This window comes from Phyllobates terribilis, unplaced genomic scaffold, assembly GCF_046119375.1.
Source record: "Phyllobates terribilis strain yellow unplaced genomic scaffold, ASM4611937v1 Scaffold_2__4_contigs__length_985480577, whole genome shotgun sequence".
In the NCBI taxonomy this organism is placed as follows: Eukaryota; Metazoa; Chordata; class Amphibia; order Anura; family Dendrobatidae; genus Phyllobates; species Phyllobates terribilis.
In genome coordinates this window covers 24,690,510-24,751,457 of record NW_027362762.1, presented here as the reverse complement: position 1 = coordinate 24,751,457, position 60,948 = coordinate 24,690,510, and the positions used below count along the sequence as shown (strand labels likewise).

The window sequence follows — 60,948 nt, the reverse complement described above, 5'->3', positions numbered from 1 at the left end:
GACTCTAAGAAGGGAGGGACTGCGGCTCCTCCAGCGACTCTAAGAAGGGAGGGACTGCGGCTCCTCCAGCGACTCTAAGAAGGGAGGGACTGCGGCTCCTCCAGCGACTCTAAGAAGGGAGGGACTGCGGCTCCTCCAGCGACTCTAAGAAGGGAGGGACTGCGGCTCCTCCAGCGACTCTAAGAAGGGAGGGACTGCGGCTCCTCCAGCGACTCTAAGAAGGGAGGGACTGCGGCTCCTCCAGCGACTCTAAGAAGGGAGGGACTGCGGCTCCTCCAGCGACTCTAAGAAGGGAGGGACTGCGGCTCCTCCAGCGACTCTAAGAAGGGAGGGACTGCGGCTCCTCCAGCGACTCAGAAAATAAATAAATGGGATCCAGAGCTGCCATTGTTTTGCAGGAAAGACTTAGCAGGCCGCTGGCATGTAACAACTCCCCAGCAGAAAGGACGTACTGCCCCCTATGTCTTCACAACATAGGAGTTGTGATCCACTACTCCCTCCATCATCCAGCTGCGCAATATGGCATTGTTCGAAAGCCATGGACTCCGGCAGCTCACCGGCTGCGGTACAGGACACAGGAGGAGTCCTGCGAGTTGGCACGGAGGACAATGCTGGGTGCGCATGAGCTTGTAGAATATTTATTAGGCCATCACAAGGTGCACATGGTTAATTTATATATAAAAATACATTTCTCTGCTCCTGCATTAGCGCAGGAGGAGGTGGAGGCCGGAGAGGCTGCGCGCACGGGCCTCCTCCACCTGCAGGTTATCATACATGTTATGGTGAGAGGCGGTGATATATATACACGTATACATGGCAGAGCAGACGTTATACACGGGTGTGGAGCAAAGAAGAGAGGGCTCTGTAATACACTGCCCAAGGCACACAGTAAAGCCCCGCTCCTGGCGGCAGGACACGCAGAGGTGGCAGCGCTTCATGCCGCTTGTAACATACAGTAAAGCTGGTGCACAGCGGGTCTGTCCCGTCTACAAATATCAGACGGCTCCTCACACCGTCCGGATCTCACACACCCAGCGGCTGTCACCAGTCTGGAGCCGCCCGACCCTGCGGCCCAATATGGAGACCCAGAGTGGACTCCACACGGAGGACAACCACGGTAACACTGAAGACGCCTCCGCCACCTTGCGGATCAACCGTCTGATCAGAAAAAGGGCCACATACAACACAGTTGGGCCCTGGGCCCTATTGGGAGCCACAGAAGACCTCTGAAAATAAAGCATTTAGTACAAGAAGATTTGGAAGACTCTGCAGTCCGACTCGAGAAGATGCTACAGAGACAGCTGTAATGTACCGCGCTGACAGACGGGACATGTGGCCTGCAGATCTCACATGCGTGTCTGAATACTGGCATACGACCACTGCTCGGAGCGTCACGACCATAAGGAGGAAAAGAGACCCTAAGGGGCAATCTTTGTGGATGCAGTCTCCTATGACCGATCAGTGCGGCCCATGGCACCACTATATACAGTGGTAGCCACAGGATCCCACAAGGCACTTGTTGATGAGCAGGGAATGGGAGGCGTTGGGCAGGGGTGGGACATGCTGCCCAGGGCTGTCCGCTGTGAAAGGTGGTGGTTTTGCATAGTCGGGTTGGGTCGAAGCATTGATGGAGCGGTTACTTGTCTTGCATCTTCTCCAAGATAGGCACAATCATGTCAAACTTGGGTCTTTTGGCTGGATCCTCATTCATACAGATCTTCATGAGCTTGCAGATATGTGGAGAGATCCCTGGAGGAATGGTGGGCCGTAGACCCTCCAGAGACACCTACAACATGAGGGTAGAGATTGTGAGAAAACCCTCCCCACACAACCCTATGAGACATGACCTAGAGGAATGGTGGGCCGCAGAACCCAACAGCAAGACCTACAACTTAAGGGTAGAGATGATGAGAAGATCCTCCCCATACAACCCAATGAGATGTGTTTTGGCGAATGGTGGGCCAGAGACCCCACAGAGAGACCTACGACATACAGACATGGGGAGGGATCTTTATGCCGGGGGGAGGCGGACACCTACCTTCATCCCAATCTCCATGTTTGACAGATCTGCAAAAGGCACCTCTCGAGTCACCAGCTCCCACAGCAGAACAGCGAAGCTCCACATGTCGGCCGAACGGCGGTTGATGTCCTCTGGGCGTTTCTGGAGGGCTGAAAACAGAGATGAGACCAGAAATGGGAACAGTTTTCACATTTGAGTAAATTGTTGTTACTCATCCAGGGGGCAGCCAGGGTCTCCATCCCTCCGGGACCCCGTTACATGTTTGCTGACACCTAAACCAGAAACAATCCCATTAGGGAAGGACGCAGACGGGACGGACCCTTTGCCATGCCCCCTGCTGAGGTTAGGAGGTCAGTGCCTGATCACATGACGAGGGGGGGGGACACAAAGAATAATCCTGGTCAGAGGTGATGGTGGCTGATCAAAAAACGCAGCAGGTGGGCAGACAACTCCTAAATGGTGGTCATCATCACTGGTGCAAACGACGGCAATGGGGACAGGGCCTGGGGGGAATGATGGACGCCACACAGCGAGGGGCAGGACAAGTTACCTTCAGGTGCAATCCACGCTGGGCAGTACATACGTCCTGGACACTGGAAAGACAGCTTCACGTCCGCCATGCTTATACGAGCCGTCATATCTTCATCAATCTGTGGAGGATGGAAAATGGAGAAGAAAAGTCAAGACTTTCCCTGGAGCCACACATCATGAGGAAGGACATAGTCCTGAAGGAGAGCCGCTGCCGCAGGGGAGACACCACCACCTCCCTCCGCAGGGAGAGCCGCTGCCGCCGGGGAGACAACACCTCCTCACCTCCCCTCGCAGGGAGATCCGCTGCCGCCGGGGAGACACCACCACCTCCCTCCGCAGGGAGAGCCGCTGCCGCCGGGGAGACACCACCACCTCCCTCCGCAGGGAGAGCCGCTGCCGCAGGGGAGACACCACCACCTCCCTCCGCAGGGAGAGCCGCTGCCGCCGGGGAGACAACACCTCCTCACCTCCCCTCGCAGGGAGAGCCGCTGCCGCCGGGGAGACAACACCTCCTCACCTCCCCTCGCAGGGAGAGCCGCTGCCGCAGGGGAGACACCACCACCTCCCTCCGCAGGGAGAGCCGCTGCCGCCGGGGAGACAACACCTCCTCACCTCCCCTCGCAGGGAGAGCCGCTGCCGCCGGGGAGACAACACCTCCTCACCTCCCCTCGCAGGGAGATCCGCTGCCGCCGGGGAGACACCACCACCTCCCTCCACAGGGAGAGCCGCTGCCGCAGGGGAGACACCACCACCTCCCTCCGCAGGGAGAGCCGCTGCCGCCGGGGAGACACCACCACCTCCCTCCGCAGGGAGAGCCGCTGCCGCAGGGGAGACAACACCTCCTCACCTCCCCTCGCAGGGAGAGCCGCTGCCGCAGGGGAGACAACACCACCTCCTTCCGCAGGGAGAGCCGCTGCCGCCGGGGAGACACCATCACCCCCCCCCCCCCGCAGGGAGAGCCGCTGCCGCCGGGGAGACACCACCACCTCCCCCCCCCGCAGGGAGAGCCATTGCCGCAGGGGAGACAACACCACCTCCCCCCCCGCAGGGAGAGCCGTTGCCGCAGGGGAGACAACACCACCTCCCCCCCCGCAGGGAGAGCCGCTGCCACAGGGGAGACAACACCACCTCCCTCCGCAGGGAGAGCCGCTGCCGCAGGGGAGACACCACCACCTCCCCCCCCGCAGGGAGAGCCGCTGCCGCAGGGGAGACACCACCACCTCCCTCCGCAGGGAGAGCCGCTGCCGCAGGGGAGACACCACCACCTCCCTCCGCAGGGAGAGCCGCTGCCGCAGGGGAGACACCACCACCTCCCTCCGCAGGGAGAGCCGCTGCCGCCGGGGAGACAACACCACCTCCCTCCGCAGGGAGAGCCGCTGCCGCAGGGGAGACAACACCACCTCCCCCCGCAGGGAGAGCCGCTGCCGCCGGGGAGACAACACCTCCTCACCTCCCCTCGCAGGGAGAGCCGCTGCCACCGGGGAGACAACACCACCTCCCTCCGCAGGGAGAGCTGCTGCTGCCGGGGAGACAACACCTCCTCCCTCCGCAGGGAGAGCCGCTGCCGCCGGGGAGGATACGACACCTCCTCCTGCAGGGAGAGCCGCCGGGGAGACAACACCTCAACACCTCCTCCTGCAGGGAGAGCCGCTGCCGCAGGGGAGACACCACCACCTCCCCCCGCAGGGAGAGCCGCTGCTGCCGGGGAGACAGCACCACCTCCCCCCGCAGGGAGAGCCGCTGCCGCCGGGGAGACAACACCTCAACACCTCCTCCTGCAGGGAGAGCCGCTGCCGCAGGGGAGACACCACCACCTCCCCCCGCAGGGAGAGCCGCTGCCGCCGGGGAGACAACACCTCAACACCTCCTCCTGCAGGGAGAGCCGCTGCCGCAGGGGAGACACCACCACCTCCCCCCGCAGGGAGAGCCGCTGCCGCAGGGGAGACACCACCACCTCCTCCTGCAGGGAGAGCCGCTGCCGCAGGGGAGACACCACCTCCTCACCTCCCCCCGGCAGGGAGAGCCGCTGCCGCCGGGGAGGATACGACACCTCGCCCCGCAGGGAGAGCCACTGCCGCCGGGGAGACAACACCTCCTCACCTCCCCCAGGCAGGGAGAGCCGCTGCCGCAGGGGAGACAGCACCACCTCCCCCCGCAGGGAGAGCCGCTGCCGCCGGTGAGACAACACCTCCTCACCTCCCCCCGCAGGGAGAGCCGCTGCCGCAGGGGAGACACCACCACCCCCCCCCCCGCAGGGAGAGTCACTGCACTACCACCAAAAATGGCAACATGTCTCTTTCTGGCTTCTGTCATGGCAGTCTGTGCAGCCCGATCCACATTAGTCTCCTGGATCCTGCGGGTGTGGACATTGGGGATCCCTGTAATCACACAATCTCTGAAGGTCTGTATTTAGTTTCACGTCTTGACAATAACACAAGACAAGATGGAGGCGATCTGCTGACTACCAAGAGCCTGGCACTCACCATAATACTGCGACTGTTCAAATAATGGCGAGGAATAAGCGGCTCCAATGTGTGGAGGAAGGCCATGCCACGGGCGATGTCGAGGGCAAACTTCACCGCCTGGCACTGATCCACGACCAGATCTGTGGTCAAAGGATGAGACCATAAGAAAAACTACAAGACTGACGACCTGCTGCCAACATCCCCCTCTGCCTAGAGATCACATTACCCTCCCCCCTCTGCCCAGGGATCACATTACCCTCCCCACTCCACCCCCTCTGCCCAGAGATCACATTACCCTCCCCCCTCTGCCCAGAGATCACATTACCCTCCCCCCTCTGCCCAGAGATCACATTACCCTCCCCACTCCACCCTCTGCCCAGAGATCACATTACCCTCCCCACTCCACACCCTCTGCCCAGAGATCACATTACCCTCCCCACTCCACACCCTCTGCCCAGAGATCACATTACCCTCCCCACTCCACCCCCCTCTGCCCAGGGATCACATTACCCTCCCCCACAGGTCACATTACATCCACTCCCCCCTCCCACCCGCTGCCCAGAGGCCACATTACATCCACACCCACACCCCCACTGCCCAGAGATCTCGTTACATCCCCCACCGCTGCCTCATAACAGTCTGCCCAGAAACTACACTACCTACCATTGCCAATGCCACCTCTGTCCCATATTGCGATGCCCCGATACTCACTGGTTCCTTCATGCAGGACGTTGTACAGGGATCCGTACGGCATCCAGTGGGTGATGAGTACAGGGTGTGGGGCCGGCGGTGACTGACAGGCGCCCAAGACGGGAAGAACATTGGGATGGGAAAATATCCTAGAGGAGAGCAGGTACATGTGACCCATGATGTCATCATAACACAAGTGTGGGTGGAGCCAACAACTCACAGTGCAACAGAGTACCGCGGCCCCTCAGCCCAGCGACGCGGCCCCTCAGCCCAGCGACGCGGCCCCTCAGCCCAGCGACGCGGCCCCTCAGCCCAGCGACGCGGCCCCTCAGCCGGAACTTACCTCAGTTTGGGATACTCCTCATTGAAGTCTCGGCTCTTCCTGGTGCTCCAGTCCCGGATCTTTAGGACCTTGATGATTATGTCGTTGCCCTGCCAGCGCCCTTTCCATAGCTATAGGAATGATAAGGTCACCATCATGATCACCTCCGCCATCTTCCTACGGTGAGACCAGGGCGGCCTCATCAGCACTCACCTCTCCGGAGTGGTTGTCGTTCAGCTTGTGGCTGAGCATCAGCTGCTTGTAGTCGATCCCGGCCTGTTTATTCAGAGTACCATTCCCTGCAGACAAGATGGAGAGAGGTGAAGTGCGGCCCAGACACCCCCTGAAGGAGCCATCGCCAGGACAGAAAACCAAAGAGCAGAGAGAGGCAGCGTGGCCCCAATGCAGACCAGCCACGGGCTGCAGAGACTGGCATGGAGGAGGGGCACCGACATAACCCAGGCGGCAGCGCACCGGTCAGGCTGGTCAGCAGGAATGGGTAGGGGCATGGGACTGTGTGGAGGGAGCAGCAGAGTACAGAGGTTACAGAGGGAGCGCAGAGGCCAGAAAGGGAAGGATCCTCACGTGGTCGAGTTCTGGTGGTTCCTTTCCAGAATGAGTCCTTGTAGGGGATTCTACTCATACTCTGCCCCATCTTCTCTGCCCGATCTATGGGGGTAAACGTACAAGTTATCACACTCATACGACATGTACTGTATTAGACGCGCAGTCACCCGAGCAGCGCGCCCGCTCCAAGCGTACAGCCATCGCCACCCGAGCAGCGCGCCCGCTCCAAGCGTACAGCCATGGCCACCCGAGCAGCGCGCCCGCTCCAAGCGTACAGCCATCGCCACCCGAGCAGCGCGCCCGCTCCAAGCGTACAGCCATCGCCACCCGAGCAGCGCGCTCCAAACCACCATCACACGGTTATTCCACACACCAAACGTCACTCACCCCGCAGCAGCTCGCGGAGGTGCGGCTTTCCCTTGTCCAGCGGAGTCTCCCCATACTTGTTACAGATGTAAATCAGTGCAGAATTATTCACCAGGTCCTGGAAACAAAAAGAAACAGAAAGATGTGGGGTCACCGACAGCCAGGGGAAGGTGGGGGGGGGAGGGGGTCACCGACAGCCAGAGGAAGGTGGGGGGAACACAGACAGTGACCCGAGACTTAGAGGATGAGGTGGAGCTGGGCCCAGAGTTTACCTCCGCCACGTCGTCTTGACCCCAGAAGCAGGCGTAGTGCAGCGGGGCGTTCCCGTGCTCATTCACTGCATTGGCATCAGCCTTATACTGGATGAGCTGGAGGAGAGAAGACACCGGTCACCTGAGAACAGCGGTAGATAGCACCGTCCTGCAGGGGACACCAAACACCTGCACATCCACAGCGACAGGTACAGCCCAGGACTAGTCATTGCCCCAGCCGGCATGATCCAACCCAAGTGTGAAGACCCCCAGACACTAGCAGGGCTCCGCTTATAACACCCCAACACCCACATCCCCCATATCACACATCCCCTAGTGCCCATTCACTCCCCAGCATCACCACCCCCTTACGTCCACTCATTCACCCTCCCCCCCGGCATCGCCGTCCCCACACCCATCCCCCCCCCCCCCCGGCGTCCCCACACCTATTCACCCCCAGTATTACCACCCCCGCACATTCACGCCATCCCCCCCCCCCCCCCGGCGTCCCCACACCCATTCACCCCCAGCATTACCACCCCATCCCCCTTCCCCCCCCCCCCGGCGTCCCCACACCCATTCACCCTCAGTATTACCACCCCATTCACCCCCCATCACCGCCCCCACACCCAATCATCCCCAGCATTACCACCCCATTCACCCCCCATCACCGCCCCCACACCCAATCATCCCCAGCATTACCACCCCATTCACCCCCCGGCGTCCCCACACCCATTCACCCCCAGCATTACCACCCCATTCGGCCCCCTCGGCGTCCCCACAGCCATTCACCCTCCCCTCCCGGCGTCCCCACACCCATTCACCCCCAGCATTACCACCCCCGAACATTCACCCTCCCCCCGGCATCCCCACACCCATTCACCCCCAGCATTACCACCCCCGCACATTCACCCTCCCCCCGGCGTCCCCACACCCATTCACCCCCAGCATTACCACCCCCGCACATTCACCCTCCCCCCGGCGTCCCCACACCCATTCACCCCCAGCATTACCACCCCCGCACATTCACCCTCCCCCCGGCGTCCCCACACCCATTCACCCCCAGCATTACCACCCCCGCACATTCACCCTCCCCCATTCACCCCCAGCATTACCACCCCCGCACATTCACCCTCCCCCCAGCGTCCCCACACCCATTCACCCCCAGAATTACCACCCCCGCACATTCACCCTCCCCCCGGCGTCCCCACACCCATTCAACCCCAGCATTACCACCCCCGCACATTCACCCTCCCCCCGGCGTCCCCACACCCATTCAACCCCAGCATTACCACCCCCGCACATTCACCCTCCCCCTGGCGTCCCCACACCCATTCAACCCCAGCATTACCACCCCCGCACATTTACCCTCCCCCCGGCGTCCCCACACCCATTCACCCCCAGCATTACCACCCCCGCACATTCACCCTCCCCCATTCACCCCCAGCATTACCACCCTCGCACATTCACTCTCCCCCATTCACCCCCAGCATTACCACCCCCGGAGTGCCCACACCCATTCACCCCCAGCATTACCACCCCCGCACATTGACCCTCCCCCCGGCGTCCCCACACCCATTCACCCCCAGCATTACCACCCCCGCACATTCACCCTCCCCCCGGCGTCCCCACACCCATTCACCCCCAGCATTACCACCCCCGCACATTGACCCTCCCCCCGGCGTCCCCACACCCATTCACCCCCAGCATTACCACCCCCGCACATTCACCCTCCCCCCCGGCATCCCCACACCCATTCACCCCCAGCATTACCACCCCCGCACATTCACCCCCTAGTATCACAGCCGTCACCTTCTGGACTATGTCGCGGTGGCCGTGGCTGGCCGCCAGGTGCAGTGGAGTGTCGTCGCCCCGGTTCATCACGTTGATTCGGGCGCCCCTCATTATCAGCATGTCCACGATGTTACTGCGGCCTTCACGACAAGCCCAGTGCAGGGGGCTGAAGCCATGATCATCGCTGGAAAACATGGACACTGAGCGAATGCAGACAGCACATGCCGGAAGGTGGGACAGCCGGATGTGACCACTTACCCCTGGTTCAGGTCATTCTCAGTGTTGTCCAGCCACAGTCGCACAGCCACCGCGTTCCCTTCTCGACACTGTGTGAATATGTCGTCCATGATGAGGGCAGTCACGCGTCCCGCTCCTGTAAGGAACAGCGGCAGCCATGAGCGGCTCGGACTATGGAGTCATATCATCCCCACAATCATCACTTTCCTGTACAGTGATCTGTGCCGACGCCACCCGCTCTAACACATATCGGCACCACAAGCGCAGACAGACCTACAGCCGAGAGGTTGGCCGAGCCCAAGAGCTAGCACTCTAGTCACAGACGGATCTGCATTTCTGCAGATGATTGCAAGGAAGAACTTCCCCTTACATCAGCGATCACATCTAACCTCCAAAACCGGCAGCCGCCGACCCGAGAAGGGTCAGCTGGGAAGATGCCGATACAATCAGTGACCGGTACGGCCATTGCCCCCTCATCTGCGCTCATCCTCAGGGTCCCCCCATCACTAGCAGAGAAGATGCCAGTACAATCAATGACGGGTACGGCCATTGCCCCCTCATCTGAGCTCATCCACAGGGTCCCCCATCACTAGCTGAGAAGAGGCCGGTACAATCAGTGACCGGTACGGCCATTGCCCCCTCATCTGCGCTCACCCTCAGGGTCCCCCCATCACTAGCTGAGAAGATGCCGGTACAATCAGTGACAGGTACGGCCATTGTCCCCTCATCTGCGCTCATCCTCAGGGTCCCCCCATCACTAGCTGAGAAGAGGCCGGTACAATCAGTGACCGGTACGGCCATTGTCCCCTCATCCTCAGGGTCCCCCATCACTAGCTGAGAAGATGCCGGTACAATCAGTGACAGGTACGGCCATTGCCCCCTCATCTGCGCTCACCCTCAGTGTCCCCCATCACTAGCTGAGAAGATGCCGGTACAATCAGTGACAGGTACGGCCATTGCCCCCTCATCTGCGCTCATCCTCAGGGTCCCCCCATCACTAGCTGAGAAGAGGCCGGTACAATCAGTGACCGGTACGGCCATTGTCCCCTCAGCTGCGCTCATCCTCAGGGCCCCCCCATAACTAGCTGAGAAGATGCCAGTACAATCAGTGACCGGTACGGCCATTGCCCCCTCATCTGAGCTCATCCTCTGGGTCCCCCCATCACTAGCTGAGAAGATGCCGGTACAATCAGTGACAGGTACGGCCATTGCCCCCTCATCTGCGCTCATCCTCAGGGCCCCCCCCCCCATCACTAGCTGAGAAGATGCCGGTACAATCCATGACCGGTACGGCCATTGTCCCCTCATCTGCGCTCATCCTCAGGGCCCCCCCCATCACTAGCTGAGAAGATGCCGGTACAATCAGTGACCGGTACGGCCATTGCCCCCTCATCTGCGCTCATCCTCAGGGTCCCCCCATCACTAGCTGAGAAGATGCCGGTACAATCAGTGACAGGTACGGCCATTGTCCCCTCATCTGCGCTCATCCTCAGGGTCCCCCCATCACTAGCTGAGAAGATGCCGGTACAATCAGTGACAGGTACGGCCATTGCCCCCTCATCTGCGCTCATCCTCAGGGTCCCCCCACCACTAGCTGAGAAGAGGCCAGTACAATCAGTGACCGGTACGGCCATTGCCCCCTCATCTGCGCTCATCCTCAGGGTCCCCCCACCACTAGCTGAGAAGAGGCCAGTACAATCAGTGACCGGTACGGCCATTGTCCCCTCATCTGCGCTCATCCTCAGGGCCCCCCCATCACTAGCTGAGAAGAGGCCGGTACAATCAGTGACCGGTATGGCCAATGTCCCCTCATCTGCACTCATCCTCTGGGTCCCCCATCACTAGCTGAGAAGATGCCGGTACAATCAGTGACAGGTACGGCCATTGCCCCCTCATCTGCGCTCATCCTCTGGGTCCCCCCATCACTAGCTGAGAAGAGGCCGGTACAATCAATGACAGGTACAGCCATTGTCCCGTCATCTGCGCTCATCCTCAGGGTCCCCATCACTAGCTGAGAAGAGGCCGGTACAATCAGTGACCGGTACGGCCATTGTCCCCTTATCTGCGCTCATCCTCAGGGTCCCCATCACTAGCTGAGAAGAGGCCGGTACAATCAGTGACAGGTACGGCCATTGTCCCGTCATCTGCGCTCATCCTCAGGGTCCCCCCATCACTAGCTGAGAAGATGCCGGTACAATCAGTCACAGGTACGGCCATTGCCCCCTCATCCTCAGGGTCCCCCCATCACTAGCTGAGAAGAGGCCAGTACAATCAGTGACCGGTACGGCCATTGTCCCCTCATCTGCGCTCATCCTCAGGGTCCCCCATCACTAGCTGAGAAGAGGCCGGTACAATCAGTGACCGGTACGGCCATTGTCCCATCATCCTCAGGGTCTCCCCATCACTAGCTGAGAAGAGGCCAGTACAATCAGTGACCGGTACGGCCATTGTCCCCTCATCTGCGCTCATCCTCAGGGTCCCCCATCACTAGCTGAGAAGAGGCCGGTACAATCAGTGACAGGTATGGCCATTGCCCCCTCATCTGCGCTCATCCTCAGGGTCCCCCATCACTAGCTGAGAAGATGACGGTACAATCATTGACAGGTAAAGCCATTGCCCCCTCATCTGCGCTCATCCTCAGGGTCCCCCATCACTAGCTGAGAAGATGCCGGTACAATCAGTGACAGGTAAAGCCATTGCCCCCTCATCTGCACTCGTCCTCAGGGTCCCCCATCACTAGCTGAGAAGAGGCCGGTACAATCAGTGACAGGTACGGCCATTGCCCCCTCATCTGTGCTCATCCTCAGGGTCCCCATCACTAGCTGAGAAGAGGCCGGTACAATCAGTGACAGGTACGGTCATTGTCCCCTCATCTGCACTCATCCTCAGGGTCTCCCCATCACTAGCTGAGAAGATGCCGGTACAATCAGTGACAGGTACGGCCATTGCCCCCTCATCCTCAGGGTCTCCCCATCACTAGCTGAGAAGATGCCGGTACAATCAGTGACAGGTACGGCCATTGCCCCCTCATCCTCAGGGTCCCCCATCACTAGCAGAGAATATGCCGGTACAATCAGTGACAGGTACGGCTATTGCCCCCTCATCTGCGCTCATCCTCAGGGTCCCCCATCACTAGCTGAGAAGAGGCCGGTACAATCAGTGACCGGTACGGCCAATGCCCCCTCATCTGCGCTCATCCTCAGGGTCCCCCATCACTAGCTGAGAAGATGCCGGTACAATCAGTGACAGGTACGGCCATTGCCCCCTCATCTGCACTCATCCTCAGGGTCCCCCATCACTAGCTGAGAATATGCCGGTACAATCAGTGACAGGTACGGCTATTGCCCCCTCATCTGCGCTCATCCTCAGGGTCCCCCATCACTAGCAGAGAAGAGGCCGGTACAATCAGTGACCGGTACGGCCATTGCCCCCTCATCTGCGCTCATCCTCAGGGTCCCCCCATCACTAGCTGAGAAGAGGCCAGTACAATCAGTGACCGGTACAGCCATTGCCCCCTCATCTGCGCTCATCCTCAGGGTCCCCCATCACTAGCTGAGAAGATGCCGGTACAATCAGTGACGGGTACGGCCATTGCCCCCTCATCTGCACTCATACTCAGGGTCCCCCATCACTAGCTGAGAATATGCCGGTACAATCAGTGACAGGTACGGCTATTGCCCCCTCATCTGCGCTCATCCTCAGGGTCCCCCATCACTAGCAGAGAAGAGGCCGGTACAATCAGTGACCGGTACGGCCATTGCCCCCTCATCTGCGCTCATCCTCAGGGTCCCCCCATCACTAGCTGAGAAGAGGCCAGTACAATCAGTGACCGGTACAGCCATTGCCCCCTCATCTGCGCTCATCCTCAGGGTCCCCCATCACTAGCTGAGAAGATGCCGGTACAATCAGTGACGGGTACGGCCATTGCCCCCTCATCTGCACTCATCCTCAGGGTCCCCCATCACTAGCTGAGAAGATGCCGGTACAATCAGTGACAGGTACGGCCATTGCCCCCTCATCTGCGCTCATCCTCAGGGTCCCCCCATCACTAGTTAAGAGGCCAGTACAATCAGTGACAGGTACGGCCATTGTCCCCTCATCTGCGCTCATCCTCTGGGTCCCCAATGACTAGCTGAGAAGATGCCGGTACAATCAGTGACCGGTACGGCCATTGCCCCCTCATCTGCGCTCATCCTCTGGGTCCCCATCACTAGCTGAGAAGAGGCCAGTACAATCAGTGACAGGTACGGCCATTGTCCCCTCATCTGCGCTCATCCTCAGGGTCCCCCATCACTAGCTGAGAAGAGGCCGGTACAATCAGTGACCGGTACGGCCATTGTCCCCTCATCTGCGCTCATCCTCAGGGTCCCCCCATCACTAGCTGAGAAGAGGCCGGTACAATCAGTGACAGGTACGGCCATTGCCCCCTCATCTGCGCTCATCCTCTGGGTCCCCATCACTAGCTGAGAAGAGGCCAGTACAATCAGTGACAGGTACGGCCATTGCCCCCTCATCTGCACTCATCCTCTGGGTCCCCAATGACTAGCTGAGAAGAGGCCAGTACAATCAGTGACCGGTACGGCCATTGTCCCCTCATCTGCACTCATCCTCAGGGTCTCCCCATCACTAGCTGAGAAGAGGCCAGTACAATCAGTGACAGGTACGGCCATTGTCCCCTCATCTGCGCTCATCGTCTGGGTCCCCAATGACTAGCTGAGAAGAGGCCAGTACAATCAGTGACCGGTACGGCCATTGTCCCCTCATCTGCACTCATCCTCAGGGTCTCCCCATCACTAGCTGAGAAGAGGCCAGTACAATCAGTGACAGGTACGGCCATTGTCCCCTCATCTGTGCTCATCCTCTGGGTCCCCATCACTAGCTGAGAAGAGGCCAGTACAATCAGTGACAGGTACGGCCATTGTCCCCTCATCTGTGCTCATCCTCTGGGTCCCCATCACTAGCTGAGAAGATGCCGGTACAATCAGTGACAGGTACGGCCATTGTCCCCTCATCTGTGCTCATCCTCTGGGTCCCCATCACTAGCTGAGAAGATGCCGGTACAATCAGTCACAGGTACGGCCATTGCCCCCTCATCCTCCGGGTCCCCCCATCACTAGCTGAGAAGAGGCCAGTACAATCAGTGACCGGTACGGCCATTGTCCCCTCATCTGCGCTCATCCTCAGGGTCCCCCATCACTAGCTGAGAAGATGCCGGTACAATCAGTGACCGGTACGGCCATTGCCCCCTCATCTGTGCTCATCCTCAGGGTCCCCCATCACTAGCTGAGAAGATGCCGGTACAATCAGTCACAGGTACGGCCATTGCCCCCTCATCCTCAGGGTCCCCCCATCACTAGCTGAGAAGAGGCCAGTACAATCAGTGACCAGTACGGCCATTGTCCCCTCATCTGCGCTCATCCTCAGGGTCCCCCATCACTAGCTGAGAAGAGGCCAGTACAATCAGTGACGGGTACGGCCATTGTCCCGTCATCTGCGCTCATCCTCAGGGTCCCCCATCACTAGCTGAGAAGATGCCGGTACAATCAGTGACAGGTACGGCCATTGCCCCCTCATCTGTGCTCATCCTCTGGGTCCCCATCACTAGCTGAGAAGAGGCCGGTACAATCAGTGACAGGTACGGCCATTGCCCCCTCATCTGCGCTCATCCTCAGGGTCCCCCATCACTAGCTGAGAAGAGGCCGGTACAATCAGTGACCGGTACGGCCATTGCCCCCTCATCTGCGCTCATCCTCAGGGTCCCCATCACTAGCTGAGAAGATGCCGGTACAATCAGTGACAGGTAAAGCCATTGCCCCCTCATCTGCACTCGTCCTCAGGGTCCCCCATCACTAGCTGAGAAGAGGCCGGTACAATCAGTGACCGGTACAGCCATTGCCCCTTCATCTGTGCTCATCCTCAGGGTCCCCCATCACTAGCTGAGAAGAGGCCGGTACAATCAGTGACAGGTACGGCCATTGCCCCCTCATCCTCAGGGTCTCCCCATCACTAGCTGAGAAGATGCCGGTACAATCAGTGACAGGTACGGCCATTGCCCCCTCATCCTCAGGGTCCCCCATCACTAGCTGAGAATATGCCGGTACAATCAGTGACAAGTACGGCTATTGCCCCCTCATCTGCGCTCATCCTCAGGGTCCCCCATCACTAGCTGAGAAGAGGCCGGTACAATCAGTGACCGGTACGGCCATTGCCCCCTCATCTGCGCTCACCCTCAGGGTCCCCCATCACTAGCTGAGAAGATGCCGGTACAATCAGTGACAGGTACGGCCATTGCCCCCTCATCTGCGCTCATCCTCAGGGTCCCCCATCACTAGCTGAGAAGATGCCGGTACAATCAGTGACAGGTACGGCCATTGCCCCCTCATCTGCGCTCATCCTCAGGGTCCCCCATCACTAGCTGAGAAGATGCCGGTACAATCAGTGACAGGTACGGCCATTGCCCCCTCATCCTCAGGGTCCCCATCACTAGCTGAGAATATGCCGGTACAATCAGTGACAGGTACGGCTATTGCCCCCTCATCTGCGCTCATCCTCAGGGTCCCCCATCACTAGCTGAGAAGAGGCCAGTACAATCAGTGACCGGTACAGCCATTGCCCCCTCATCTGCGCTCATCCTCAGGGTCCCCCATCACTAGCTGAGAAGATGCCGGTACAATCAGTGACGGGTACGGCCATTGCCCCCTCATCTGCACTCATCCTCAGGGTCCCCCATCACTAGCTGAGAAGATGCCGGTACAATCAGTGACAGGTACGGCCATTGCCCCCTCATCTGCGCTCATCCTCAGGGTCCCCCCATCACTAGCTGAGAAGAGGCCAGTACAATCAGTGACAGGTACGGCCATTGTCCCCTCATCTGCGCTCATCCTCAGGGTCCCCCCATCACTAGTTAAGAGGCCAGTACAATCAGTGACAGGTACGGCCATTGTCCCCTCATCTGCGCTCATCCTCTGGGTCCCCAATGACTAGCTGAGAAGATGCCGGTACAATCAGTGACCGGTACGGCCATTGTCCCCTCATCTGTGCTCATCCTCTGGGTCCCCATCACTAGCTGAGAAGAGGCCAGTACAATCAGTGACAGGTACGGCCATTGTCCCCTCATCTGCACTCATCCTCAGGGTCTCCCCATCACTAGCTGAGAAGAGGCCAGTACAATCAGTGACAGGTACGGCCATTGTCCCCTCATCTGCACTCATCCTCAGGGTCTCCCCATCACTAGCTGAGAAGAGGCCAGTACAATCAGTGACCAGTACGGCCATTGTCCCCTCATCTGCGCTCATCCTCAGGGTCCACCATCACTAGCTGAGAAGATGCCGGTACAATCAGTGACCAGTACGGCCATTGCCCCCTCATCTGCGCTCATCCTCTGGGTCCCCATCACTAGCTGAGAAGATGCCGGTACAATCAGTGACAGGTACGGCCATTGTCCCCTCATCTGTGCTCATCCTCTGGGTCCCCATCACTAGCTGAGAAGAGGCCAGTACAATCAGTGACAGGTACGGCCATTGTCCCCTCATCTGCGCTCATCCTCTGGGTCCCCATCACTAGCTGAGAAGTGGCCGGTACAATCAGTGACCGGTACGGCCATTGTCCCTCATCTGTGCTCATCCTCAGGGTCCCCATCACTAGCTGAGAAGATGCCGGTACAATCAGTGACAGGTACGGCCATTGTCCCCTCATCTGCGCTCATCCTCAGGGTCCCCCCTTCACTAGCTGAGAAGATGCCGGTACAATCAGTGACAGGTACGGCCATTGCCCCCTCATCTGTGCTCATCCTCAGGGTCCCCCATCACTAGCTGAGAAGATGCCGGTACAATCAGTGACAGGTACGGCCATTGTCCCCTCATCTGCGCTCATCCTCTGGGTCCCCATCACTAGCTGAGAAGTGGCCGGTACAATCAGTGACCGGTACGGCCATTGTCCCTCATCTGTGCTCATCCTCTGGGTCCCCATCACTAGCTGAGAAGAGGCCGGTACAATCAGTGACCGGTACGGCCATTGCCCCCTCATCTGTGCTCATCCTCAGGGTCCCCCATCACTAGCTGAGAAGAGGCCGGTACAATCAGTGACCAGTACGGCCATTGCCCCCTCATCTGTGCTCATCCTCAGGGTCCCCCATCACTAGCTGAGAAGAGGCCAGTACAATCAGTGACCGGTACGGCCATTGTCCCCTCATCTGTGCTCATCCTCAGGGTCCCCCCATCACTAGCTAAGAGGCCAGTACAATCAGTGACAGGTACTGGCCATTGTCCCCTCATCTGTGCTCATCCTCAGGGTCCCCCCATCACTAGCTGAGAAGATGCCGGTACAATCAGTGACTGGTACGGCCATTGCCCCCTCATCTGCGCTCATCCTCAGGGTCCCCCATCACTAGCTGAGAAGAGGCCAGTACAATCCGTGACAGGTACGGCCATTGCCCCCTCATCTGCGCTCACCCTCAGGGTCCCCATCACTAGCTGAGAAGAGGCCGGTACAATCAGTGACCGGTACGTCCATTGCCCCCTCATCTGCGCTCATCCTCAGGGTCCCCCATCACTAGCTGAGAAGAGGCCAGTACAATCCGTGACAGGTACGGCCATTGCCCCCTCATCTGCGCTCACCCTCAGGGTCCCCATCACTAGCTGAGAAGAGGCCGGTACAATCAGTGACCGGTACGGCCATTGTCCCTCATCTGTGCTCATCCTCAGGGTCCCCATCACTAGCTGAGAAGATGCCGGTACAATCAGTGACCGGTACGGCCATTGTCCCCTCATCTGCACTCATCCTCAGGGTCCCCCCCATCATTAGCTGAGAAGAGGCCAGTACAATCAGTGACCGGTACGGCCATTGTCCCCTCATCTGCGCTCACCCTCAGGGTCCCCATCACTAGCTGAGAAGAGGCCGGTACAATCAGTGACAGGTACGGCCATTGTCCCTCATCTGCGCTCACCCTCAGGGTCCCCCCTTCACTAGCTGAGAAGATGCCGGTACAATCAGTGACCGGTACGGCCATTGTCCCCTCATCTGCACTCATCCTCAGGGTCCCCCCCATCATTAGCTGAGAAGAGGCCGGTACAATCAGTGACCGGTACGGCCATTGCCCCCTCATCTGCACTCATCCTCAGGGTCCCCCATCATTAGCTGAGAAGAGGCCGGTACAATCAGTGACCGGTACGGCCATTGCCCCCTCATCTGCGCTCATCCTCAGGGTCCCCCCACCTTTAAGGTCAACATTATCTGTACAAATCCACAGAGGAAAATAAAATCTTTGGGTGAGCATATAGGGCCACGTTCCCATGATGAGCTTTTTGTGTTGCAGATTTTTTGTACCCATTATGTAAAAATAGGTTACTCGCTTTTTTTCTAAAATACACAGCATAAAACTCACTAAAAACTCATCGTGGGAGCATAGCCTAAAGCAGAAAAAAAAATAATGTGGTTGCATAAATCTGCACACCCCTACACTTACACCATTTCTGACATGGTGTTTTAGGGTCGGGGTCTATCAGCGTGGAGCATCTAGAATTGGCGGTCTTTGCCGGCTCCTCCTTGCAGAAGCTCCTCATCTGTCAGATTGCGGGGGCATCTCCAGTGTACAGCACCCTCTTCAGGTCACCACAGGTTGTCCCTTGGGTTCAGATCTGGGCTCGGGCATACCAGAACTTTCACCTTCTGGATAAGTCGCTCTCTTGGAGGTTCTTTAGGGTCGTTGTTATACGGAAAGCTGAAATTCCTCTTAAGGCTGTGTGCACACTATATATTTTTCAAGCGTTTTTGCTGTGGAATTTCCGCAGCGAAAACACTTAAAAACCGCTTGGTAATACGCGCCCCATGGTCCCCAATGGTAATCTGCATGTGCTGTGCACATGCTGTGGAAATTTCCGCTGCGGATTATCATTGCAGAAAAATCCGCAGCACGTCCATTAATTTTGCGGACACGCGGCGTAATTGCCGCCATTGACTTACATTGAATCGCTTAATATCCGCATGACTACATGTGCACATGCGGATATTCTGCGATTCAATGTGCGGATGGTACCCGGGTGTGGAGGACAGGAGACTCTCCTCTGGACCCGGGTACCATAGAACCTGTAAAAAAAGAATAAAATAAAAAATATACATTATACTCACCTTCTGATGGCCCCCGGTCTCCTGTACGGTGCGTCCTCGCTCCCCGGTGGATCGCGATTGTGTAAAGGACCTTCCATGACATCATTTAGCCATGTGACAGGTCACGCGACCGCCGACGTCAGCGGTCGCGTGACCTGTCACATGACATCATGGAAGGTCCTTTTACACCACAGCGAGCCGCCCAAGACACCGGACAGACCGGGGACCATCAGAAGGTGAGTATAATGGTTTTTTTTTTTAACTATTACTTGGACACACTATACAGTCATGGCCAAAAGTATTGAGAATGAGACAAATAGTAATTTTTCCAAAGTTTACGGCTTCATTTTTTGTAATGGCTATTTGCATATACTCCTGAATGTCAAAGAGTGATCAGCTTAACAGCAATTACTGTACTTGCAAAGTCAATATTTGCTCAGAAAATGAACTTTAACCCCCAAAACACATTTCAACATCATTGCAGTCCTGCCTTAAAAGGAGCAGCTAACATCGTTTTAGTGATTGATCCATTAACACAGGTGTGGGTGTTGATGAGGACAGGGCTGGCGATCAGTCATGATTAAGTAAGAATGACATCACTGGACACTTTAAAAGGAGGCTGGTTCTTGGTATCATTGTTTCTCTTCAGTTAACCATGGTTATCTCTAAAGAAACACGTGCAGCCATCATTGCACTGCACAAAAATGGCCTAACAGGGAAGAGTATCGCAGCTACAAAGATTGCACCTCAGTCAACAATCTATCGCGTCATCAAGAACTTCAAGGAGAGAGCTTCCATTGTTGTCAAAAAGGCTCCAGGGCGCCCAAGAAAGACCAGCAAGCGCCAGGACCGTATCTTAAAACTGTTTCAGCTGCGGGATCGGACTACCAGCAGTGCTGAGCTTGCTCAGGAATGGCAGCAGGCTGGTGTGAGTGCTTCTGCACGCACTGTGAGGCGGAGACTCTTTGAGCAAGGGCTGGTTTCAAGGAGGGCAGCAAAGAAGCCACTTCTCTCCAGAAAAAACATCAGGGACCGACTGATATTCTGCAAAAGGTACAGGGAGTGGACTGCTGAGGACTGGGGCAAAGTCATTTTCTCTGATGAATCCCCTTTTCGATTGTTTGGGACATCTGGAAAACAGCTTATTCGGAGAAGAAGAGGTGAGCGCTACCACCAGTCTTGTCTCATGCCAACTGTAAAGCATCCTGAAACCATTCATGTGTGGGGTTGCTTCTCAGCCAAGGGAATCGGCTCACTCACAGTCTTGCCTAAAAACACAGCCATGAATAAAGAATGGTACCAGAATGTCCTCCAAGAGCAACTTCTCCCAACCGTCCAAGAGCAGTTTGGCGCCCAACAATGCCTTTTCCAGCATGATGGAGCACCTTGCCATAAAGCAAAGGTGATAACTAAATGGCTCATGGAACAAAACATAGAGATTTTGGGTCCATGGCCTGGAAACTCCCCAGATCTTAATCCCATTGAGAACTTGTGGTCAATCATCAAGAGACGGGTGGACAAACAAAAACCAACAAATTCTGGCAAAATGCAAGCATTGATTATGCAAGAATGGACTGCTATCAGTCAGGATTTGGTCCAAAAGTTGATTGAGAGCATGCCAGGGAGAATTACAGAGGTCTTGAAGAAGAAGGGGCAACACTGCAAATATTGACTCATTCTAACTGTCAATAGAACCTATTGGTACTCATAATATGATTGCAATTATATTTCTGTATGTGATATAAACATCAGACAAACACTAATAAAAACCAGAGGCCAGCAGATCATGGGAAAAGATCATTTTGGTGTCATTCTCAATACTTTTGGCCATGACTGTATATGCCGGTTGCATGGATTTATATAGTGTGACCGAGTTGTCAAGCACTTTCCAAGTGATGCTAAAATCTCTTGATAACCCGCATGCAGAAATGCTACAAAAACACTTGACAAAAGCTTCTACCTGGCCGGAAAAGCGTATGTAAAATCCGCATGCGTTTTTTCTGCCAGGGAGATGCAGTAACACTCGGCAGCATTTCCGCATCGTGGGCACTTAGCCTAATTTTCAGCTTTTTAGCAGAGGCCGGAAGTTGCAACATTGTCTGATATTTGTTTTGTCCATAAAATTTCCTCCTCCTTGACTAAAGCCCCAATTCTATCTGCTGAAAAACTGTCCCAAAGCACAGTACTGCCTCCACCATGCCTCACTGTGGGGATGGGGGTCTTCTGATGATGTCTATGGTCATCTTTTGGAATTATGGCCACAGAGCTCCCCCTCTGTCTCAGACAAAACACGTTTCCTGCTTCTGACTGACAAGATGGAGGTTTTGGCAGAACATAGCCGGGCTTGAATGTTCTTTGTAAAGGTTTCCGTATTGGCACCTGACACCACAGGTTGGACATCTGAAGAATGCGGGAGATTTTGGTCACATGCAGGACACAACCAAGACTAGCATTAAACTCCTGCCGCTCCTTTAATCTTGCTGTCAGCCTCCAACACCAATTTTTGAGGGGCATCCAGTTTTATCTAATGTGAGTTGTAGTGGCAGATTTGAGCCCCTTCTTGATGACGTCTTCAGTGTCCATGTTAGATCTCATGCCTGGGAAATGATTTGTCCCCTTCTCCTGATAACACAGCAAAGGGATCTCATTGCTGGTTGTCAGCTGTTTACAGACCGCGGCGTCTGCTGTAAAATGCAACTAAGAAAATGTCAGGAAAATCCTCCTAAGCAGCGACACTTTCTCTGGGGTTAATCAGAACGGCTGGAAATGACGGGGGCCGAGCGCGGACTACTGTGTAACATGGGGGGAATGTGATCGTCTGATTCTGAGCACAGCCACAGCCCCAAGAGGGTGTGCACACTTATGCTAAAGTATTACTGTAGTTTTTTTACTTATATTTTCCCCTCAAAATTATTTCAGTTTGTTTCTCTGTGGATTTGTACAGAGCGCGGGCGACATTAAAGGGGGAAGTTACTAAAAAGCTGGCATAACAGGGGCGTGTACACTTTCTATATCCACTTAAACCACTGTTCATCACCACATAACTCCTGGAGGAGGTTTAGATCCTATTCTTTATTCACATCCGAGTGAAAAGGAGAACGAAAAACCCCTCCGGTCCATCAAGTGCGACCGTTCTCCACATCGTCCATCACTAAATTATTACCCACAATGTTCTGTACTGAGGAAATCATCCATCCCCTGCATACAGCCGTTACGGGCGTCGCCCCCCCCACTGCATACAGCCGTTACGGGCGTCGCCCCCCCCCCTGCATACAGCCGCTACGGGAGTTGCCCCCCCCCCTGCATACAGCCGTTACGGGCGTCGGGCCCCCCCCCTGCATACAGCCGTTACGGGAGTCGCCCCCCACCCCTGCATACAGCCGTTACGGGCGTCGCCCCCCCCCCTGCATACAGCCGTTACGGGCGTCGGGCCCCCCCCCTGCATACAGCCGTTACGGGCGTCGGGCCCCCCCCCCCCTGCATACAGCCGTTACGGGCGTCGGGCCCCCCCCCCCCTGCATACAGCCGTTACGGGCGTCGGGCCCCCCCCCTGCATACAGCCGTTACGGGCGTCGGGCCCCCCCCCCCCTGCATACAGCCGTTACGGGCGTCGGGCCCCCCCCCCTGCATACAGCAGTTACGGGCGTCGGGCCCCCCCCCCTGCATACAGCCGCTACGGGCGTCGGGCCCCCCCCCTGCATACAGCCGTTACGGGAGTCGCCCCCCACCCCTGCATACAGCCGTTACGGGCGTCGCCCCCCCCCCTGCATACAGCCGTTACGGGCGTCGGGCCCCCCCCCTGCATACAGCCGTTACGGGCGTCGGGCCCCCCCCCCCCTGCATACAGCCGTTACGGGCGTCGGGCCCCCCCCCCCTGCATACAGCCGTTACGGGCGTCGGGCCCCCCCCCTGCATACAGCCGTTACGGGCGTCGGGCCCCCCCCCCCCTGCATACAGCCGTTACGGGCGTCGGGCCCCCCCCCCTGCATACAGCAGTTACGGGCGTCGGGCCCCCCCCCCTGCATACAGCCGCTACGGGCGTCGGGCCCCCCTACCTGCATACAGCCGCTACGGGCGTCGGGCCCCCCTACCTGCATACAGCCGTTACGGGCGTCGGGCCCCCCTACCTGCATACAGCCGTTACGGGCGTCGGGCCCCCCTACCTGCATACAGCCGTTACGGGCGTCGGCCATTACTGCCTCTTGTGGTCGGCAATCCACAGTCTGACTGTAAAGAATCCTTTCCTGTTTATCTGCCGGAATCGCCTTTCTTCCACACAAGCCCCCTGGTCCTTAGTGTGGTCTTTGGAAGGAATAAGTCCTGTGCCGTCCTTTGACCACACATCTATACATGAAATCTCCTCTTATATATCCTTTTTTCTAAGCTAAACACGCCCAACTTTTCCTTCCATCCCGTGTAATATTCTAGTTGCCGCCTTTGAACTGACTCTAACTTCTGAATATCCTTTTTAAAATGTGGAGCCCAAAACTGGATCCCATATTCCAGATGTGGCCTCACCAGTGATTTATAAAGGGGTAATAATTTGTTGGGATCGCAGGATTTTATTTCTCTTTTTATACATCCTAAAATCTTGTTTGCTTTTGCGGCTGCTGCCTGACATTGAGCTGCTGCTCAGTTACTTGTCACCAGAATCCCCCGTCCTGTAGTCCTGACTAGATTTATATGCATTGTATATTGTAGGCCTGGCCCAAGGAAGGTAATGGCAAGAACGTATGTGTCACTAAGTTGCCTAGCCTCGGTGATGTGAAACAAGCTCCAGCCCCGCTACAGATCCCAACTCCTCCCAGTACAGATCCCCCGCGGTCCCAGCTCCTCCCAGTACAGATGCCCCGCGGTCCCAGCTCCTCCCAGTACAGATGCCCCGCTGCAAACTATATCCCATTTTAGAGACTTCTCCATTTACAACTATTTTGTTTCCGGTCCCGTAACCAGTTGTGGTGGTTGAGAACCTCCCTCACGAGTGGTCTCCAGAGGCTTTACTGTCGACAGACCGGGCTCATGGCCGCGTCACCTTCTCTTATCAGGACAGTCTTTCTTTGAGACTCCCAGACTCAAGAGGGATTCAGAAAAAAGTACCTTAACCCCTGTCCTCCTCAGTCCAATCCCAGTACTTACTGCAGTTATTTCTCTAATTAAGCCCCCCTCAGTCTGTAGGGACACATGGAAGAATGATTGTCTGGAGAAAAAAAAAAAAAGTGACCACTTCCATGAGGCCAATGTCTACCAATAGTCAGGATTGGGCCCAGAAGCCGATATCCAGCTGCCGTGACGAAGGGCAGAAGTCTGGAGAAGAAGGGGCAGCGCTACCGGGAATACTGAGGAGTTACAAAATCTTCATGGATTTCTCAATAAAACGATAAGACCCGACCAGGCCACATAATAAAGCCAGCGTGGCCGAAATCTGCTCCCATGGCTGCAGCATCTCTAGACTTGTCTCCATCGAGCACATCGGGGACATCACTGGTCGGTGATCACACAGGAGCTGCAGCAGATCCTGATAATTTGTACAAATCAGCAGCAGAACCTTCCTCAGACGACCTATTAGTACGCCCCAGGTCATCACCCCCCGGTTCAGCACAGGCTCCGGCACTGAGCCCGCACTGAACTGGGAACATGTCAGCTGATTCTTACAGCTAACATGTGCCCGCAACAGCCGCGAGTGGAATCGCAATCCACCCGTGGCTGTTAACCAGTTAAACGCCGCTGTCAATCTCTGACAACTGCATTTAACAGCGCCACGCCGGAAGCACGTCACTTACCCCGCCCATCAGTGACCCCGTCACATGATCGCATGTCAAGCCGGGGTCTGCAGCAGACCCCTGTGGTTGTCATGTCTCGATTGCTATGAGCTCCACATAGTGGTCGGCGCTCATAGCAGGTGAGCATTTCTGCTACACAGAGGCGATCTGCTCATCTCTTGTGTATAACAAACAGATAACTGCAGCAAGCAGAAAGTGTAAAAAAAAGTTTTTAAAAATATAAAAAAAGTTTAAAATCACCCCCCTTTCAAAATATAACAAAAAATACATATTTGGTCTCGCCGCATTCAGAATCGCCCGATCTATCAATATACAAAAAGAATTAATCCGATCGGTAAACGGTGAAACGAGAAAAAAATTCGAAATGCTAGAATTACGTTTTTTTGGTCGTCGCAATAACTGGCAATCAAAACATTGTATCTACCCCAAAATGGTATCAATAAAAACATCAGCTTGGTGCTCAAAAAATAAGCCCTCACCCGGCCCCAGATCCCGAGAAATGTCGCTTTTTGCTTTAAAAAAAAACAAAGAAAAACAACAACAACAACAACAACAACAACAACAACAACAACAACCCTTTGGATTTTTTTTTTTCACCACTTAAATAAAAAAGCACCTATACATGTTTGGTGTCTATGAACTCGTAACGACCTGGAGAATAATGATGGCAGCTCAGTTTTAGCATTCAGTGAATGTGGTAAAAAAACAAAAAACTTTTGTATTTTTTTTTGCAATTTCACCGCACTTTGAGTTTTTTTCCCGTTTTCCAGCACACGATATGGTAAAATCTGTGATGATGTTTAAAAGTACAACTCGTCCTACAAAAAAATTAGCCCTCACATGGCCATATTGACCGAAAAATAAGGGCTATGGCTCCGAGAAGAAGGGGAGCAAAAAATGAAAAATGTAAAACGGGCCGGGGGTAAAGGGGTTAATGACCTCCGTGATAGAAGCGGAGGATGGAGGTGCCAGGATTTCTGCACGAGGATCCGACTCCAGAGTGTCGTGTGTGTTACCCTGTATATTTTATGTACATTATATAGCATACACTTCAGAAATATACACAAGTGTCCAAGAACTGAAATAATTAATGTCCAACCTGCTCTGCGTGATAAATATGGAGATCAGAGACTCCCAAACCCTGTGTACCCCTCACACTGTACAGAGGATAAAAGTCTACACACCCCGGGTAAAATGCCATGTATAAAAAAACTCACGAAGAATAATTTCAGAACGCTTTCCCGCTTTAATGTTGCCCAGAATCTGTACAAATCCACTGAGAAATAAACCGATCATTGTCCGGGGAAGATACAAAACTACAATAATGTGGTTGCATAAGTGTGCACACCCTCTCTCCAGGCTGTGGTTGTGCTCAGAATCAGCCGATCACATTTCCGTCATGTTACATAGTAGTCAGCGCTCAGCCATTGTCATTTACAATTCTGATCTGTCACTGTTCTAGGAGGATTTTCTTGACATTTTCTGGTCAGTAAACAGCTGACAACAAAGCAAAGGATCTCACTGTGGAAAGTTGATAGTCAGAAGGGTGCAAACAAATTTCAATGCATTAGATCTACCATGAACAATGACGACGTCATCAAAAAGGTGCTGAATCTAGTACCACAGTGACATTACCCAGAACTGGACGTCTCTCAAAACTTAAAGGAAAGACAAGAAGTAAGGCTGTGTGCCCACTATGTATTTTTCAAGCGTTATTGCCGTGGAATTTCAGCAGTGAAAACGCTTAAAAACAGCTTGGTAATATGTGCCCCATGGTCCCCAATGATAGAATCATAGAATCATAGAATGGTTGAGTTGGAAGGGACCTCCTGGGTCATCTGGTCCAACCCCCTGCTCAAAGCAGGATTCACTAGATCATCTCAGACAGATGTCTGTCCAGCCTCTGTTTGAAGACGTCCATTGAAGGGGAACTCACCACCTCTCGTGGCAGCCTGTTCCACTCATTAATCACCCTAACTGTCAAAAAGTTTTTTCTAATATCTAATCTGTGTCTCCTCCCATTTAGTTTCATCCCATTGCTTCTAGTCTTTCCTTCTGCAAATGAGAATAAAGATGATCCTTCTACGTGACAGCCCTTGACATATTTGTAGACAGCTATTAAGTCTCCTCTCAGTCTTCTTTTTTGCAAGCTAAACATTCCCAAATCCTGCAACCGTTCCTCATAGGACATGGTTTGCAGACCAGTCACCATTCTGGTCGCTCTTCTCTGAACTTGTTCCAGTTTGTCTATGTCTTTTTTAAAATGTGGTGCCCAAAACTGTACACAGTATTCCAGATGAGGTCTGACCAAAGAGGAGTAAAGACCGATAATGACTTCACGTGATCTAGACTGTATGCTTCTGTTAATACATCCCAGAATTGTATTTGCCTTTTTTGCTGCTGCATCACACTGTTGACTCATGTTTAGTCTATGATCTATTAGTATACCTAAGTCTTTTTCACATGTACTGTTGCTTAGCTCTATTCCTCCCATTCTGTATATGCTTTTTTCATTTTTATTGCCCAGATGTAGTACTTTGCATTTTTCCCTGTTAAAAACCATTCTGTTGGTTGCTGCCCACAGCTCCAGTTTATTTAGGTCTTTTTGAATCCTCTCTCTCTCTTCTCTAGTATTAGCTATCCCTCCTAGCTTTGTGTCATCAGCAAATTTAATCAGTTTACCCTCAATTCCTTCATCTAAATCATTGATAAAGATGTTGAACAATACAGGTCCCAGGACGGAGCCCTGTGGTACCCCACTTGAGACATTCATCCAGCTGGATGTGAAGCCATTTACAACCACCCTTTGAGTCCGATCACTAAGCCAGTTATGAATCCACCTAACAGTTGCCTGGTCCATTGCATACTTGGTCATTTTTTCAATAAGGATGGTGTTAGATACTTTGTCAAATGCTTTGCTGAAGTCAAGATATACTATATCTACAGCATTTCCCTGATCCACCCAGTCAGTGATTCTGTCATAGAAGGAAATTAAGTTAGTCTGACATGACTTGTTAGTTACAAACCCATGCTGACTCTGGTTAATCACTTCATTCTTATCCATGTACTTACATACATGTTGTTTAATAATTTGTTCAAAGATCTTTCCTGGTATAGAAGTTAGACTCACTGGCCTATAGTTCCCTGGGTCCACCTTCTTCCCCTTTTTGAAGATAGGAACAACATTTGCTCTTCTCCAGTCTTCTGGGACTTCTCCTGTTCTCCAAGAATTTTCAAAGATTATGGAGAGTGGTTCTAAAATTTCTTCTACGATCTCCTTCAGTACTCTGGGGTGTAATTCATCTGGACCTGGAGACTTGAACTCATTTATGTTAGCTAAATATTCCCTCACAATCTTTCTGTTTACAGATAACTTGGATTCCTCTATTCCTTTAAAAGGACAGTGAAGATCAGTTGATGTTACATTTTCTTTCTGAGAGAAAACAGATGCAAAATAGGAATTAAAAAGTTCGGCCTTCTCAACATCCTCTCTTACCATTTCTCCATTTTCATCCTGTAAAAATCCTATAGCATCTTTGACTTTTCTTTTACTTTTGACATACCCCCAAAATCCTTTTTTATTGCTTTTGACATCTCTTGCAAGCCTTAATTCATTGTCAGCTTTAGCTAACCTGATACGTGCCCTGCAGGATCTGCAGACTGCATTATAATCTTCTTTAGATATGCCTCCCTCTTTCCATTTAATAAACATTTCTTTCTTTCTTTTTAGCATGTGTTTAAGTTCTGTGTTCATCCATCCTGGTTTCCTTAAATGCTTCCCATTCTTCCTACTTTTCGGGATTGTTAACGATTGTGCTTTGAGAATCTCATTTTTAAAAATTTCCCATCCTTCGTGGACATTTTTGTCCTTAAGGACATCCAGCCATTGGATCCCTCCTATTCTCTTTCTGAGTCTCTTAAAATCTGCCTTTCTAAAATCTAACCTTGAAGTTTGAGTCTTCACATGTCTTCCTCCTCTAGTTATCCAAAATTCTATAATAGCATGATCACTGCCTCCTAGGGTCCCAGCCACCTTTACCTCCTCAACCATTTCCTCCCTGTTTATAAGGATTAGATCCAAAGTAGCAGATCCCCTTGTTTTCTCCCCTACCTTTTGGAAGATAAAGTTGTCAGCAAGAGAGGATAAGAATTTGCTTGACCTGTTAGTTTTACTTGAGAGAGATTCCCAACAAATGTCTGGATAGTTGAAATCTCCCATGACCACTACGTCATATTTTTTGGAGAACTTGGTCATTTGATACATAAAGAGTTCATCCATATCTTCAGCTTGCCCAGGTGGCCTGTAGTAAATGCCTACAATGGTGTCCTTTCCGTTGTTCTCTCCTTGTATTCTTACCCAAACAGTTCCCACAGAACTCCCAGTCTCTGAAGCTTCAATCTCTGTGCAGATATACGCTTTTCTAACATACAATGCAACACCTCCTCCTCGTTTATCAAGTCTGTTTCTTGCAAATAAGTTGTATCCTTTTAGCCTTTTTTTCCAATCATGTGTATCGTCCCACCAAGTTTCAGTGATTCCAATGACATCATATTCCTTTTCCTGCATTAGTAGTTCCAATTCTCCTTGTTTGTTGCCCATGCTTTGTGCATTTGTATAAAAACATTTTAGTTTGTGATTTGTTTTGTCTTTGTTCTTCCTTTCCACTTCCAGTAGCAGAGATCTCAATAGTATTTGTCAGCTGTATGTCTTTTTCTGGCCTTTTGCTTCCCTTCCCACATTGTTCTAGTTTAAAGCTCTTCTGATGAGTGTAGCAAGGCGACTTCCAAATACATGTTTTCCAGTCTTCGTAAGGTGCACCCCATCTCTAGCAAGTAGTCCATCGTATAGGTAATTCATTCCGTGATCCAGAAATCCAAATCCTTGTTGACGGCACCATCGACGTAGCCAGTTGTTCACCTGTAGAATCTTATTCCACCTCATTGTTCCATGGCCATCCACTGGGAGGATGGATGAGAAGACCACCTGCGCTCCCAATTCTTTCACTTTCTTGCCTTGATAATCCCATTGTGCTGTGCACATGCTGTGGAAATTTCCGCTGCAGATTATCATTGCGGAAAAATACGCAGCATGTCCACTAATTTTGCGGACACGCAGCGTAATTGCCGCCATTGACTTACATTGGACCGCATGACATCCGCATCATTGCATCTGCACATGCGGATATTACACGGTTCAATGTGCGGATGGTACCCGGGTCTGGAGAAGAGGCGACCCTCATCCAGACCCGGGTACCTGGCAGGAAAAAACGCATGTAAAATCCGCATGCGTTTTTCCTGCCAGGGAGATGCAGAAAAAAATCTGCAGCATTTCTGCATCGTGGGCACTTAGCCTAAATTGGTATATGAAACTCCAAGAGGCCAACAGCAACATTAAAGGAGCTGCAGGAATTTTCTGGCCAGTCCTGGTTGTGTCCCGCAGGTTACCACCAACTTGCCGTATTCTTCATATGTCTGGCCTGTGGCGCTGGGGTGGAGGGGGAAAGACAGAGCCTTATCTTACAGAGAAAATCATCCGAGCCAGAGGGGGAACTTTGTGGCCATAATTCCAGAAGGTGCAAAGCAGACACCTGTCATCACCAGAAAATCACTATCCTCACAGTGATGCATGGTGGGGGCAGCATTGTGCTCTGGGGCTAGTCTTCGGTAGATGGAACTGAAGCTTTAGACAAGGGGGGGGGGGGGGATTATGAACAATACAAATTTAAGAAAATTCTACATCAGGACCTTCCGGCTTCTGCTAAAAAGCTGAAGAGGAGGAGGAATTTCACCTTTCAGTGACAATGACCCTAAGCGTCACCAAATCACCAAGAGAACAGCTTCACCATGAGAAGATGGAAGTTCTGTAATGGGTGAGCCCAGACCTGAACCCAAGGGGCAATCTGTGGTGACCTAAGAGGGCGCTGTACACAGGAGATGCCCCCGCAATCTGACAGATGTGGAGCCGGCAAAGATCGTCAATCCTAGATGTGCCACGATGATAGACCCCGACCCAAAAAGACTGAACGCTGCCAGAAATTCACAGGGGACTGCAACAAAGCATTAGTCTAAGGGTGTGAAGATTTATGCAACTGCATTATTTTTCTTATTCTACCTGAAAATATCTGTTTATTCCTCACTGGATTTGTACAAATGGGCAACATTAAAGGGGAAAAGTCCTGAAATGATTTTTCTACATGACAAGTAAGGCTGTGTGCCCACGATGCGTTTTTCAAGCGTTTACGCTGCAGAATTTCCGCAGCATAAACGCTTGGGAAACGCTTGGTAAACCTTCCCCCATGGTCTCCAATGCAATTCCGCACTTTCAATGCCCATGCTGCGCATTTTTCCGCAGCGCTTATGCTGCGCTCAAAAATCCGCAGCATGTCCATTCATTTTGCGGAAGCGTTGCATTTTCGCCGCCATTGACTTGCATTAGAACGCGCCAATTCCCCAAGATTGCATCTGTACTTGCGTAATTGGCGCGTTCTAATGTGCGGATGGTACCCGGGTGTGGAGGACAGGAGACTCATCCACACCCAGGTACCATAAAAAAAAGAATAAAATAAAAAAATAAAGATTATATTCACCTTCCGATGTCCTCCCGGTGTTTTGTCCACGCCGTCCGGTGTCTTGCAATGCTCGCGCTGTTGTGGTGAAGGACCTGCCATGACGTCACATGACTCAATGACGTCACCGCAGGTCCTTCACACCACCACAAGCATTGCAAGACACCGGACGCAGCAGAGATGCCACCGGAAGGAGAGTATAATCCCCTTTTTTTTATTATTTTTTACCATTCTTATTCTTCTTTTTAACTATTACTTGGTCACACTATATATGCCGGTTGCATGGATTTAAGCACTTTCCAAGTGATGGTAAAATCGCTTGTCAACCCGCATGCAGAAATGCTGCAAAGACGCTTGACAAACGCTTCTACCTCGCGGGAGAAACGCTTGTAAAAAACGCATGCACAATCCGCACGCGTTTTTCCTGCCAGGGAGAAGCGTAAAAAATATGCAGCATTTCTGCATTGTGGGCACATAGCCTAACAGGGATTTACCCGGGGCATGTAGATGTAGGGGTGTGTGTGTGTATGTGTATACACACTATGTACAGCACACCCTATTATCTATATTACACTATGTAGCGTGAGAGATATACAAATATACACACAGTTGAAACCAGACGTTTCCATCCACTGTATAAAAGACACATCTGCAGGTTTTTCTCAATATCTGACATGAAATCAGAATAAACCTTTCCCGTTTTAGGTCATAATTTTTAATATTTGTCAAATGCCAGAATAATGAAAGAGAGAATGTTTAAGGCATTTTTTATTACTTACTGCAAAGTCAAAAGTTTCCATACACTAAGATTACTGTGCCTTTAAACAATTCTGGACGGCCCATATGATGATGTCATGTGTTTGGAAGCTTCTGATAGGTTTTTGGCAACATCTGAGTTAATTAGAGACACACCTGTGGATGCATTTTAATGCACACCTGAAACACGCTGCTTCTTTGTGTAGCATCATGGGAAAGTCTAAAGAAATCAGCCAAGATATCAGGAAGAGAATTGTGGACTTGCACAAGTCTGGCTCATCCTTGGGTACAATTTCAAGATACCTGAAGATGCCTCGTTCATCTGTACAAACACCGCTCAAGAAGGAGACGGGTTCTGTGTCCCAGAGATGAACGTGCTTTGGTCCAACAACTGCATATCAACCCAAGGACAAAAGCAAAAGACCTTGTGAAGATGATGGCGGAAGCTGGTAAGATTGTGTCAATATCCGCAGTTAAACGAGTACTATATCAACACGGGCTAAAAGGCCACTCGGCCAGGAAGAAGCCATTACACCAAAAGAAACATAAAAAAGCCAGATTGTTTGCAAATGCACACAGGAACAAAGACCTTAATTTTTGGAGACATGTCTTGTGGTCTGATGAAAAGAAAATTGCACTCTTTGGGCATAATGACCATCGTTACGTTTGGAGGAAAAAGAGAATCTTGGAAGCCTAAGAACACCATCCCAACTGTGAAACATGGGGGTGGCAGCATCATGCTGTGGTGCTGTTTTGCTGCAGGAGGGACTGGTGCACTTCACAAAATAGACGGCATCATGAGAAAAGAAGATTATGTGGCAATACTGAAGCAACATCTCTATGTATGGAAACTTCTGGTTTCAACTGTAATATAAAAATATATATAGATCTCTATCTATATTACATTGCATACAGTAAACAACACACATCCCGTTAGGCTATGGGCACAGAAACTTCTGCATCTCTTCGCAGGAAACCGCAGCCTGAAAAATGTAGCTATTTTTGCAGCAATTTTGCCTTTTTTTTCACTGCAGTCAATGGGGCAAAAACGCACAGAGAATCGATGCTGCGGATCATTTTCTGCACCAAATCGGCAAGTCAAAAATACTCAACGAGTGTAAGACACTTCAGGGTTCTCATTCACTTTGCTGGCATCAGGTTTTGCTAGCAAATCTGCACCAAATCTGCAACGTGTGCACACAGCCTTAGAGGTACAAATATATACATCTTGTCATAGAGAAAGTTAAAAGCCATCTCCGGAGAGGGGACACATCATCCCCACATTAAATAAATGGAATTAATTATAACTGAGGAAGTGAGAAGCAACTAACACTTCAACTTCAATTAAAGTAGGGTCCTCCTGCAGTGAACAGGTAATGACAACTGGGGATTTGATCTGAGAAGACACCAAGACTGAGATTTGTTTACACAGAGGCGGGGGAGGGTGGGGGGGAGTACTGGGGCTTCCTCTGATCAAAGCCAGGATCACAGACCTTTAGGAGCCAGTGGTCAGTGATGAATATTGGGGTTTGTATCTGATTTATGGGAGATATATTTTCGTTTTCATAGTAAAGAGACGAACACAACGCATTCATTGTAGGGTCACTAGAACTCCTCCTAATAAAGGCCTGATGGATGATGCCATCCATGCCATATTTGATCAGTATATACAGGTAAAATCACGATAAGAAGCATAATGACAATATCTACCACCTGGGATCTCCAGGGGTGAAGATATCCTGTTATTTGGGGATCTCATAAAATTAAAAAAAACCTAGCACATCCCACTACCAGCCCCCACATGAGCTCATCAAGGGGAGGTACGTGGGCGTAACGTTGATCTAGTAAAACGCAGAACTTGGGCTTCTGTCATTTGTCAGTGCAGGAAGGTGCAGCTGTAGGTTCTGTTTTCCTAGTCATAGCACCTCCCTCCGCTAAGCTCGGAGCCATTTATGGGACATCAGGTTTATTACGTTTCTTTTGTTATTCCCTCTGAATTTATGTAATTGTAAATATCATTGTTTTGTTCCCTTAGTAAAATCTTTTGTATATTGTTATAAACACGGCCTATCACTCTGGATTAAATATAACATTTAACAGCTCTGTTCACCGCACCCCTGAAGACGTACGCTACGTAATGGGCGTCCACTAGGCCTGTATAAATGCTGGGTGGCGGCAGCTAGTAGTCACTTTGTTATTGTGGAGGTGGCAGCTGTATATACCATACGCTCATCGCCCGCTCCCCAATAACCGGCCTGGGGAGACAGCCGTGACCGCCCGCTCCCCAATAACCGGCCTGGGGAGACAGCCATGACCTCGTCCATCTCTCATCAGACAATTAGAGGCAGCGGAGGCAAGTTCCCCTGACACACTGATCGCAGCGGTTGGATCTGCACGACTCCCCCGGCTGTTATCATTGACAACACATCTCCCTGCATACAGTATATACCCCAAGTATAAGCCCCCCCCCCCCTCCCTTGTACACAGCATATACCCCCCCCACCTCCCTTGTACACAGCATATACCCCCCCACCTCCCTTGTACACAGCATATACCCCCCCACCTCCCTTGTACACAGCATATACCCCCCCACCTCCCTTGCACACAGCATATACCCCCCCACCTCCCTTGCACACAGCATATACCCCCCCACCTCCCTTGCACACAGCATATACCCCCCCACCTCCCTTGCACACAGCATATACCCCCCCCACCTCCCTTGCACACAGCATATACCCCCCCACCTCCCTTGCACACAGCATATACCCCCCCCCCACCTCCCTTGCACACAGCATATACCCCCCCCCCACCTCCCTTGCACACAGCATATACCCCCCCCCACCTCCCTTGCACACAGCATATACCCCCCCCCCACCTCCCTTGCACACAGCATATACCCCCCCCCACCTCCCTTGCACACAGCATATACCCCCCCACCTCCCTTGCACACAGCATATACCCCCCCCCCACCTCCCTTGCACACAGCATATACCCCCCCCCACCTCCCTTGCACACAGCATATACCCCCCCACCTCCCTTGCACACAGCATATACCCCCCCACCTCCCTTGCACACAGCATATACCCCCCCACCTCCCTTGCACACAGCATATACCCCCCCCACCTCCCTTGTACACAGCATATACCCCCCCACCTCCCTTGTACACAGCATATACCCCCCCACCTCCCTTGTACACAGCATATACCCCCCCCCACCTCCCTTGTACACAGCATATACCCCCCCACCTCCCTTGTACACAGCATATACCCCCCCACCTCCCTTGTACACAGCATATACCCCCCCACCTCCCTTGTACACAGCATATACCCCCCCCCCACCTCCCTTGTACACAGCATATACCCCCCCACCTCCCTTGTACACAGCATATACCCCCCCACCTCCCTTGTACACAGCATATACCCCCCCACCTCCCTTGTACACAGCATACACCCCCCACCTCCCTGTACACAGCATACACCCCCACCTCCCTTACACACAGCATATACCCCCCCACCTCCCTTACACACAGCATACACCCCCCCACCTCCCTTATACACAGCATACACCCCCCCACCTCCCTTGTACACAGCATATACCCCCCACCTCCCTTGTACACAGCATATACCCCCCACCTCCCTTATACACAGCATATACCCCCCACCTCCCTTATACACAGCATATACCCCCCACCTCCCTTATACACAGCATATACCCCCCCACCTCCCTTATACACAGCATATACCCCCCCACCTCCCTTGTACACAGCATATACCCCCCCACCTCCCTTGTACACAGCATATACCCCCCACCTCCCTTGTACACAGCATATACCCCCCACCTCCTTGTACACAGCATATACCCCCCACCTCCCTTATACACAGCATATACCCCCCACCTCCCTTATACACAGCATATACCCCCCACCTCCCTGTACACAGCATATACCCCCCACCTCCCTGTACACAGCATATACCCCCCACCTCCCTTGTACACAGCATATACCCCCCACCTCCCTTGTACACAGCATATACCCCCCACCTCCCTTGTACACAGCATATACCCCCCACCTCCCTTGTACACAGCATATACCCCCCACCTCCCTTGTACACAGCATATACCCCCCACCTCCCTTGTACACAGCATATACCCCCCACCTCCCTTGTACACAGCATATACCCCCCACCTCCCTTGTACACAGCATATACCCCCCACCTCCCTTGTACACAGCATATACCCCCCCACCTCCCTTGTACACAGCATATACCCCCCCACCTCCCTTGTACACAGCATATACCCCCCCACCTCCCTTGTACACAGCATATACACCTTGTACACTGTATACACCCTTCCCTATACATAGTATATACCCCTCCCCGTATACAGTATATACACCCCTTCCATGTACACAGTATATACCCCTCCCTGTATACAGTATACACCCCTCCCTTGTACACAGTATATACACCCTGTATACAGTATATACCCCTCCCTGTATACACCCCTCCCTTGTACACAGTATATACACCCTGTATACAGTATATACCCCTCCTATGTACAGTATATACCCTTCCCGTGTATACATTATATACACCCCTCCCTGTATAGTTTATACATCGTATACACCCCTCCCTGTATATAGTAGATACACCCCTCCCATGTACACAGTATATACCCCTCCCTGTATACAGTATACACCCTGTATACAGTATATACCCCTCCCTGTATACAGTATACACCCCTCCCTTGTACACCGTATATACACCCTGTATACAGTATACACCCCTCCCTTGTACACAGTATATACACCCTGTATACAGTATATACCCCTCCCATGTACACAGTATATACCCCTCCCTGTATACAGAATACACCCCTCCCTTGTACACAGTATATACACAGTATATACACCCTGTATACAGTATATACACCCTGTATACAGTATATACCCCTCCCTGTATACAGAATACACCCCTCCCTTGTACACAGTATATACACAGTATATACCCCTCTTATGTACACAGTATATACCCCCTGTATACAGTATATACCCCCTGTATACAGTATATACCCCTCTTATGTACACAGTATATACCCCTCTTATGTACACAGTATATACCCCTCTTATGTACACAGTATATACCCCTCTTATGTACACAGTATATACCCCTCTTATGTACACAGTATATACCCCTCTTATGTACACAGTATATACCCCTCCCTGTATACAGTATATACCCCTCTTATGTACACAGTATATACCCCTCTTATGTACACAGTATATACCCCTCTTATGTACACAGTATATACCCCTCCCTGTATACAGTATATACCCCTCTTATGTACACAGTATATACCCCTCTTATGTACACAGTATATAACCCTCCCTGTATACAGTATACACCCCTCCCTTGTACACAGTATATACACAGTATATACACCCTGTATACAGTATATACCCCTCCCTGTATACAGTATATACCCTGTATACAGTATATACCCCTCCCTGTATACAGTATACACCCCTCCCTTGTATACAGTATACACCCCTCTTATGTACACAGTATATACCCCTCCCATGTACACAGTATATACACCCTCTTATGTACACAGTATATACACCCTGTATACAGTATATACCCCTCTTATGTACACAGTATATACCCCTTCCTTGTACAGTATATACCTCTCCCTGTATACAGAATACACCCCTCCCTTGTACACAGTATATACCCCTCTTATGTACACAGTATATACCCCTCCCTGTATACAGAATACACCCCTCCCTTGTACACAGTATATACCCCTCTTATGTACACAGTATATACACCCTGTATACAGTATATACCCCTCTTATGTACACAGTATATACACCCTGTATACAGTATATACCCCTCCCTGTATACAGTATATACCCCTCTTATGTACACAGTATATACCCCTCCCTGTATACAGTATATACCCCTCTTATGTACACAGTATATACCCCTCCCTGTATACAGTATATACCCCTCTTATGTACACAGTATATACCCCTCTTATGTACACAGTATATAACCCTCCCTGTATACAGTATATAACCCTCCTATGTACACAGTATATAACCCTCCTATGTACACAGTATATAACCCTCCTATGTACACAGTATATAACCCTCCCTGTATACAGTATATACCCCTCTTATGTACACAGTATATACCCCTCCCTGTATACAGTATATACCCTGTATACAGTATATACCCCGTATACAGTATATACCCCTCCCTGTATACAGTATATACCCCTCTTATGTACACAGTATATACCCCTCCCTGTATACAGTATATACCCCTCTTATGTACACAGTATATACCTCTCCCTGTATACAGAATACACCCCTCCCTTGTACATAGTATATACCCCTCTTATGTACACAGTATATACCCCTCCCTGTATACAGTATATACCCCTCTTATGTACACAGTATATACCTCTCCCTGTATACAGAATACACCCCTCCCTTGTACACAGTATATACACCTCTTATGTACACAGTATATACCCCTCCCTTGTACATAGTATATACCCCTCTTATGTACACAGTATATACAGTGTATACAGTATATACCCCTCCCATGTACACAGTATATACACCCTGTACATAGTATATACCCCTCCCTGTATACACAGTATATACACCCTGTATACAGTATATACCCCTCCTTGTACACACAGCGCGCCGCACACTTCAGCCTGCGGACAGTTACCGCTGTACACACCCCGCACTCACCTCTGCGCTCGCTCCCGCCAGCCCCGGTACGTGCGCGCCCCCACAGCCACGTCACATTCCGCAGCGAGGAGTCGCTAGTGGGCGGAGTCAGCACAGGGTTTCCCCAATAACTATAGGCCATGGGCGGGGCTTCACTGTCTCCAGCCAACAGACTAGAGCCGGGAGCGAAGTAAGGCGGGGCAAATATGAATGACAGGGCGTGCACAGAAGAGCCATTAGCCAATAGGATCAGGCGGAAACTTTATCTCCGCCCATTACTAGAGCTGAGCTCATTGACCATATATAGGGAGGTGGAGAGAGACGGGCTGATCACGTGGTACTGAGCTGCTGCCATAGTACACAGCGGAGGGGTGTGGGCGCTACCAAGTATGTCATCCTGGGGAGACTGGAAATATATAGCTGGGAGCGACGACTGTAGCGGCTGTGAGGAGTCAGGGCGGGAGAGAGGAGGAATGTGAGGAGAAGAGGAGTGTGAGGAGAGGAGTGTGAGAAGGAGAAGAGTGTGAGGAGGAGAGGAGTGTGAGGAGGAGAAGAGAAGGAGAAGAGTGTGAGGAGAAGAGGAGTGTGAGAAGGAGAAGAGAAGGAGAAGAGTGTGAGGAGGAGAAGAGAAGGAGAAGAGAAGGAGAAGCGTGTGAAGAGGAGAGGAGTGTGAGAAGGAGAAGAGAAGGAGAAGAGTGTGAGGAGGAGAGGAGTGTGAGGAGAAGAGGAGTGTGAGGAGAGGAGTGTGAGGAGGAGAGGAGTGTGAGAAGGAGAAGAGAAGGAGAAGAGGAGTGTGAGGAGAAGAGGAGTGTGAGAAGGAGAAGAGTGTGAGGAGGAGAGGAGTGTGAGAAGGAGAAGAGAAGGAGAAGAGGAGTGTGAGGAGAAGAGGAGTGTGAGAAGGAGAAGAGTGTGAGGAGGAGAGGAGTGTGAGAAGGAGAAGAGAAGGAGAAGAGTGTGAGGAGAAGAGGAGTGTGAGAAGGAGAAGAGAAGGAGAAGAGTGTGAAGAGGAGAGGAGTGTGAGAAGGAGAAGAGTGTGAGGAGGAGAAGAGGAGTGTGAGAAGGAGAGGAGGAGTGAGAAGGAGAGGAGGAGAAGAGGAATGTGAGGAGGAGGAGAAGAAGAGGAGTGTGAGGAGAAGAAGAAGAGGAGTGTGAGGAGAAGAAGAAGAGGAGTGTGAGGAGAGGAGTGTGAGAAGGAGAAGAGTGTGAGGAGAAGAGGAGTGTGAGGAGAAGAGTGTGAGGAGGAGAGGAGTGTGAGAAGGAGAAGAGAAGGAGAAGAGGAGTGTGAGGAGAAGAGGAGTGTGAGAAGGAGAAGAGTGTGAGGAGGAGAGGAGTGTGAGAAGGAGAAGAGAAGGAGAAGAGTGTGAGGAGAAGAGGAGTGTGAGAAGGAGAAGAGAAGGAGAAGAGTGTGAAGAGGAGAGGAGTGTGAGAAGGAGAAGAGTGTGAGGAGGAGAAGAGGAGTGTGAGAAGGAGAGGAGGAGTGAGAAGGAGAGGAGGAGAAGAGGAATGTGAGGAGGAGGAGAAGAAGAGGAGTGTGAGGAGAAGAAGAAGAGGAGTGTGAGGAGAAGAAGAAGAGGAGTGTGAGGAGAGGAGTGTGAGAAGGAGAAGAGTGTGAGAAGAGGAGTGTGAGGAGAAGAGTGTGAGGAGGAGAGGAGTGTGAGAAGGAGAGGAGGAGTGAGGAGGAGAAGAGGAATGTGAGGAGGAGGAGAAGAAGAAGAAGAGGAGTGTGAGGAGAAGAAGAAGAGGAGTGTGAGAAGGAGAAGAGTGTGAGGAGGAGAAGAGAAGGAGAAGAGTGTGAGGAGGAGAGGAGTGTGAGGAGAAGAGGAGTGTGAGAAGGAGAGGAGGAGTGAGAAGGAGAGGAGGAGAAGAGGAATGTGAGGAGGAGGAGAAGAAGAAGAGGAGTGTGAGGAGAAGAAGAAGAGGAGTGTGAGAAGGAGAAGAGTGTGAGGAGAAGAGGAGTGTGAGAAGGAGAAGAGTGTGAGGAGAAGAGGAGTGTGAGGAGGAGTGAGGAGGAGAAGAGGAATGTGAGGAGGAGAAGAAGAAGAAGAGGAATGTGAGGAGGAGAAGAAGAAGAAGAGGAGTGTGAGGAGAAGAAGAAGAGGAGTGTGAGGAGAGGAGTGTGAGAAGGAGAAGAGTGTGAGGAGAAGAGGAGTGTGAGAAGGAGAAGAGTGTGAGGAGGAGAGAAGTGTGAGGAGGAGAGAAGTGTGAGGAGGAGAGGAGTCTGAGGAGGAGAGGAGTGTGAGGAGAAGAGGAGTGTGAGGAGAAGAGGAGTGTGAGAAGGAGAGGAGGAGTGAGAAGGAGAGGAGGAGTGAGGAGGAGAAGAGGAATGTGAGGAGGAGGAGAAGAAGAAGAGGAGTGTGAGGAGAAGAAGAAGAGGAGTGTGAGGAGAAGAAGAAGAGGAGTGTGAGGAGAGGAGTGTGAGGAGAGGAGTGTGAGAAGGAGAAGAGTGTGAGAAGGAGAAGAGTGTGAGGAGAAGAGGAGTGTGAGAAGGAGAGGAGGAGTGAGAAGGAGAGGAGGAGTGAGGAGGAGAAGAGGAATGTGAGGAGGAGGAGAAGAAGAAGAGGAGTGTGAGGAGAAGAAGAAGAGGAGTGTGAGGAGAAGAGGAGTGTGAGAAGGAGAGGAGGAGTGAGAAGGAGAGGAGGAGTGAGGAGGAGAAGAGGAATGTGAGGAGGAGGAGAAGAAGAAGAGGAATGTGAGGAGAAGAAGAAGAGGAGTGTGAGGAGGAGAAGAAGAAGAGGAGTGTGAGGAGAAGAAGAGTGTGAGAAGGAGAAGAGTGTGAGGAGAAGAGGATTGTGAGGAGAGGAGTGTGAGAAGGAGAAGAGTATGAGGAGGAGAGGAGGAGTGAGAAGGAGAGGAGGAGTGAGGAGGAGAAGAGGAATGTGAGGAGGAGAAGAAGAAGAGTGTAACGGGTCTGGGAGGCGGAGCCTCTGGGCTACAATACAAGGGGGCGGTCCTTGTAAGGGAGCGGGTGGCGACCAGGCAGGCAGTCACAGGAGGTGACCTGGACAGTCTCTGAGTGAACGGGACAGTCTCTGAGTGAACGGGCTGGAGGTCACGGCAAGTGACCGGGGCAGTCTCTAGGTATAGGGTTGGTACGACCTGTGGCGGCTGAAGATAGACGAGAGCTCCCAGGTGAGCAGGCGAGAGTCTCTGGATGAACGGGTGGTCACAGCATGTGACGGCGGAGCCTCCAGGAAGACCAGCGGGCAGGCGACAGATGAGCGCTCCCAGGTGAGCGGGCAGAAGTCTCTGGACAGGCGGGTGGTCACAGCACGTGACGGCAGAGCCTCCGGGTAGGCAAACAGACAGGTAGCAGATGAGCGCTCCCAGGTGAGCGGGCAGGAGTCACTGGACAGGCAGGTGGTCACAGCACGTGACGGCGGAGCCTCCAGGTAGACTAGCAGGCAGATAGCAGATGTGCGCTCCCAGGTGAGCGGGCAAGCTGGTCCATAGACAGACTGACAGGAGTTGGTAGGCAGACCGTCGGACCTCAGGCAGGCAGGCAGGTAGCTGATGTGCGCTCCCAGGTGAGCGGGCAAGAGTCTCTGGAATAGCTGGTGGTCACAGCACGTGACAGCGAAGCCTCCGGGCAGGCAAGCAGGCAGGTAGCGGAGAAGCGCTCCCAGGTGAGCGGGCAGGCTGGTCCTTAGACAGACTGACAGGAGTAGTAAGGCAGACCGTCGGACCTCAGACTAGCAGACAGGTAGCAAGTAATCAGGCAGGAATCTGACAGGTAACTGGCAACGGGACCTGAGGGCTGAAGCACAGGTGAGACACAGGTGCAAACAACATTGCTTGGGCACCTCCATTTTGGAGGAGGTGCCTTATATATGATGAAGTCCTCCGGCCATTGGCCGGGGACTCCTTAGGACGACGCGCGCGGCCCCTTTAAGAGGAGGGGAGCGCGCGCGCCCTAAGCACAGGGGCCGGGAAGGAGCGCGCGCTGAGAGCAGAGCGGGAGGAGGACGCCGGGAAGGAGCGCGCGCTGACAGCAGAGCGGGAGAGGGACGCCGGGCACGGGGCAGAGCGGTGAGGGGAGCAGCGTCCCTGCCTAGCAGAGGGCAGGGACGCCGGCACTACAGTACCCCCCCTTTAGGCCCCCCCTTTTTTAGGCCAGACAGAAATTTAGCTAGGATGAGAGGGGCATGGATGTTCTCCCGGGGCTCCCACGTTCTCTCCTCAGGACCAAACCCCTTCCAATCTACCAGAAAAAAGGTCTTTCCTCTTACCCTTTTGGTGGCAAGAATGTTCTCTACCTCAAACTCGTCCTCAGCGGAAACCGGAGCAGGAGGCGTACCTGTAGACTTGGAAAAAGAGTTAAGTACCACAGGTTTGAGGAGAGATACATGGAAGGAGTTAGGGATCCGTAAGTTGGCCGGGAGTTTCAATTTATAGGCCACCGGGTTGATCTGACTGGTGACCTCCAGAGGTCCGATGAACCGAGGCCCTAACTTGTAAGAAGGTACCTTGAGTCGAACATATTTAGATGAGAGCCAGACCTTATCTCCTGGACGAAATTGAGGAGGATCCAGGCGTTTTTTGTCAGCGTGTCTTTTCATCCGTTCGGACGACTGAAGGAGTGCGGATCGGGTACTCTCCCAAATGGAGGAAAATTTGCTAACGAGAGATTCCGCAGCCGGGTTGTCCACCGAGGTGGAGACAGGAAAAGGAATCCGAGGATGCTGACCAAAGACTACAAAAAACGGGGATTTGGAGGAGGATTCGCTCTCGTGATTATTGTAAGAGAACTCGGCCCATGGTAGAAGATCCACCCAGTCAGAATGGCGGGCATTAACGAAGTGCCGGAGGTAACTGGTCAGGTTCTGATTGATCCGCTCCACTTGACCATTGGACTGTGGGTGGTAAGCGGAAGAGAAGTCCAGGGTGACGTCTAGTAGTTTACAAGTGGCTCTCCAGAAGCGTGAGGTGAACTGTACCCCACGATCCGACACGATGTGGAGGGGCAGGCCATGAAGACGGAAGATGTGACGAATAAAGTCTCTAGCTAGCTCGGGTGCAGACGGGAGGCCTGGTAGGGGAACGAAATGAGCCATCTTGGAGAAGCGGTCAGCGACCACCCAAATGACCGTACAACCGGCAGAGAGTGGGAGGTCAGTTATGAAGTCCATTGCAATATGCTGCCAGGGGGCAGCAGGTACTGGGAGCGGAAGGAGGCGACCGGCTGGCAGATGTCTCGGAACCTTGTTGCGGGCGCAGGACACACAGGCAGAAACAAAGTCTATTACATCCTTGTGCAGGGTAGGCCACCAGTAGTGCCGGGAAATAAGCTGGAGGGTCTTCTTCTGACCAGCGTGGCCAGCCAGTTTAGACGAGTGACCCCAGTGAAGGATCTTCTCCCGATCAGGTACTGATACGAACGTCTTTCCGGGAGGGAGACGATTTAGACTCACGGGAGCCACCTGCATTACTCTGGCGGGATCGATGATGTGTTTCGGATCTTCCTCGAGATCAGATACCAGAAAGGATCGAGACAAGGCGTCCGCCTTGACGTTTTTGTCAGCCGGGCGAAAATGAAGGACAAAATCAAAACGAGCAAAAAACAAGGACCACCGGGCTTGGCGCGGGTTAAGTCTCTGGGCATGCTGGAGGTAAGCCAAGTTCTTGTGGTCAGTGTAAGTTATTACCGGGTGAAGAGCCCCCTCAAGCAGGTAACGCCACTCCTCCAATGCCAGTTTGATGGCCAATAACTCTCGATCTCCTATGGAATAATTGCGCTCTGAGGAGGAGAAGAGTTTAGAGAAGAAGCCGCAAGTTACCATCCTCCCGGAAGAAGATTTTTGAGTAAGTCCCGCTCCAGCTCCAGAGGAGGAGGCGTCCACTTCCAGGAAGAACTGCTTGTTGCCGTCCGGGCGATGCAGCACCGGGGCGGAAGAGAAGGCCTGTTTTAAGGAAAGAAAGGCTTCTTCTGCTTCGGGCGGCCACTGTTTGGGATTAGTACCCTTACGGGTGAGCGCGGAAATTGGGGCAGTCCGGGAAGAGAAGTGTGGTATGAAGAGGCGGTAGTAGTTGGCGAAGCCCAGGAACCGCTGAATGGCTTTCAACCCCTCCGGTCGGGGCCATTTCTCGATGGCAGACAGTTTCTCTGGATCCATTCGTAGGCCGGTCTGAGAAATAATGTAGCCCAAAAACGGAAGCGAGGTCTGCTCAAAGAGGCACTTCTCGTTTTTAGCGAAGAGGTGATTCTGCCTGAGCCTGAGCAGGACCTGACGAACGTCCCTCCGGTGAGTCTGGAGATCCGGAGAGAAGACCAAGATGTCGTCCAGGTACACCACTACGCAGGAGTAGAGAAGGTCCCGGAAGATGTCATTGACCAACTCTTGAAAGACGGCAGGAGCGTTACAGAGACCAAAGGGCATTACCAGGTATTCATAGTGGCCGTCCCGGGTGTTGAATGCCGTCTTCCATTCATCCCCCTGACGGATACGAACCAGGTTGTACGCCCCACGGAGGTCTAGTTTGGTGAAGATTCTAGCCCCCCTCAGACGATCAAATAATTCTGGAATGAGCGGAAGGGGGTACTTATTCTTCACCGTGATCTGGTTTAGGCCTCTATAGTCTATACAGGGACGGAGAGAGCCGTCCTTCTTTTTGACGAAAAAGAAGCCTGCTCCCGCCGGGGAGGTAGATTTCCGGATGAATCCCCTGGCCAGATTCTCCTCAATATATTCGGACATCGACCGGGTCTCAGCAGCGGATAAAGGATAAATACGCCCACGGGGAGGAGTAGTACCGGGTAACAGGTCGATGGGACAGTCGTATGGTCTATGAGGGGGTAATGTCTCTGCCTCCTTTTTATTAAAGACATCAGCATAAGACCAATAAGGAATCGTAAGTCCAGGTAGATTAGCTGGGGTAGGAGAGGGACGGACGGGATGGACGGGAACCAGGCAGGTCTTATGACAGTCTTGTCCCCAGCGAAGGACTTCTCCGGTTTGCCAGTCAAGCACGGGTGCATGTTTCTGGAGCCAAGGCAGACCTAGCAAGAGGGCGTGAGAGAGTCCAGGCAGAACATGAAAGGAGATACTTTCAGAATGCAGCATTCACACCTGCAGAGTAATGGATTCGGTGATGAGTTGGATGGGGCGTGGTAAGAGCCCCCCATCCACGGCAGCCACAGACAAGGGTACAGCCAGAGGTTTGGTGGGGATGCGGTATTTCTCTACCAGGGACTGTGAAATAAGATTCCCGGCTGCTCCAGAGTCCAGTTGGGCTAGTTCGAAATAACGGTTCTCCCCGTAGACGATTGAAACTGACAACAGCAGGGATGGAGAGGATTTATTCTTGTCTAGGTGGACCTCTCTGAGCGAACCTAGACACAGGTGTTTCCCGACCTCTCCGGGCAGGCACGGATCCGGTGCTCCTTACTGCCACAGTAGAAGCAGGTCCCCTCGGCACGGCGTAAGTCCTGACGGGTCTTGACCATCTTGGTCTGGTCGACCTGCATAGGCTCAGGAGGGTGTACCTGGTTAGAGACAGAAGGAGTGACGGGTTTCTGAAAAGTAGGAGCTAGACGTAGTAACCTCCTCTCACGGGTGACCTCTCTGGCACGCTCCTGGAACCGTAGGTCAATCCGGGTGGCAAGAGTTATTAAGTCATCGAGAGTGGTAGGAATGTCCCAACCGGCAAGTTCATCTTTAATACGGCCGGACAGACCCTCCCAGAAGACGGAAACCAGAGCGTCGTTATCCCAGGCCAGCTCCGAGGCAAGGGTACGGAACCGTATGGCATATTGGCCCACGGTGAGGCTCTCCTGACGGAGGCGTAGCAATGATGATGCGGATGAGGTCTTCCGTCCGGGTTCGTCGAAGACTTTCCGGAAAGCCGTGAGAAAAGCAGGCAAGTTGGACACCAGGGGGTCTCCTCTCTCCCATAGAGGATTTAGCCAGGCCAGAGCCTCCCCGGTGAGATGGGACATGATGAATGCAATTTTGGCTCGGTCGGAGTTAAACTGGTGGGACAATAGTTCAAAGTGCAGGGTGCACTGATTTATGAAGCCCCGAGCCTGGACGGAGTCGCCTCCGAAGCAAGGAGGTGCAGAAAGCCGGGGTAGGATACCATGGTATTAGTGGGCAGCGGAGCTGCCGGATTGCGAGACATGGCACTGGCGGAGGTTGTCAGTGGAGCAGTCAGAGTGTCCAGGCGAGTATTGACATTCCGCAGGTGACCCAGGATGGACTCCTGTTGGGACCTTTGACGGGACAGTTCATGACACAGGTCCGAGAGCGAGGGAGCTTGGGTGCCACCGGGTTCCATGGCCCGAGCAAACTGTAACGGGTCTGGGAGGCGGAACCTCTGGGCTACAATACAAGGGGGCGGTCCTTGTAAGGGAGCGGGTGGCGACCAGGCAGTCACAGGAGGTGACCTGGACAGTCTCTGAGTGAACGGGACAGTCTCTGAGTGAACGGGACAGTCTCTGAGTGAACGGGCTGGAGGTCACGGCAAGTGACCGGGGCAGTCTCTAGGTATAGGGTTGGTACGACCTGTGGCGGCTGAAGATAGACGAGAGCTCCCAGGTGAGCAGGCGAGAGTCTCTGGATGAACGGGTGGTCACAGCATGTGACGGCGGAGCCTCCAGGAAGACCAGCGGACAGGCGACAGATGAGCGCTCCCAGGTGAGCGGGCAGAAGTCTCTGGACAGGCGGGTGGTCACAGCACGTGACGGCAGAGCCTCCGGGTAGGCAAACAGACAGGTAGCAGATGAGCGCTCCCAGGTGAGCGGGCAGGAGTCACTGGACAGGCAGGTGGTCACAGCACGTGACGGCGGAGCCTCCAGGTAGGCTAGCAGGCAGATAGCAGATGTGCGCTCCCAGGTGAGCGGGCAAGCTGGTCCATAGACAGACTGACAGGAGTTGGTAGGCAGACCGTCGGACCTCAGGCAGGCAGGTAGCTGATGTGCGCTCCCAGGTGAGCGGGCAAGAGTCTCTGGAATAGCTGGTGGTCACAGCACGTGACAGCGAAGCCTCCGGGTGAGCGGGCAGGCTGGTCCTTAGACAGACTGACAGGAGTAGTAAGGCAGACCGTCGGACCTCAGACTAGCAGACAGGTAGCAAGTAATCAGGCAGGAATCTGACAGGTAACTGGCAGGTAACTGGCAACGGGACCTGAGGGCTGAAGCACAGGTGAGACACAGGTGCAAACAACATTGCTCGGGCACCTCCATTTTGGAGGAGGTGCCTTATATATGATGAAGTCCTCCGGCCATTGGCCGGGGACTCCTTAGGACGACGCGCGCGGCCCCTTTAAGAGGAGGGGAGCGCGCGCGCCCTAAGCACAGGGGCCGGGAAGGAGCGCGCGCTGAGAGCAGAGCGGGAGGAGGACGCCGGGAAGGAGCGCGCGCTGACAGCAGAGCGGGAGAGGGACGCCGGGCACGGGGCAGAGCGGTGAGGGGAGCAGCGTCCCTGCCTAGCAGAGGGCAGGGACGCCAGCACTACAAAGAGGAGTGTGAGGAGAAGAAGAAGAGGAATGTGAGGAGAAGAAGAAGAGTGTGAGGAGGAGAGGAGTGTGAGGAGAAGAGGAGTGTGAGAAGGAGAGGAGGAGTGAGAAGGAGAAGAGGAATGTGAGGAGGAGAAGAGGAATGTGAGGAGGAGGAGAAGAAGAGGAGTGTGAGAAGAAGAAGAGGAGTGTGAGGAGAAGAAGAGTGTGAGGAGAGGAGTGTGAGAGGAGGAGGAGAGAAGGAAAAGAGGAGCGTGAGAAGAAGAGTGTGAGGAGAAGAAAATAAGAGTGTGAGGAGAGGAGGAGTGAGGAGAGGAGGAGTGAGGAGGAGAAGAGGAATGTGAGGAGGAGGAGAAGAAGAAGAGGAGTGTGAGGAGAAGAAGAAGAAGAGTGTGAGGAGAAGAGGAGTGTGAGAGGAGGAGGAGAGAAGGAAGAGAGGAGCGTGAGAAGAAGAGTGTGAGGAGAAGAAAAGACGAGCGTGAGGAGGAGGAGAAGAGCGTGAGGAGGAGAAGAGTGTGAGGGGAAGAAGAAGAGTGTGAGGAGAAGGAGAGTGTGAGGAGGAGGAGAGCGTGAGGAGGAGGAGTGTGAGGAGAGGAGTGTGAGGAGAGGAGGAGTGAGGAGGAGAAGAGGAGTGTGAGAAGGAGGAGAGAAGGAAGAGAGGAGCGTGAGAAGAAGAGTGTGAGGAGGAGGAGAAGAGCATGAGGAGGAGGAGAAGAGTGTGAGGAGAAGAGAAGGAGAGTGAGGAGGAGGAGTGTGAGGAGAAGAGGGTGAGGAGGAGGAGTGTGAGGAGAAGAGGAGTGTGAGGAAAGGAGTGTGAGGAGGAGGAGAGCGTGAGAAGGAGAAGAGCGTGAGGAGAAGAAAAGAGTGTGAGAAGAGAAGGAGAGTGTGAGGAGAAGAGGAGGAGGAGGAGAGAAGGAGAAGAGTGTGAGGAGGAGAGCGTGAGGAAAAGAGTAGTGTGAGGAGAAGAAGAAGAGTGTGAGGAGGAGGAGAGCGTGAGGAAAAGAGTAGTGTGAGGAGAAGAAGAAGAGTGTGAGGAGAAGAAAAGAAGAATAGTGTGAAGAGAAGGAGAGTGTGAGGAGGAGGAGAGGAGTGTGAGGAGAAGAGGGTGAGGAGAAGGAGTGTGATGAGAAGAGTGTGAGGAGAAGAGCGTGAGGAGAAGAGAAGGAGAGTGTGAGGAGGAGTGTGAGAAGGAGAGGAGTGTGAGGAGAAGAGGAGAGAAGGAGAAGAGTGTGAGGAGGAGGAGAAGAATGTGAGGAGGAGGAGAGGAGTGTGAGGAGAAGAGGGTGAGGAGGAGGAGTGTGAGGAGGAAGAGCGTGAGGAGAAGAGAAAGGAGAGTGTGAGGAGGAGAGGAGTGTGAGGAGAAGAGTGTGAGGAGAAGAGTGTGAGGAGGAGGAGAAGAGCGTGAGGAGAAGAGGAGTGTGAGGAGAAGAAAAGAAGAAGAGTGTGAGGAGAAGAGAAGGAGTGTGAGGAGGAGAGGAGTGTGAGGAGAAGAGTGTGAGGAGGAGGAGAGGGTGAGGAGGAGGAGAGCGTGAGGAGGAGAGCGTGAGGAGGAGGAGTGTGAGGAGGAGAAGAGCGTGAGGAGAAGAGGAGAGAAGGAGAAGAGTGTGAGGAGAAGAAGAAGAGTGTGAGAAGAAGAGTGTGAGGAGAAGAAGAGTGTGAGGAGGAGGAGAAGAAGAGTGTGAGGAGGAGGAGGAGTGTGAGGAGGAGAAGAAGAAGAAGAGTGAGGAGGAGAAGAAGAAGAGTGCGAGGAGGAGGAGGAGAAGAGTGCGAGGAGGAGGAGAAGAGTGCGAGGAGGAGGAGGAGAAGAGTGTGAGGAGGAGAAGAAGAGTGAGGAGAAGAAGAAGAGGTGAGGAGAAGAGTGTGAGAAGAAGAAAAGGAGTGTGAGGAGAAGAAGTGTTATGATCTGCAACATGAACTAAGGAAAGATAGGGGAAAGCTGTCCCTACAGTAAGACTAAGCTGAGCCCCTACGATGTAGCGGGCTGCCTGTTCCTAGTGAACAGACCCGCCTTAGTCCTCGGCTAGTCTGAACGAAGACCTATAGAATTAAGGGAGGGGTCCCTAAAAGAACTAAGGACTGGGACAAAAATGGGACACCTCCTAAACAGAAGTTGTTGCAGAACACAAAAAGACAAACTGACAAAATGTACTGGAGGTCCCAGAGGACCAAGCGAACTTGACAGAGAAAGGCACCGAAGCACCAGGCTAGAGAAACAGTCAAACACTGAAGTCCAGCACAGCCAGAAGGGCGGAGCTGGAAAATAAAGGCAGATGGTCACGTGACCGCAAAACACAAGATGGAAAAAAACAAAACTGGAGGGTTCTAACAGTACCGCATCTTTTATGAGGATCCTCCAGGCCTATCCGGAAACCTCCTGTGGAAAGCTTTAACAAGCCTAGGAGCAGAGACATCATCCGTCCTTACCCAGGAGTTGTCTTCAGGACCGAAACCCTTCCAGGAGACGAGATACTGTAATCTCCCTCTATGCCATCTAGAATTCAAGATACAAGAAATTTCAAATTCGCCGTCTTCCACCACAGGAGGAACTGTGACAGTGACCTCCCTATCAGATATGTCAGCCTTTTTCAACCAGGAAACATGAAACACAGGATTAATCTTCCAGGAAGTAGGGACATCCAACCTAACAGCAGATGGGTTAACAACCTGAAGCACTTTAAATGGACCCACAAACTTAGGACCCAGTTTTTTAGAGGGAATCCTCAAATGCAAGTTCTTTGAGGACAACCAAACCATGTCACCCACAGTAAACAAAACCTCTTTACGTTTCTGGCCAAAATACTAATTGGACTTTTTGTTAGCCTCTTGAAGGTTGCAACGTACCTTAGTCCAAACTCTCTCCAAATCACCGGAAGAATTCTCCTTCTCCGGCACCGCCGACCCCAATTTGGAGAACGAACCAAAAGAAGAGGATGTATGATTGATAAGAGCAAATTCTGCGAGAGGCAGAAACTCAGACCACACCTCTTGATTGTCCGCCACAAAACAACGCAAAAACTGTTCAACATCCTGGTTCTTTCTTTCCGTCTGTCCATTAGACTCAGGATGATAACCAGACTGTAATGCAGCGGCTTGCGGCATTACTGTAATGGTCCAGGGTGTGTTTTGGCTGACCATGTACCTCACCCCCAGGTGACTGATCACATGACTGTGACATCAGCACAGGTCCTGTGCACACAGAAGGTCTGATCACATGACTGTGACATCAGCACAGGTCCTGTGTGTGCACTGGAAGATATATAAACCCTGGTAGTTTTGAGACAGGGTGTAAAAGGCGTGAGGCCTGTTCCCTGTGTGGGACACCGTTAGCCTGGAGAGGCTTAGTGAGGCCTGGTGAAGCCTGAAAGTCAGAGGCTGGATCCTTGTATGGAAGAGATGCCAGTAGCCTTGGAGGGCAAGAGGCTTGGAAGGCAAGAGTCCTGGAAGGCAGAGGCTGGAGGTTAGGTGTGAAAACATACCAGTAGCCTTTGAAGGTACGAGGGCTGGAGACCCCCATCTGGGAATCCGTAAAGCCACAGCTGTGGCAGCACAAACCTGAAGCAGCTAAAACCCGGCAAAGGTAAACACACTGCTTGATGTGGACATTTACATTGGTACCTTGCTGAAGGCTGTATCTGGAGCCAAGTGGACATATCTGTCACTGGAAAGGCTCTTGGACATTATATGTGGAATATGTCGGCGAGCCACTGAGATGGACTCTGTTATGAGCGGTTTATGATAAATAATAAACTGCTGGATTGTGAAAGGTGTTGCCTGGTGTGCTTTAATTGACCCGGTGAAGCGAGTGTTCCCCAGCATGATGACTAGCGCTGCCTTACATGCGGTTGGAAAATGCGTGCAGCTGCAGCCCGGTTGCTAGGGGCAACTGCAGCCCGGTTGCTAGGGGCAACAGCACAGGACGACGAGTGTGGATACAAGCATCTTGCTGTGACTCGGCGGGGTCACGAAAATTAAAGCATCTTGCTGTAACTCGGCGGGGTTATGAAAATTGTCTTCGCACTCAACCCTGGTTTACTGTGGCTCAGCGGGGTCACGAAAATTTTCCGGGGAGAGCGGTGTGAAGTGTCTAGTCTGAATAGTGTACCGCGATGGCTGTGAACGGAGCAGCAAATAAAACTGAAGCTATTGAGCGATTAAAGTGCCGGTTAAAAACGCAGCAGGTATTTGAGAAACGTCTACAGGACATGGTGCAGGAACGGCAGGAGCTGTGGGCACCGTATAGAATGGCTGCAGTGGACCATTCTGTGAACTCTCCGGGGGCGCCAGTATTGTTCCAGAGTGCCCGGGGAGGTGGTAAGAGATGTTGTGAACTGGGTCCTAAGACTATTGCCGATTTTTTTTTTTTTTTTGTAAAATTCCCCTACAGGTGTGGGTGTCCAAAAGGGGGCAGAGTCTCAAAAGGGGGCTGACTTTCAAAAGAGCATTGAGTATAGAAAACCAAAATTTGTTACTGGTTGTGGGTTGGTACCGCCTAAAAACGACAATTTGACCGTTGATAACAGGGTAGCTCCAGTAGAAGGGGTTGATGTCAAAGTGGGAGGTGACCTGTTAGTCCACAAAACCATGGGGAGTGACACAGACCCCGTAGCTGACGGTGACACTACGAAAGTAGAAGGAGAGTTCAGTCAGGAGGAGCTAAACGAGGAGAGAAAGTCCGCCTCTCGTCGTCGACGGCGCAAGGGCCACAAAAAGGTTGCTCCTGTAGTCTTTGCTGCAAGTGAAAATAAAGAAAATGTAGTACTGTGTGCCTTTGTTTCAAGTGTGGATCCTCCTTTAGAGGCAGAAGAGGAGGTGACGTTGCCAGTAGCAACCTCCGGTACAGTACTGAGACAGAAGGATCAGGATCTGACAGCCCTGAAAGAGGAGGTGGCCAGTCATGACCAAGAGCTGAAGCCTATCAGGCAGCAGTGTCAGAGTGACGTGCAGCAACTATGGGAAAACCCGGAGAGTGTGTCCTCAGACCAGCGGAGCCTGGAGACTGAACGGCAGAAAATATACCAGGTTGTGAGGAACTTACAGCGAGACCTGGAGGGAAGCAACGAGGAAATTAACCAATGGAAGGAAATGTTCCAGGAAATTAAGGAGGACCTCCGAAAAATCAAGGAGGAGGTTTTGCAGTTGAAGCTTGAGAAGGAGGCGCTGCAGGATGAAGTTTCTGGGCGTGAACAAAACCTAGAGCGACTGCGCGAACAGTTCAACCCGGAGCTGTGTGAATCCAAGAAGGAATATGGTGAACGCAGTGGGGAACTGCAACAAATTAAGAGAGACTATGAGGATCTCCTCAGGGTTAAAGAAAAACTAGAGGATGATAAGGCGGATGCAGAGCACGTGCGCCAAGTGGTTGAGACGACTCTGCAGGACACCCGTGATGAAAATGATGATCTCCGCAGAAAGACCCTAGGACTGGAAGCTCAGGTGAAGGAGCTGCAGACGTTCTGGGATAATCTCCAGAGGGAAGAGATGTGCCTTAAGGAAAGAATCAGCAAGATGGAAGCTGAGTGGACAAAGATGGAGGAGTCTATCGGAGAAGCTGCAGACCAGGGCCAGGAGTTGGCCACTGGAGATGGGAGGTATGAAACAAATACCTACTCGAATAATGCGAGCTCAGATGATTCGGTGGATGTAGGAGCCGAGATCAAGGAGTCGCTACAAGCCCATTTGAAGCAAGAGAAGCTTGAGAGACTGGCTGTTGAGAGCCGAGTGGGCGCATTGGAGACAGAGGTCTGAGAGAACTCTACTGTTAAAGCAGCAGTTGAAGCAGGAAGAGCTTCAGAGGTGGGCTGCTGAGAGGCGAGTAGCTGAGCTAGAGGAAGAAGTTTTCGAGCTCAAAGGTCGCCTAGCAAAGTATCACTCAGTGAACGAGGCCTCCTTGGAGAAGGAAAAGGGCAAACAAGTTGCACTCACTCCCGTATACCATGAAAAGGTGGACCTGAGGAGAGCTAAGAGAGTGTTAACAGAAGATAAATATGAAATGAAAGTGGTCAAGACGAAAAGTCGTGAATTTGTAGCTGTGAGTCAGCTCAGGGGAAGCATACAGGGTGAAGAAGCTGAAATCAGTTGCCCCTGAAACCTGAGCTAGATGATCATTTGGAGACCACTGGTGAGACAGAAACATCTCGGTACAAGTGCTTCATAGATGTACCCGAGGATTTGAGAGAAGAATGCACCAGTGAGTCCGTGCATGAAGAGTTTAAGAAGGCTGTGGGAGCCTGTAAGGTGTACTCGACCTCAGAAGCTAAACAGCTGCTGGTCCTGTCCACAACCGAAGTCACAGTAAAGAGGATGGCTATCCTAAGTGACATGCATTGGCGATGTATTCGCACGAAGCGGTTTCTCCGGTTGAAGACGGAACAAGCCGTTAGACAACTGGAGCTTATGAAAAAAGCTCAAAGTTTGCTTGAAGAGGTCATCCGGGTGCCTCAGGCTCTGGTAAGAAAGCTTATTGGGAGAAATGGCCGAGCCATGCCGATGATGGTAAAGAAGTCTGGTGTGATGAAAGTAAGCAGTCCACGTGATCGCCAGGACTGGATACCAGATGAAGACGGCATGGTGTCATTCTCCACTGTAGGAACGGAAGAAAGTCTTGCATATATATGCATGCTGATGGAGTACCGAGTGACCTACCTGCGAGAGGTAGAACAGTTGAATCTCGCTAGACTGCGAGTGGAAATACAGCATCGTCTGAGCAGCAGAAGATGGCATTCGTCTAGAAATTGTGAGACCAGACAAAGAAAGGGCCCTTCAAATAATAGAACGGCTACAGTAGAAGTTAGAGACTTTCCAAGAGGTCCTGAGGATAGTGGGCGTGGGTTTAGAGGTAGTGAGACCTCCAGTAACTCAGGTCTGAGTGGCCCATACAAACGACCCAATAGAGTACGGGACAGTACGGAGTCGAACCGGACCTTAGATACCAGGGCGTGTGAGTCACACTGCTGTATGGACCGCTAGGAGCGGGGGAGGTCTGACAAGGTTATGACTGACCGCTATGAGCGGGGGAGGTCTGACAAGGTTACGACCCGGAAGGGTGACATGACGAAGTCAGTGACAATGACAAATGGTAGGTCCCTAAGGAATGGGCTAATGTCGATGACTAATGTTCCAGGGGCTGAGCAGCGCAATTGTCAAGTACATGGTCTCTGTGTGAACGGTGGGTTATAATGTGATAGTGTATATTATGTGTTCAACCCCACAAGTTTGAACAGGGGGGGGATATGTAATGCAGCTGCTTGCGGCATTACTGTAATGGTCCAGGGTGTGTTTTGGCTGACCATGTACCTCACCCTCAGGTGACTGATCACATGTCTGTGACATCAGCACAGGTCCTGTGCACACAGAAGGTCTGATCACATGACTGTGACATCAGCACAGGTCCTGTGTGTGCACTGGAAGATATATAAACCCTGGTAGTTTTGAGACAGGGTGTAAAAGGCGTGAGGCCTGTTCCGTGTGTGGGAAACCGTTAGCCTGGAGAGGCTTAGTGAGGCCTGGTGATGCCTGAAAGGCAGAGGCTGGATCCTTGTATGGAAGAGATGCCAGTAGCCTTGGAGGGCAAGAGGCTTGGAAGGCAAGAGTCCTAGAAGGCAGAGGCTGGAGGTTAGGTGTGAAAACATACCAGTAGCCTTTGAAGGTACGAGGGCTGGAGACCCCCATCTGGAAAGCCGTAAAGCCACAGCTGTGGCAGAACAAACCTGAAGCAGCTAAAACCCGGCAAAGATAAAAACACTGCTTGATGTGGACATTTATATTGTTACCTTGCTGAAGGCTGTATCTGGAGCCAAGTGGACATATCTGTCACTGGAAAGGCTCTTGGACATTATATGTGTAATATGTCGGCGAGCCACTGAGATGTACTCGGTTATGAACGATTTATGATAAATAATAAACTGCTGGATTCTGAAATACCAGAAAGGTGTTGTATGGTGTGCTTTAATTCACCCGGTGAAGCGAGTGTCCCCCAGCATGATGACTAGCGCTGCTTTACAGACGAAAATGACAAATGGACTCCCAACCTGTCACAAACAGCACTCCAAAAGCGAGCCACAAACTGAGGTCCTCTATCAGAAACAATATACGTGGGAACGCCATGGAGCTTGACAATCTCCTTAACAAACGCCTTAGCGAGTGTCTTGGCGCCGGGCAACTTAATGAATGGAACCAAATCACACATCTTACTAAAACGGTCCACGACCACCCAGATGGCAGTAAAACCCTCGGACACAGGAAGATCTGTAATAAAATCCTTAGTGAGATGCGTCCAAGGCGCACTAGGAACCTCCAGAGGGCAAAGCAACCCCCCAGCAGGAGAATGTGAAGCTTTTGACCTAGCACACTCAGTACACTGACGCACCCACTTGATGACTTCCTTCTGCCATCCAGGCCACCAAAAACTGCGACTGATAAGTCTCTTAGTCTCAGAAATTCCTGGTTGACCTGCCAACTGAGACTCATGACACTCCACAAACAAATCTCTCCTAAAGACTCTAGGCACGAACAACCTCCCAAGGGGAGTGTTAGATGGTGCATCATCTTGAGCTTTCAGAATCCCATTCTCCAAAACAGAGTCCAACGCCGCCAGCACAACTCCTTTCTGTAAAATGCTTTCCTCCTCCTCGGCACCGACCGTAGGAGAGAAGCTGCGAGATAAAGCATCGGCTTTAACATTTTTAGTATAGGTAACAGAAAAATGAAACAGAGAAAAAAAAAGTGCCCACCTAGCTTGACGGGCATTCAAGCGCTTGGCAGCATCCAGATAGATCAAATTCTTATGATCTGTGAAAACCTGAATAGGAAATCTAGCGCTTTCCCAAAAATGACGGCAATGTTCAATGTTCAAACGCAAGTTTAATGGCCAGCAACTCCCGATTTCCAACATCATAATTCAGTTCGGTTTCTGTAAAACTTTTCGAAAAGAAGGCACAAGGATGTACTCCACCCTTGTTCTCCTGAGACAAAACTGCTCCGACCCCCACCGATGAAGCATCGACCTCGACCAAAAAAGGCTTGGTCTCATCAGGCTGCATAAGGATAGGGGCAGAACTGAACCTCTCTTTGAGATACTCAAACGCTTCAATGGCCTCAGTAGTCCACTGGGCCGTATTCGCACCTTTCCTGGTGAGATCGGTTAGAGGTTTAACAATTACAGAAAAATTCTTAATGAATTTCCTGTAATAATTGGCAAAACCCAAAAATCTCTGTATAGATTTCAAACCAATAGTCCTAGGCCATTCCTGCACAGCCTGAACCTTCACCGGGTCCATCTCAAAGCCCTCGCTGGAGACAATGTAGCCCAAAAAACGAATTTTCTGCACAGCGAACTCACATTTCTCCAGCTTAGCAAAGAGTGAATTATCACTCAATAACTGCAAAACTTCACGTACACTCTGCCAATGGGACTCTAGATCTGGTGAATAAATCAAAATGTCATCCAAATACACAACCACATTCTTACCAATCAAAGGTCTCAGGATGTCATTAATAAGGTTCTGAAAAAATGCAGGTGCATTGGTAAGACCAAAAGGCATCACCAGATTCTCAAAATGACCTACCGGAGTGTTAAAAGCAGTTTTCCATTCATCACCCTCCTTCACTCGTAACAAATTGTATGCTCCCCGGAGATCAATCTTTGAGAACCACTTGGCCCCTACTAACTGGTTAAACAAGTCAGGAATTAACGGCAATGGGTAGGAATGCGTACGGTAATCTTATTTCACAAAAATCCAGACACGGACGTAAACCGCCGTCCTTTTTTTTAACAAAGAAGAATCCAACTGCCACAGGCGACTTAGAAGGTCTAATGTGACCAACAGCCAGGCTAGTCTGTATGTACTCCTCCAAGGCCTTTCTTTCAGGGATAGTCAGATTAAACAAGCGACTTTTGGGAAGAGTGGCACCAGGAACAAACTCAATGGCGCAATCATAATCCCTATGAGGAGGTAAAACTTGCGACTCCTCCTCCCAAAAAAAACCTCCAAAAATCTTGAATAGTTACAGGTAATTCCCCTTTTTCCACAGCCGCAATGCGACCATTACAACATTTATCATAGCACTTCGGACTCCATAACTTAATCACATTAGTAGACCAGTCCAATAAAGGATTGTGCAGTTTTAACCAAGGCAATCCTAGAACAACTGGAGAGGGCAAATTATCCAAAACAACCAAGTCCAAAATTTCTTGATGAACTCCATTGATAGTGAGGGGAAATGAAGCAGTCTTGTGAGTAATACATTTCAAAGGATTGTTATCAATTGCAACCACAGAAATAGGTGAAGACAAAGGTTTGGATTTCAATTTAAGGTTTTCCAAAAACCCTTTATCAATCACATTAAGTGTTGAACCACAATCCACAAATACCTGAAATTCAATCAAATCTCCCTGCAGAGTAGTACTCCCTGAAAGAAATACTCCTGCAGAGCGTAAACAAGCTATACGGGCGTACCTGACCTTTCTTTTTTCCTCTACTTAAATGACGCCCACAATACTTAATCAAATGGTCAGCTTTACCACAATAAAGACACAATCCCTCGGTGAACCTCCGGTCTCTTTCCTGAGAGTGAAGTGACATCGCCCCAACCTCCATCGGTTCCCCGCCATCTGAGCAGATTTTCTGGCGACTAGGAACTGACATTACAGGAGTCTGCACCTCAGTGTTACACTCGCGCCCGGACTGACTGGCGTGAGCGTGATTAGTGATCCCACTGTACCATGAACCGAGGAGTGCCTGGAGGGGCGTAACTAAGTATCAACCAGATCCGACCAAGGTCGCACGGCGGCTTAGTCGACTCTGTGGACCAAGGAGGAACCGAGCAGAGGGACCAGGTGCGACTCCAGGTCAGACCCCGGTCACAGTTGTTGACCCACACCGGGGAATGCAGGAACAGGCAGGTTAGACTGGCATACAGGTAGGTGGGTATTGGCAAGTACGTCTGGTATGCAGACAGGTGGGTACTGGCAAGTACGGCTGGTATGCAGACAGGTGGGCACTGGCAAGCACGGCTGGTATGCAGACAGGTGGGCACTGGCAAGCACGGCTGGTATGCATACAGGTGGGCACTGGCAAGCACGGCTGGTAAGCAGACAGGTGGGCACTGGCAAGCACGGCTGTTATGCAGACAGGGAGATACTGGCAAGCATGGCTGGAGTGCCGCCCGGGAGGTACTAGCAGGTTGGAGCGCAGGCTGGATAGGGTCCAGTACAGACTGGGAGACAGGTACAGAGCCGCAGATGCGGTAGACAAGCAGAGTAAAGTGAAACCGCTGGAGCGGAGGGCAAGGCAGAGCAGAGAAGAACTGCTGGTGCGGTGAGCAAGCAGAGCGGAGCGAAAACCGCAGGTGCAGTGGGCATGGCAGAGCAGGGCGGAACCACCGGAGCGGTAGACAAGGCAGAGCAGAGAGAACCCGCTGGTGCGGTGAGCAAGGCAGAGCAGAGAGAAGCCGCCAGAGCAGTTCGTAAGTCAGAGGAGAGAGAAGCCGTTGGAGCGGTGGGTAAGGCAGAGCAGAGAGAAGCCGCCGGAGCAGTGAGCAAGTCAGAGCAGAGAGAACCCACCGGAGCGGTGGGTAAGGCAGAGCAGAGGGAAGCCGCCGGAGCGGTGGGCAATTCAGAGCAGAGAGAAACCACCGGAGCGGTGGGTAAGGCAGAGCAGAGGGAAACCGCCGGAGCGGTGGGCAAGTCAGAGCAGAGAGAAACCGCCGGAGTTGTGGGCAAGTCAGAGAGGACAAGGCTCTGTTCACATGGAACAGACTGGAAAATACAGGAAGATACGGAGGAAGGGAAAAGGGACAAGCAGAACCAGATACAATGTACTTCCTATGAAGTAGCGAGTGGACACAAAACTCACAAACAGAATTACAGAGACAACGAGTTGGAGTTAGGTGCAGGTTCAGATACTGCAGAAAAAGGGAAGGTACGGACATAGAGACAAACAGGTAAGAGGCTAGGATACAGTTCAGACAGGAACTGCTACTGCAAAGAGATACAAGAACGAGCCTGGGTATACAGCCCCCAGAGATGGCGGAAACGGACAAGAAGTCACAGATAACAGGTGTGGGTATGCAGCCCCCAAAGATGGCGGAAACGGACAAGAAGACACAGAACCGGACCTGGCAACTTCAGAGTCAAGGAGCACACTGAATGTTAGTGTTGCTCAGGCACCTCCTACTGGGTTGAGGGGGTTTAAAGATCCAGTGACTCACAGCAATAGGCTGAAGACGCATTAGGGGTGCGCCCACAGAAGCTATAAGAATCAGGAAGTAACCGGGCCGCCGTACTAAGCAGTCAGTCAAGAGAAAA

The 60,948-nt window shown here is 52.3% G+C and overlaps 1 protein-coding gene across 2 annotated transcripts; it reads right to left on the bottom strand.

Annotated features, from left to right (window-relative positions):
- Window positions 1-622: 622 nt before the first annotated feature.
- Window positions 623-39,346, bottom strand: ILK (integrin linked kinase). 2 transcript variants are annotated; one of them, XM_073661202.1, is made up of 13 exons: window positions 39,216-39,346; window positions 9,265-9,379; window positions 9,025-9,190; window positions 7,234-7,329; window positions 6,983-7,079; window positions 6,614-6,697; window positions 6,242-6,327; window positions 6,050-6,159; window positions 5,728-5,855; window positions 5,035-5,156; window positions 2,571-2,670; window positions 2,039-2,169; window positions 623-1,786 (listed from the first exon to the last, which is right to left on the bottom strand). In XM_073661202.1, the coding sequence occupies exons 1-13, from the start codon at window positions 39,334-39,336 to the stop codon at window positions 1,637-1,639; spliced, it is 1,506 nt and encodes a 501-aa protein (XP_073517303.1). In that variant the 5' UTR covers window positions 39,337-39,346; the 3' UTR covers window positions 623-1,636. The 2 variants fall into 2 exon arrangements, with proteins under 2 accessions (XP_073517303.1, XP_073517304.1); XM_073661203.1 differs by having other exon boundaries at window positions 39,205-39,300.
- Between the last annotated feature and the right edge of the window lie 21,602 nt (window positions 39,347-60,948).

Bases quoted from the DNA above. Each gene is read 5' to 3' on its own strand.
- ILK (XM_073661202.1), bottom strand. From the start codon at position 39,336: ATGGCCTATAGTTATTGGGGAAACCCTGTGCTGACTCCGCCCACTAGC. The intron at 9,380-39,215 runs GTGAGTGCGGGG...TGTTCCTTACAG, and splicing joins TGGCGGGAGCGAGCGCAGAG to GAGCGGGACGCGTGACTGCC. The intron at 5,856-6,049 runs GTAAGTTCCGGC...GCTCTCCTCTAG, and splicing joins GAGGAGTATCCCAAACTGAG to GATATTTTCCCATCCCAATG.